Source organism: Triplophysa rosa, linkage group LG20, assembly GCF_024868665.1.
Source record: "Triplophysa rosa linkage group LG20, Trosa_1v2, whole genome shotgun sequence".
NCBI lineage: Eukaryota > Metazoa > Chordata > Actinopteri > Cypriniformes > Nemacheilidae > Triplophysa > Triplophysa rosa.
In genome coordinates, this window is record NC_079909.1 from 4276186 (window position 1) to 4339760 (window position 63575).

At 42.4% G+C, this 63575-nt stretch overlaps 2 protein-coding genes and 1 long non-coding RNA gene across 5 annotated transcripts; all 3 read left to right on the forward strand.

The window, feature by feature from the left end:
• The first annotated feature begins 10487 nt into the window (after window positions 1–10487).
• Window positions 10488–15869, forward strand: LOC130571319 (uncharacterized). 2 transcript variants are annotated; one of them, XR_008965066.1, is made up of 4 exons: window positions 10488–10697; window positions 11813–11952; window positions 12048–12843; window positions 12995–15869. It is a non-coding gene; the product is annotated as an uncharacterized LOC130571319 (long non-coding RNA). The 2 variants fall into 2 exon arrangements; XR_008965065.1 differs by having other exon boundaries at window positions 12048–15869.
• A 701-nt stretch (window positions 15870–16570) lies between these two features.
• Window positions 16571–51065, forward strand: LOC130571459 (bactericidal permeability-increasing protein-like). 2 transcript variants are annotated; one of them, XM_057362435.1, is made up of 16 exons: window positions 16571–17137; window positions 47420–47530; window positions 47709–47820; window positions 47984–48115; window positions 48242–48397; window positions 48872–48935; window positions 49023–49083; window positions 49192–49283; window positions 49380–49586; window positions 49695–49754; window positions 49837–50004; window positions 50085–50152; window positions 50247–50289; window positions 50378–50459; window positions 50582–50658; window positions 50755–51065. In XM_057362435.1, the coding sequence occupies exons 2-16, from the start codon at window positions 47425–47427 to the stop codon at window positions 50794–50796; spliced, it is 1470 nt and encodes a 489-aa protein (XP_057218418.1). In that variant the 5' UTR covers window positions 16571–17137; window positions 47420–47424; the 3' UTR covers window positions 50797–51065. The 2 variants fall into 2 exon arrangements, with proteins under 2 accessions (XP_057218418.1, XP_057218417.1); XM_057362434.1 differs by lacking the exon at window positions 16571–17137 and adding an exon at window positions 47166–47237 and having other exon boundaries at window positions 47413–47530.
• On the forward strand, window positions 17033–21937 carry LOC130571460 (bactericidal permeability-increasing protein-like). Its single transcript, XM_057362436.1, has 16 exons — window positions 17033–17138; window positions 17263–17372; window positions 17578–17689; window positions 17853–17984; window positions 18111–18266; window positions 18840–18903; window positions 19661–19721; window positions 19830–19921; window positions 20033–20221; window positions 20339–20398; window positions 20483–20650; window positions 20731–20798; window positions 20893–20935; window positions 21027–21108; window positions 21215–21291; window positions 21388–21937. Exons 2-16 carry the CDS (start codon window positions 17267–17269, stop codon window positions 21427–21429), a joined length of 1452 nt encoding a protein of 483 aa, XP_057218419.1. The 5' UTR covers window positions 17033–17138; window positions 17263–17266; the 3' UTR covers window positions 21430–21937.
• Window positions 51066–63575: the final 12510 nt, after the last annotated feature.

Consider the following 63575-nt stretch of genomic DNA (forward strand, 5'->3'; position numbering starts at 1 on the left):
AACACCACACAGATTGTATGTTGTCAATTGTGCCAGTGCAAGTCAAAAGTTCAAAAGGAAGCAAGATAATTTGTACATATGCCTTTCTAGACCCTGGCAGTTCTGCCACATTTTGCACAGACAATCTGATGAATAAACTTAATATCTCAGGCAAAAGTACTAACATCCTGCTAAGAACAATGAGCCAAGACAAAGCTATACCTTCTTATATCATTAAAGGACTGGAGGTCTCTGCGTTGAACAAACAAGACTTCATTGCATTACCAGAAGTGTACACTCAAAGAAGCATACCTGTAGATACAAGTAATGTTCCAAGAGAGAGTGAACTTTCAAGATGGCCTAATGTAACGGTAATCATTTTTGAATGTATTTTTCTGGGAGACTTTTATTTTGACAGTGTGTGAGCGAATACGCACTTAAGTCAGACAGTCGTGAGTTGGTGGAGAAGCCACACGGAACAGTTCGGTTGTGTTTTTGCATTAAATAACGTGGTGATTTACATTCCACATAGTTTTGTTGCAGTCAAAAGTGCGGAAGTTTTGCTCATCCGGGAGTTCGGTTTTGTACATCGGAAGACACAGACACTGTTAGAGACTGGCTTCGGAGCAGAGAGGTGCTGCCAGAGTCGAGAGTTTAGCTGAGAACGCTACAATCTTCGCTGTAATATGGACTTGGGGAGTTTCCGAACTAGTTTTGATGTATTTTTTTCATGTTACATGTGAACTGAGACCAACGCCTTGAAACGTAAACAGTATTTGCACTTATTAGTGTGCTGCCGTATCTAACTTTGTGTTAAAAAGCGTATTTTTGCGTTTAAGACTTCGACGGGAAATTACACTTGTGCATTTTGTGTTTTTGGGCTTTTTGTTTTGGAGAAGGATTCGTTTCCTCCATATGTGCCAGCGTACACAACCGTTGTTCTCTGAGATTTTTCCTGCTTCCGAGCAAGCTCGTATGGATATAATTTTTTACGTTTACCCTGCCATCCAAGCGATATCTCTATGTTGTCTTGGCTCAGATGTGAATTAAGTCATTATTATTGATGAAAAGTTTGTATATTGCACTCAACGCTTTCAACGCTCTCTACGTAAGTCTAAGCACTCAACGTTCAACGCAACGCATCAAATCATTGTTGCAACGGACTGGTATTATTCATCTTTCCATACAAAAACACTTTTGACAGTTTTGTTGGTATAGACTAAATTTACTGAACTGAATCGTAAGTCCAGATGTGATCGTTGAGTAAATGAAAGTTGTATTTTTGAGATTATAAACATATGTGAATTGTAAGGGTCACCTTAACAAGGTTTGTACACATGTTTGAAACGGTTATGTTGAAGTGATATTAACCATTTAATTTCATTCCATTGTAAGTCGTGTATTCATTTCAGAGGGTGTTATAAACAAGGTTGTGGTGCACCACGAGGTAATATACAGAGACAAAGTTGTTTGAATAACTTTTTTGTTGTTGTTGCTGAAACCAAATCTGACATCCTGAAAGAAAAGAAAAGTCAATGATTTAATGTTACAGTAAATCTTACAAGTTTTGTTGTGGAACTTACTTTGGAGTAGGGCCGTCTCACTTGCTCTGTTAGGTATCGGTGGGTTGGGAATGTGACTTATTCTTGTAGTATTGCTTCACATATTTACACTTCAGATAGCCACCGTATTGACACAGACATTTTAACTTACCTGAAGCCATACACATCGGTCCCTTTGGTATTTTATACAGCAGAGTAAGGCAAACCATGCATGCAAAATACACTGAGACTAAAAGTACTAAGGAGGGGGGACCAAGATTCTTTCCTCTTTGAGTCTTCCAAAGTAATCTAGCAATTTCCCCTACAAGGCGGGCCTAGTACGCGCCCGTTACAGTGGCGTCACGAACAGGATACAACAGGATAGGAATAGGCAGAGTATTAATCTTCTTTTGTGTGTTTTACGAGTCACAGGCTTACCAGCTGAAGAACGGCTGAGCTTGAAGAGTTGAAAAAGCAGATGGCAGATATGCAAAGGAGATTTGAGGAACAAGCAGGAGCGCTAGACCAAGCCAGATCTGAACAAAGAGAAGCCTTGTCCTTAGCAAAAACGGTCACTGAGCACCAGACTACTTCACAAGTACCTCCAGCATCTCTTCATATAACATGAAACAGAAAGCTTTCAGAATTCGTTGGTAGTCCCACAAAACCAGGCGAAACAAGCATTGAGGAATGGGTTTCATCCCTGAAGTCTGCCTTTCAGGTGATGAGGGTACCAGCAGAAGACTGTGTGGAGTTTGTGAAACAGCATCTTAAGGATAACGGTGAAGTAACGGTGAAGTTCATGCTGGGTGGTAAAGAAGGTTCAGCAAAATAAACATCTTTGAAGTTCTTCTGGAGACATATTGTCATGACTCTGCCTCATCATGTCATGTCTATTCTTGGTCTTGTGGCAGAGTCATGGCAAAGCCTTAGGTTATGTGTGGAGAGAGACATTTTGGCACTTACGGCCTTCTATAATCTCTCTCTCTGGTGTAGCGTCTCTGTTCCCGCCCTCTCGTTCCTCGTTAGCTTCTCCTTCGTGTTTGATCCTTGTCACCTGCCCGTCACCCTCCCTGTGTTATCTTCCCTCACTTGTATTCCCCTTTAAAAAGCCCCCGTGTCTATTGTCTTGTCTTGTTCGTTGTGTATTGTACCTGTACTTACCTTCATGCCTGTTGGATTTTGTGAGTGTTTGCCTCTTACCTTACCTTACCTCCCCTTGCCGTGTGCTATACGTTGTGTCTCGTTTTAGATTTAGTTCAGTTTCTTGCCCCCTCGTGGGAAGTGTTTTGTTTTGATTTCTTGTTTTGTTACCGTGTTCCTAGTTCCTGTTTTGTTTTTGCACCCCATCGTGGGTTTTTGTTTGTATTATTAAAGTCTTGTTTTGTTACCCCGTTACCGCTGCCTGCACTTGGGCTCTTCTCCTTGCTGTCACACCCCCCGGTTGTGACAGCATTCATGACAGAACAAACGAGCCAACGTTGAACCCAGCAGGCAGCACCGTGGACATGGGGAGCCGTGCTAGTGAGGCACACCGCCTCCTTTCCCTCCGCCAGAGAGACACGAACATCTGGGTGTTCGCTAACGAGTTCCTGGACGGAGCAGAGCGATGCTGTTTTGGTGAGGAGGAACTCAAGGTAATCTTCAACAGTTGCCTCATGGAACCACTCTCCCGGTCGGAGATGCGGATGCTGAGACCCCTGGGCTTTGGGGATCTCGTATGTTGCATGAACAATCGGGATCCGCCTGGGGCCACAGCACGTCTTGCCTCTCCAACACGTCTGGAGGTGATTCCGGAGGAACGCATCCTTAGTATGGACACTATTACCTTGGTTTCTTCCGAACCATCCGCCTCTGGTCCCTCTGCTACACCACCCAGCAGCACCCGTGGCTGGCGGAGACAAAGGGAGTCGTGGGACTCTCTGTCCGACTCCTCCGGTACAGAGCGTATCAGGCTCCCCACCGCTTCCCAGCAACCGGCCACACGTCCTGTGGGCCGGTCCAAGAAAAAGAAGCCGAGGAGGGGGATGCCGAGCCGGGCCCAGCCGCCGTCCCAGCCGATGCAGCCGGTATCCAGTCCAGTGCCCAGTCCGGCGCATCCGATGTCCAGTCCGGTGCAGCCGGTGTCCAGTCTGGTGCAGCCGGTGTCCAGTCCGGTACAGCCGGTGTCCCAGCCGGTGGTCCAGCCGGCGTCCCAGCCGATCATAACCCTGGGAACAGTCAATCTTGGAGCGGTTGAGCAACGCTGGGAAGCTCAGTTGGCGGAGTTTCATTTTGAAGTTCAGTACAAGCCCCTTGTTTGAACACAAATGCTGATGCCCCGAACGAGATGATACAGAGAAGGACTTCATCTGTATTAGTCCAGAAGAAGTACAAGTATGTTTAAGTGGTTACAGTTGGGATGGAATCATGGAATTGCAGAAGGATCTTGTGATTGCCCCAGTATATGATGCTGTTTCTAGGAACAACAGACCAAGTACAGCAGAACAACGAAGTATGTCCCCTGAGTTAAAGAAACTGTTCAGAGACTTCAAAGAATTAACCAGTTGATTGTTCCAAGTCTTTTAAAGCATTCAGTTTACGTTAGTCAACATGAACATGGAGGTCATTTTGGTGAACGAAGAAGGAGGAACTACTATTGGCCTACTATGTCTAAAGATGGCCAAGGGTGGATAGGACAGTGTAGGCGATGTACACTGTCAAAAGATGTCTTTCCACATATCAAAGCCCGAATGACATGTGGCAACGTCACTGCGCCTTTAGAGGTTTTGGCGATGGACTACACCCAGTTAGAAATGTCATCAGGAGGATATGAGAATGTGCTAGTCCTTACTGACATGTTCACTCGATTTACCGATTTACTGTTCCAACGAAGAATCAAACTGCAAGTATTACTGGGAAGGTCCTCATTAAACATTGGTTCGCCTACTACGGGTACATCGGAAGACACACACAGTGTTAAAGACTGGCTTCGGAGCAGAGAGGAGCTGCCAGAGTCGAGAGTTTAGCTGAGAACGCTGTAATCTTCGCTGTAATACCGACTTGGAGAGTTTCCGAACGAGGTTTGATGTATTTTGATGTATCACAGCAGCAATGCTAGCAGTAAAATAAGTTTTTTTTTAGAAGTAAACCTTGAAAGATCTACATTCTAGACCGACAGTCAATCATTGGAAATGAGTGCACAAGATTTCACACTTTTGTGGCTAATGGGCCATCTTTTATCAAAGAGAACACAATCTAACCCAATGGAGATACTGTACATCGAAACCAAACTAAACCCAGCAGATAAATCATCTAGACGAGTAAATGCAAACACATTGTTAAATTGCAAAAAAAGGATTCAGGGACCAGAATTTCTGTGGAAAGAAGAACAAGACTGGCCTCAAAATGCAATGATATCTACTTTCTCTTTTCAGCAGATGACCCTGAAGTAAAAAGAACTGCAACTGTGTGCAACACTGTTATACAGAATATTAATAACCCCACAAATCAACTACTTACTCACTTCTCAAGTTTGACAAAGTTAAAAAGAGCAGTGGCTTGGTTCCTAAAATTGAAGAACATCTTAGTCACTTTGTGCTGAGAGGAAAATAATTCAGTCCTCTTTAAAAATGCAAACATGCACACAAAGCAAGGCAAAAAAGCTGAATGATGAAGTGAATGTCGTCAAGAGCTCGTTCAAAGCTCAGCCTATCACCTTAGATGACCTTTTAATGGCAGAAAAGGCCATTGTGACATTTTGTCAGAGGCAAGTTTATGAAGATGAAATTTCAGAGCTGAAAAGGACATCACTTACCAAGAGACAAGTGAGTAGAGGTAGCAATATCTACAAGTTAAACCCCGTATTGGAAGACGCAGTTTTAAGAGTTGGTGGACGACTCAATAAATCTGCCATGTCAGACGAAATGAAACATCCAATCATTCTACCTAAGAATCACCATATTTCTACTCTAATTCTACAAGACATACATAATCGAATTGGACATGGTGGAATAAATCACATGTTGTCACATCTAAGAAATGCCTTGAGACGATTTGTAAGCAGAGGGGTCAAGTGAAGCATATTTGTTCGGATATGGGAACCGATCTAGTTGGTGCTAAAAGAGAACTGCATGATGCAATCACAGCTTGGAATCAAAACAAGATTAACAATGCCATGCTTCAGAGAGGAATTCATTGGAGTTTTAATCCTCCAGCGGCCTCCCATCATGGAGGTATCTGGGAAAGATTGATTCGTATGGTGAGACAAGTCCTCTTTTCTGTTCTACGCCAACAACATCTTGAAGATGAAGGATTGCCGACACTTTTCTGTGAAGTGGAGTCTAATTTAAATAGTCGACCTATAACAGCAGTGTCAGATGACTGTCATATTTTGCTGCTGAAATCTAGTCCATCATTCCCACCTGGATTATTTAATGAAACCGAGGCATACCTTCGGCGCTGATGGAAACAAGTGCAATATCTAGCAGATATGTTTTGGAAGAGGTGGACTAAAAAAGATGTAACTTTACTTCAGGAAAGACAAAAATGGAACAGAATTAAAAGGAACTTTCAGAAGGGAGATATTGTCTTAATTGTGGATGGTTTAGCTTCTCACGGCTCCTGGCCTCTCGGGAAAGTGGTAAAAGTTCATCCCAATGCAAAAGGCTAGTAAGAGTTGTCAAGTTGAAAACGAAAACTGGAAGATTAGAAAGACCCATTACCAAGATATGTTTGCTATTGGGAAATACTGAAGTTATGGTGTAAAGAGCCTGGAACCATCTCCATATTGAATGAGCAAGTTTTTAAAAAAGATAAGTATGATTACTTTTATTAAAATTTAAGTAATATTGAGGCTCCTTATGAATTTACTTAATATAATTATAATTGTATACATTTCCAATTAGGGGGCGGCGCTTAGGAGCCATATATAGTTTATTATTTAATATTTATTAAATCTAATCTAATTTTCTGTTTAAAATATGGGAATTTTACGTTATTAAAATGTTATGTTGATAGGAAGCGAGAGGGCGCTAGAGGCCGATAAAAGCATCAAGGCAACAAACCAGGCAGTGAAGGAATGAGCGCAAACAGGCATTGACCATGCTTGTAGCCAGCTCATCTTGTTTGTTTGTTTGGATCAGTTGTTAAGTTATTTGTTCCTTTGTATCCTACGTTGCAAATAAACAAGAAGAAAATGTATCCAGAGCACGAGTCAGACAAGTAAATTGGTTTTGACCATACAGTGTACATTGTGATTACGTTCTCAGCTCTTCTTCAACATATCTGTTTTTCACGTACATATTGTGCTTGTTGCTGTGCGCTCTCATAGCTGCAACTTTGGTTATTTTTACATATCGCTACTTACACCACTATCAGCTTTGTGTGGGCTGGGTGTGGGCATACTGGGTGAAGTGTGGGCATACTGGGTGAAGTGTGGGCTGGGTGTGGGCATGCTGTGGGTACACTGGGGGAAGTGTGGGCATACTGGGTGAAGTGTGGGCTGGGTGTGGGCATGCTGTGGGTACACTGGGGGAAGTGTGGGCATTCTGGGTGAAGTGTGGGCTAGCTGTGGCATGTTGTGGGTACCCTGGGGGAAGTGTGGGCATGCTGTGGGTACCCTGGGGCAAGTGTGGGCATGCTGTGGGTACCCTGAAGGAAGTGTGTGCAAGCTGTGGGTACCCTGAAGGAAGTGTGGGCATACTGGGGGAAGTGTAGGCTGGGTGTGGACATGCTGTGGCTACCCTGTGGGTACCCTGAAGGAAGTGTGGGCATACTGTGGGTACCCTGAAGGAAGTGTGGGCATACTGGGGGTACCCTGAAGGAAGTGTGGGCATAATGGGGGTACCCTGAAGGAAGTGTGGGCATACTGGGGAAGTGTAGGCTGGGTGTGGGCATGCTGTGGGTACACTTGGGGACGTGTGGGCATGCTGTTGGTACACTGGCGGAACTGTGTGCAAAGTGTGGGCACACTGGGGGAAGTGTGGGCATGCTGTGGGTACACTTTCGGAATTGTAGGTACACTGGGGGAAGTGTGGGAATGCTGAAAATTCCCATTTATGCTATCCGTTAGTCAAATACATTGTATTTCTGTTAGTTTGCTCTACGCTCTCGATTCAGCCCCTTCAGGGATTGGTACATGTCAATGTTTGAACCTCTGAAAGCTCTCCTCGGGATCCTAGGTTAAGCACGTCAACTGAGTGGCACACCTGATAAACTGCAAGCCTCTGGTCCAAGAGGTTGTGGGTTCAAAACTCGTGTTGTGCATTTCTTAACTTTTCAATTTAAGTTCACTTTATTGGCAAGACAAAATGTACATTCGCATTTTCAAAGCATTTGCAGCTGGGCTGTGTACAAATAGTGCAAGTATGTAAACGAACGAAATGAAACGTCATTTTAGCAATAAAATAAAATAAAGTGTGATGTATGTAGTGCAAAGTGTGGGCTGTGGGCATACTGGGGGAATTGTGGCTACACTGGGTGAAGTGCGAGCTGGGTGTAGGTACACTGGGGGAAGTGTGGGTACACTGGGGGAAGTGTGGGCATACTGGGGGAAGTGTGGGCATGCTGTGGGTACACTGGGTGAAGTGTGAGCTGGGTGTGGGTACACTGTGGGAAGTGTGGGCATACTGGGGGAAGTGTGGGCTGGGTGTGGACATGCTGTGGGTACACTGGCGGAAGTTTGGGCTGGGTGTGGGTACATTGGGTGAAGTTTGAGCTGGGTGTGGGCGCAATGGGTGAAGTGTGAGCTGGGCGTGGGTACACTGTGGGAAGTGTGGGCTGGGTGTGGACATGCTGTGGGTACACTGGCGGAAGTGTGGGCTGGGTGTGGGTACAATGGGTGAAGTGTGAGCTGGGTGTGGGCGCAATGGGTGAAGTGTGAGCTGGGTGTGGGCATAATGTGGGTACACTGGGTGAAGTTTGAGCAAAGTATGGGCTTGGCAGTTCTTCTTATACATTGTGTTGGAACAACAGATGAGAATTTTCATTCTTGGGTGAACGCTCCCTTCAAAATAATTATAAAGCATATTGAGGGAGAATGTTTTCCACTGAACTTTTTCTCACAGAAAACTACTTAATTGCTTCATAACCTATACGCATAACCTATACCTTCATAACTAAAAAAATAACATATTGACATATATTTAACACTTATATAAATCCAATAAAATTTGGACAGGAATAGAAAAATGTTTTGTCATGAAGCAGATGCAACCAAAGGACACAACATGTATATTGTACTACACATTATTTAGTCTGTTAGAGGACTATTTTTAGTTAAACTTGCCATTTTCCCAGTTTTACTAGCTGCTGTCTGTCAGGAAGCTGGTGATCCACTGACAGATGGAGCTAGGCACAGACAGCTGAGTTAATTTGGTGAGGAGGAGTGTTGGGATGATGGTGTTAAAGGCCAAGCTAAAGTCCACAAACAAAATCCTCACATAAGTCCCTGGTTTGTCCAGATGTTGTAGGGTATAATGCAGTCCCATGTTGACTGCATCCTCCACAGACTTGTTTGTCCAGTAAGGGTCCAGTTATGTCCCTCAGATAAGACAACACCAGTCTTTCAAATGATTTCCTGACCACATATGTTAATAATGGGTTGATGTTGACACAGGCTATAATCATTTAGTCCTGTAATTTTGGGTTTCTTTGGGATGGGGATGATGGTGGAGCGATTGAAGCAGGAAAGGACTTTGCACAGCTCAAGTGATTTGTTGAAGATTTGTGTGAAGATGGGGGCCAGCTGGTCAGCACAGCATTTTTTTAGACTGCTTTATTACAATCATGATTCCAAAATATCTAGAATCTCGCAGGCACGTCTGTTAAATTCATGTAGTTTATTCAAGCTTTGTGTGGGAATTAATTTAAAACCAAAAAATTCTGGCTAGACACACCTACAGTAACACCTTATTTTGCAACTCTCATTTTCCTTTCATGACTAAGGTTTTACAATCTGTGTGTTTAGAGATTTGATTTCTTAAGACACACCTGTACTCCTTAGCATTCATGTCGATTTGAGCTCTAAGACACTGACTTTTCAATTGTGTTGGTGCATCTGTTTGTTTTAATTGTTTGTGTGTATTATTACAATTATTATTAGTTACTGTGAAGCACTTTGGTCAACCACGATTGTTTGTAAATGTGCTATATAAATACAATTTAAATTGAATCAAATTTGTAAACCATTCCTTAACTCGTCAGATGATTCATAGGGTAGTCTATGACCTGAACTGGGTGTCTTAATTGAGGCAGACATGTGAAATGCTGGGAAGGGCCAAGGAACAGTTATAGACCTTTCTCAATCTGGGACCCACAGAGATAGGTGTAATCTCAAAACCCACCTGTTTTTTCAATAGAAATATGGGGGAAAACATTATTTCAAGAGTATTTTTTTCTTGTGATGAATAAAGATGTTTAAACGCAATATTAAAATACCATATGGCAGGGCTGCACTTTTATAAAAGTGGTTTATATTATTCCCTTTGATATTGTATTGGTGATTACTATTGTTGATTAGATTTTACATTGAGATATAATTAAATTAGATTAAATTTTCTGTGAGGCAACTGCATGCCATATTCTAACTGCTCTTGAAATACTTGATTACTACTGTGTAGCCTCAAAATCTCAAACTTGATTTTACACATTTTACATATAAAACTAATAAAAACTTTGGAATTATACTATGGAAGTAACTACAGGAATAATTTGTGACCAAAGAAAATCCTAAAGTAATCAAAACATTAGTATTGCAAGAAATTGCACAACACAGTGAATTATCTGTGATCAAAATCAAAGTAACTTTTCAATAGACAATAGTCAACAAGGAAAACATGAATTGGTCGACATTTGTAAGAAGAGAGAGGTAACTCTATCTGACCACTGCTGCTGCCAAACATTTCTCTGCCCAAAGATTGTGTAGGAAGTGAAATTAGTATTGGGACTTTAATTTTGAATTGGTTGAAAAGTGTCGGAGAGCGGCGGGCTGGGCGAGATTGAGAGGAGACTACGGGCTGGAGAGAAGCTCCGCCTGGGGAGAGATCGCGGCGGTAATCAGTGCCTGGCCTATTGTTGTTCAAGCCAGAAATGTTCAATAAAGTGAGTGTTATGAACATCCAACGTCAAGGCTGTGTCCTTGATTATTGTTCATCGCTGGAGACAGAACGAGCCAAGAACCCACGGAAATAGCGTCGGGTAAGAGTGGTTACACGCACATTACTGAACCCGCGCACATTACAATTGTATAAATTCCTGAGTCACTATTTACTGGCTAAACAGACACATCTGTTTCATAGATTGACTGTAAAGTTAATTGAGAATAATCTAATTGCTAACAACACCAACAATTTTTGTTAACTAAAAATAGACTAAATACCCAGACTTTTAGTCAAGATAATCTTGACCAAAATCAAATAAAGTACGACTGACTAAAACTAACAAGAACATTTGTCACATGCCTATAACTAGGACCAAATTAGCTAGCAAAATGACAAATTTAGCTCATGCATTTTTAATCTCAAAACTAGAATATTGTATTTGCTGGATTCTAGTGATGTTCCATATGACACCGAGGACCCGGTGCGTGTATCGAGCACGCAGCACAATTTCCAATGACGCACCATTTCGAGGCGTGTATTGTTTCCACTGAATCACGTGGTCGATGACAAACGAAGCCTCACTTGTCCAAGCACGTGCATGCTTCGGATTGCATGTCAAATCACTGCCTTTAATGGTCCTATCTGGCACAGTCTAGTTGGTTGGTTGAACTGTGAGGAGAAAGCTTTAAAGACTTATATAATATTAAATGAATCAATATTCTCTTTTTTGTTACTTTCTGGTTTTGGTTTTGATTGCTAGCTAGTTAGTTAGTTTAATCATTTTTACTTTAGTGTCATTGCTTTCTCTCTTTTGTTCTTTTCTTTTCTCTCTCTCCTTTTTTATTTTGGTGAGGTGGTGGTTAAATAAGAAATCGAATCTGGAAGAAAAAGGAAACATCCCCTGTTTGGGAACATTTTGAATTGATATCTTCCAGTAAAGTATGTTTTGGTATATAATAAAAATCACTAATTCTCTAATATTTCCCAGGTCATCTACAGCTTTATTTAATTGATGTAACAGGTGAGATGTTTGGTGTGTGATAAGGAGCCGATGTATTCAAATAATGCTTCCTCCATGCTCAGACACTTCAGAGCTCTGCATGAGACTGTGCCTGAGACCAATACTGTACACACACAATGTGTATTATCATAATTTCACTATGACATTTACCTATGACTTGTATTTGTCATTGAAAATGCTCTTCCCTTCAGGTTCCCGAAAGCAGATGATTGATGAGGCACTGGTGAATATGATTATCAAAGACTCTCAGCCATTTTCAGTGGTGGAGGATGAAGGCTTCAGGGGTCTCATCCATACTCGGGATCGTACCTATGTACTGCCAAGCAGGCAGGTGTGTAGAAATATTCAGAGTCCAATTGAACTATTTACACTGGATAAAATTTTAATAACCTTTCTTTTACATTTATTTCATTGTTGCACATTTAGGCCTTAAAGAAAATGGTGGACACAAAATATGAGGAAGCCAAGTTCAAGGCAAAGGCTGAAATGGAAAAAGTCAAGGCTGTGTCTTTAACTTCAGATATGTGGACATCACTTAACATGGACGCTTACTTGGCCATAACCTGCCACTACATTGATGAGAATGATAAGCTCAACACTGTCTTGGTGGGGGTAGAGAAGTTTCCAGATAATCACACAGCTGAAAATATAGACCTCATAAAAAAAGGTATATGGAGGAGTGGGAAATCAAGGCAAAGGTCAAATGCCTTGTCACAGATGCTGCAGCAAATATGATTTCTTGTGCAAAGATTCTATAAGTGAGGCACACAATCTGCATTGCGCATGCACTTAATTTAATGGTTAAAAAAATCGTTCGACCAAGTTTCTGCCCTCTATGACATCCGCACCAAGACAAAGAAAATTGTCACCTATTTCAGATCCAGCACCATTGCCAAAGAGAAGCTGAACCAGATGCAGCAAGACATGTGCAGACCTGCCCTTAAACTTATCAATGAAGTGGAAACACATTGGAACAGCACTTTGAGATGCTTCAACGCCTATATGGAAAAAGGCAAACTGTGGGTGCATCCTTAGCCTCTCTCAGGACAGACATCAGTCTACTTCATCCACAGGAGTATGAAGCAATAAAGGAAGTCCTCCGTGTGCTCTCACCGTTCCAGCAGGCTACGGTAGAACTGCCTGAGGAGAAACGTGTCTCAGGTTCAAAAGTCATTCCACTGATGAAAATGAAACACCATTCTTTACAGGGAGAACAAATTAGGTATTTATTTGTATTTTTTCAGCAGTTAAAACATTCGTATTGATGTTCATATTGTAAATGTGACCAAGCCATTTTAAATTGATTAGGTTGACTATGACCCATTCAAAAGAACTGACAGAAAACCTTGTTTTCAAAAAAACAAATTTTTTAGGTGGAAATCTGTGGCACCTACTAGATAGTGCTGTGGACCAAAGTAAAATAACCTGCAATGCCACAGCTGATGCAGTCATAGAGGTTGATCGATACCTTAAGGAAACAAACATACCCAGAACCCATGATCCACTTGAATACTGGAAAGAACAAAAACATCTGTTTCCCCATCTATATCTGATGGCACTGCAGTTTTTGTGTACACCACCCTCCCCTGTACCCTGTGAGAGAGTGTTCTCAAAGGCAGGGGAAGTATTGTGCAAGAGGAGAAATGGGCTCAGTCCTAAAATTGTCAAAAATTATTATTTCTCAATAAAAACCAGTAAAATACAGTCCTTTATTGGGCCCACATTCTTCTTCACCCAGTTACAAAAGCACATTTAATAACCACGTAATCCATGAATTAGGGTATTTGACGTTACATTTATATAGTCTCCTATATCAGATACATACAGATAGTAGTCAATTACATGTCATATACAAGTCTTTTAGTTATAATAATTCAACAATTTCTCACTTACTCTGGGCACCCACAACACGCTTAAACAGTATTTTATTGTAATACATTGAGTAATATTGACTTTTATATTAGCATGAATTACCACATTATGGTACATAATAAATATTATCAGCATATGATTTTTATTTGTGTACTACAGAGTACAATTAAATTAATGAGGTGGGTGTTTGGTCCAGTGAAGCTTCATCCCAGATACAGCTGTTGTACATTTTATGATCCACTAGATGGCACTGCAATCTATACTCCGACATTTCGAATCTTTTCTCGGTCCAGTTAGAGGAAAGCCTCATAGCTTCACAAGACTTCATTTAGCCATCCCTACTGGATTCATCACAGTCTCAATGAACAAAATTTTAATCACTTTTCAGCTAGAGTTCCTACCAGATTCAATTTTCTCATCACTACCAATGCCACATGTACATTCCGTTCTGTTTTGGTTTGGCCTTATGTTCCCTTTGCCTGAGTTCCTTATTAGTTAATTAGTTCCACACCTGTTTCTGTTTCCCTTAATTACGTTTCCACTGTTATTTTGTCTGGTATTGTTTATGTTGCTGTTGGTTCCTGTATTCTCCAGTGCTTTTTCTTATTGGGCACTGGAGAGTACAGTAATTGTAACTTGTAAATTGTAACTACACGTTACAACCTGTTTCATAGCAATTACAATTCACTGCTACTTAAAGATCTACATGTTCTAACATCTCTTTTTTTATATAATGCACATATATAATGCATAAATTATTTTTTACATTTAAAGCTTGGAAAGAGAACCATGGGTAACGCTTTAGATTACAGCCCGCAAAGTAGTACAGAATTTGAAGCACAACTAATTGTAACAATAATGTAGCTCTATATAGTACATATCTATAGGTAAAGGGGAACAACATGCAGATTTTGGGGAATAAGAGAGTCAGGACAATTAAAACAATATATACAGTGCATCCGGAAAGTATTCACAGCGCTTTAATTTTTTTAACATGTTGTTATGGTGCAGCCTTATTCCAAAATGGATTCAATTAATTATTTTCCTCAAAATTCTACAAACAATACCCCATAATGACAACGTGAAAGAAGTTTGTTTGAAATCTTTGCAAATTTATTAAAAATAAAAAACGAAAAAAGCACATGTACATAAGTATTCACAGCCTTTGCCATGACACTCAAAATTGAGCTCAGGTGCCTCCTGTTTCCACTGATCTCCCTTGAGATGTTTCTACAACTTGATTGGAGTCCACCTGTGGTAAATTCAGTTGATTGGACATGATTTGGAAAGGCACACACCTGTCTATATAAGGTCCCACAGTTAACAGTGCATGTCAGAGCACAAACCAAGCCATGAAGTCCAAGGAATTGTCTGTAGACCTCCGAGACAGGATTGTATCGAGGCACAGATCTGGGGAAGGGTACAGAAAAATTCTGCCGCATTGAAGGTCCCAATGAGCACAGTGGCCTCCATCATGGAAATGGAAGAAGTTTGGAACCACCAGGACTCTTCATAGAGCTGGCCGCCTGGCCAAACTGAGCGATCGGGGGAGAAGGGCCTTAGTCAGGGAGGTGACCAAGAACCCGATGGTCACTCTGACAGAGCTCCAGCATGTCTCTGTGGAGAGAGGAAAACCTTCCAGAAGAACAACCATCTCTGCAGCACTCCACCAATCAGGCCTATATGGCAGAGTGGCCAGACGGAAGCCACTCCTCAGTAAAACAGCCCGCCTGGAGCACATGACAGCCCGCCTGGAGTTTGCCAAAAGGCACTTGAAGGACTCTGAGAGTCTGATGAAACAAAGATTGAACTATTTGGCCTGAATGGCAAGCGTCATGTCTGGAGGAAACCAGGCACCGCTCATCACCTGGCCAATGCCATCCCTACAGTGAAGCATGGTGGTGGCAGCATCATGCTGTGGGCATGGTTTTCAGCGGCAGGAACTGGGAGACTAGTCAGGATCGAGGGAAAGATGAATGCAGCAATGTACAGAGACATCCTCGCTGAAAACCTGCTACAGAGCGCTCTGGACCTCAGACTGGGGCGAAGGTTCATCTTCCAACAGGACAATGACCCTAAGCACACAGCCAAGATGACAAAGGAGTGGCTACAGGACAACTCTGTGAATGTCCTTGAGTGACCCAGCCAGAGCCCAGACTTGAACCCGATTGAACATCTCTGGAGAGATCTGAAAATGGCTGTGCACCGATGCACCCCATCCAACCTAATGGAGCTTAAGAGGTCCTGCAAAGAGGAATGGGAGAAACTGCACAAAATAGGTGTGACAAGCTTGTAGCATCATACTCAAAAAAGACTTGAGGCTGTAATTGGTGCCAAAGGTGCTTCAACAATGTATTGAGCAAAGGCTGTGAATGCTTATGTACATGTGCTTTTTTGTTTTTTAATTTTAATAAATTTGCAGAGATTTCAAACAAACTTCTTTCACGTTGTCATTATGGGGTATTGTTTGTAGAATTGAGGAAAATAATGTATTTAATCCATTTTGGAATAAGGCTTGTAACATAACAAAATGTGGAAAAAGTGAAGCGCTTTGAGTATAAATACAGTGCATCCGGAAAGTATTCAAAGTATTTCAAAACGAAGGTGTACCCATTTTAATATTTTGTGTTCTGCATGACATACAAGAACACCTGCCGCATCTTCTGCCTATTTCTGTCATTTGCCAGTCAATGAAACGATGGAAAAGAACTGGTGTTGAGTTTGAATTTGTTTTAAAGGTAATTTAACCCAATTCATGACTTTCTGTGCTATAAAGCAGGGGTACCTAAACATTCTAGGATCCACCTAGACAGGTATAATCTCAAGACCCACCTTTTTTTTTTTTACAAAAATAAGTGAAAACACACATTCTTTCCCATGTTTTACTTTTAACTTTCTGTATGGCAGCTGCATGTCTAAATCAAACCACTCTTGAAATTGTTGTAGAGTCTCAAAGAGTTGACATTGGTTTTACACATTAAAAGTCATCAAAACTAATTACTAATCACTGTCAATAATAATTTGTGACCAAAAATCAAATAAAGTCAAAACTTAACTTTGCAGTAGACAGAAAGCCCTGGCACCAGAAACAAGGCCTGTATGAAATGCATGCTTCATTCATGCTGTCTGCTTGCACAGACGCTCAACACATCATTTTCCCATATTTCATGTTTGCTATAATAAAATAAGTACCCCGTAGTTTAAAAAAAATCCACAATAGCTTATATTTCTGGGTACATTGTTTTTACAAAAATGTAGTGTGTGTTCACGCTAACTTTCCCCCAAAAGATTGTTGTCTAGTATACTGTAGGTCATTGATTAATATTTTACTATGGTATACTGTATTTCTTTTAGTTTTTGAATGTAGGGCACATAAAAAAAGTTTTTATTCCGTTTTTATTTGTTTTATGTTGATTTAGACAGAAGTTTGTTGAATACAATTATTATGGAAGTAAATGCCGGACAACTAAAACCACAAAATATTTACATGTTTAAGTTCATGTTCCCAAATAAACCAGGATGTCCAGGATGTATTTAAGTGTTCGACCTCTAGCTTCTCTTAGTACCGTCATCCACCAAGGACCCCACAGTCCACGCATACAGAGAAGAAGAGGAGAACCACATACATTAGTGCACCAGTTAAAGGTAAATATAACTACTCTTGCCTAAAATTTCCATGAAGCGAAGAGCTGATATGATGGTTCGTTCAATGATAATTTATATTTTTATTTATATAGATACTGTTTCTTCATATGACTTCTTTCTGCAGGGAAATGATGCTTGTTTGGTGTGTTTTGACTTTGTTGGCCCTGGTGCCCGTCTCTACAGCTACCAGTCCTGGAGTTAAAGTCAAACTAACTCAGAAGGGGCTTGAGTATGGTAAGAGTGGGCAAAGCAACTGCTTATAAGGTTATTCCAACAAAGATGTGAATCAATTAGTGTTTTTAGTCTGGTCTGTAACAAAGTACTGTCTAAATCTGGTCGTGTAAAGTATCTAAAAATTGCTGATTTGCAGTTCCATATCCAATTACTACCACCATTTTGGTCATTAGTAAACACATACTGTGTTTTGACCGTACTGTAGGTCGGCAGCTTGGAATTGCCACTCTGCAGCAAAGGTTCAGTACCATCAGTCTACCAGACCAGAGTGGCACAGAAAAGGTTGTAATTGGTAAAGTGGAGTATAGCGTCACAGGGTGAGTTACTTTCTTATCCTACAGTATTTTCCAGGTTCAGACTTAAATAACCTTTTCCAAAACAAACACTCTATATCATATTATTACATCTTCATGATTTTGTCATATTCTTACAACTGAGAGGAGAACATCATTTACCCTGAAATATTTACATTTTGGACAGGATTCGGATTGTAAACCTGGGACTACCCACATCAACAGTAGAGTTAGTTTCTGGCACTGGAGTTAGGCTTTCAATTGATAATGCCAACATCAAAGCTCAGGGGAACTGGAGAGTCAGATACCTTCGGTTCATGTAAGTACAGCGACTCCCATTATTAAATAAAGTAAAAACATATTTACACAATCAATACCAACATAACGATTAATGTGATGTAACTAAAAATGTAATGAAAAAATGAACATCTCTATCACCTCACAGAAAAGCCAGTGGATCATTTGATCTGACTGTGAGTGGAGTGACCATTAGTGTCACCATTGCAGTAAACAATGACAACCGTGGTCGCCCATCAGTCAGCATGACCAGCTGCACAGCAGACGTAAGGGACGTCGACGTCAGATTTAGTGGCAGACTCAGGTAATATTAACCCACTTGGTTTATTTGGGAAAAAATGGGGGGGGGATGGTGGGGTGGTTGTTGTGTGGTGTGAGTGGTATGTTGTGCTGCTGTCATTGCCTTTCCGGCATATGCAGCGCAATTGCGTTCGCGTTCATTTAAAATGGAAATCACGTTTCTAATCCGTCCGTCTCTATGGCCCTTGCGTCCGTTTCGGCCCAAAAAGTACATGCCCGGTATGCCCGATGGCCAATCCAGCCCAGCGTACGACCATAATACTATTACCATAATCATAGCCATCATAGCCATCAACATTGTATGTAACCTAATAAGATTATAACAAACATTTATTTTACCAAATGTTTGTTTCTGTAATAGAAATAACACATTAATAATTGATTAATTTGATCAATTTTATACCAAATATATTATTAGTCAAATACAAAACAGTTTTAATTAATTGTTAACTCAGGTTACAGTGTATAACTGTTTATGTTTATTATAACTCTCTGTAAGATGCTTTGGATAAAAGTGTCTGCTAAATGTTAATGTAAATAATATTTAAGTTTTATTTTTTTTCTGTATCTATGGCAGCTGGTTGTATAACCTTTTCCGATCCTTCATTGAAAGACCTATACGCAATTCTCTGCAGGCACAGGTGAGAAATCTGACCCATTCGCTGTTGAATTAACAGAAATTTCTAAACATTCTCACTCACGACTTCTCACATATTGACGTTTAGGCAGCACACCTCGCTGTCACTTTTTAATGTCCTTTAGCTCGCAAGGTAACTTATTCCATTGCTTTAGGTTGTCCGCTATACACTCCGGAACGAGACGTGTTTAATTCATTGCATTTGCAAAAATAGAATTTGTTAGATAATTTGGAGCACCTGATCCCACCCCCACCCTAAACCTAACCACTTCTCAACCATATAAAACACAACGCACAAATAAAAGTACAATCATGGGTGTTTATTGCACAAACTCACAAAAGTCCAGTAGCAGACCTTTTAAACTGAAGCTGTACAATAACTTTAATATGGAGAACTCAGTGTCTGTGAATGCAGACAGACAGCAGCTCACGTTCAAACATAAACCAGAACATTAGCACGACACAGTCGATCACAGGAGCCAATGTCGTTTCACGCTCAAAGCAGACGTAATGACGTACGAGAGCCAATGCTATTGCAAAAACAAAGCTGACATAACGCTTCTTCTGGCAGCAGCTTTTGATGGTCTGTGTTCACCGGATCTGAGCTGTACGGTGGATGGTGATGCCAAAGAGATACCCCGTGCGTTAAAAAGTAACGCCTATAGGGCTTCTGCCCAAATATCTATATGTGACCGGTCAGGAGTGAGAATGTGTTTAGAGGCATGCCAGTTTCATTTCAAGCAATCTGTCTGTTGTTTCAGATCTGCCCTCTGGTGGCTAAATCCATTCCTGACATTAACACAGAGCTAGCTACGTTAAATGGTGCTATAATTAAATCATTACTAAAGTAGTTTAGATTGGTATAAAAATCTTTCATTTCAATTACTCATGTAAACTGTAAAGAATGACCTTTTTGTTTTGACTTTTCAGTTGTAGCCAAAGTAGACAAGTATGTTGAGATTGACTATTCCATGTTGGGATCTGCTCTCCTCTCTAGTGAATCTATTGACCTTGGTTTGAAGGTAATAATAAGCTGTATACTTTTCACAGTTTGGGTATTCATTGAAACACAACTTATGTAAACATATGTTTGAAGTTACCCTAATCTTTTTTGTTTTACTTTTGTGTTTTAGGGTGTATTCTACAACATTGGGCAACGCAACGAGCCTCCCTTTTCCCCCAAACCCTTCTCACTGCCTTCCCAGAACACAAAAATGCTCTACATTGGACTATCTGCCTTCACCGTCAACTCAGCAGCCTTTGCATACCACAATGCTGGTGCCTTCAGCTTTGACATCACAGATGACTTAATTGGCGGCTTTGTGAGTTTGGCTTCTCACAAATGACAGTTCTTATGAATTCTAGTGAGCATATGAAAGACTATAATTTGACAAACCACATCAGATTGCAAAATAAATCATAATATTTTTTATCTACAGATTTCACCTGATTCTGACTTTCGTCTGAATACCGAAACATTTGAAGCTTCCTTTCCGCAAGTATGAGAATCACATAATGAGTTGATTCAAATAAAATCAAAGAAGAAAAAACATTCAATTTAAGATCTTTATTCGTTGTTTGAGGTTGCAAAACTGTATCCGGGCCTGAAGATGAGGCTGCTGGTTAAGACCGTGAAGGAGCCCATTATTACTTTTGAACCCAACAATGTGACTGTTCAAGTCAGCTCGACAGTGACGGCTTATGTTATCCACCAAAACAACACACTATCACCACTATTTGTGCTCAGTCTGGTAAGTCACAGAGGAGGGACGTGATTGACCTAAATAAGATGTAAATTGTGTTTCTTCATGAACATTTCTATCAATAACAGGAGGCCAGTGCCAGTGCTAAAGTAAATATAGCTGGACTCAACCTGATAGCAAGTGTGACCCTGAACAGGTGAATACTAGAGTTCTGTTCACAGTCTAAGCTTGTCCAATTCATTTGATGATTTTACAGGACATGATTGTATTTAACTCTGTAATTCTTTTAGAATTCATTTGAGCTTAGACAAAAGCTATGTGGGAAACATTGAGGTAAGAAAACATCTTTAACAAGGGGAAAATGCAATGAATTAAAGCAATTCCTTAAAATCTTACCCTTAATAATATAATTTCTAATTAACAGGTTGCTAGTCCTCAAGAATCATCAGAATTTGACAACCTCTTAAAAACAATCCTGGAATTTACAGTAATTCCCAAGGTTAATGGTAAGAACCTTTTCACTGTAATCAAGTTTTTAACATTTCTTACATTTCTTTTAAACTATTTAAATGTTATAACATGGGTATTATATTTATTTATGTCTCTTCTCAGCTCGCCTTCTGAACGGTGTTCCTCTTCCTGCCATGGGGAAGATAAAACTTGTAAACCCTCAACTTGTGGTTGTGAAAGTAAGCTCATATTTTTAGCAGTAAAATTCAATGTTATGTTATTTTGTTTTGTCTATGTATTTTGTATGAATGTGTAACTTGTATTTTTCTACACAGGACTACTTATTGATTGGGACTGATGGACAATTTCTGGGATAAATGGTCAAGAATTTTCCAGACACTATAAAAACATTAATAAGACGATCAAATGCATTTTTGTTGGGTTCATATCTGTGAAGAAAAATATTCTAAACCATTCTACCTATCATCTTGATTTTATTTTCGACATTGTATTTTCTCATATATTATTTTCTTAAATAATAATTTTACTTCGTTCTTTTGTCATGGGTGTTGGGATTGTATGCTTTGGAACATCATTGACTGCACTTTAAGTTGTTGTTAGATTTCCAGAAGGGCTCTCATATTAAATAAAGGCTTGCATTAACACACGGTTGTGACCGCATCATCTTATTGTAATAATACTGTTTTATTCATCCTTCGGCATGTATTTTGTATACTTTTTTCTATGCGGTAACATAACTTTTTTGGCCTCTTCAGTCCACCCTTTTGGTTAATTAAGCTGTTGTTTTGGCACCTCTAATAAACAGACACATAAAAACTAATACTGCACTTTAAACATCATTCAGCACTATAACCAACAGCTCTATTATGCATGCGTAACTAAATCATTAATTTAAACATTTGAAAACAACGGGGAATCAATATGTAGAAACTGACACATTTACACAGTCAAAAACTAAACACTGATATCTGAACAAACGCCATTGTATTTCAATGACTGACAACCAGTTCATCTTTGTCAGGGGCTATGTGATGCCAACAAGGTGCCATTTAGATATACAAAAGTTACAGTGAAGTTACAATGAATTAATGTTAAAGTAATGATATAACTGATATCTTGTTATTGAACCAAAATTATACCGTTGTGTTTATTCTATCTTGCTCATTTGCAGAAACTATAAATCGAATTATCCTGCATACTTAGATGTCTACTATCAAATATAAAATGGAAAGAACAGCAGGCAGGTGACAAAATGACGATATAATAAAATGAACAAGTTTATTCAGGAAGAAAATCATAGTTGCGCTTAGATGCTCATTCTAACTCTGTCTAGAACTCCGTCTAGTGTTCCATTGCTCACTATAACTCTGTCATTCTATCTCTGTCTGACTAGAAACACATTGAGTAGGTGTTATTATACCAACAGTGGAAAATTACTGCTTCACAACATTGTCTCGTGACGTTATTAAGAACCTTGAGAATGAGACCACTGGAACTACCCTCTGAACTATCTGAACCCCTGTGGCTGCCAGAGCTCCCAGACTCTCCGTGGCCCCCCTGATTCCCTGTGCTGGGTGTCCTGGTGGCTTCCTGTCCCATCCATGCCCACATTTTTTACATTTTGCACTGCATTAAATAACATTTCAGCATTAACGCAAATGTCTGTAAAATAAATGAAAAATGTACTGGTAATTTTCTGCCAGTACTTTATCCGTTTTTTTACATGATTTTTTTTTAGAGTGCGTGAGAGTTTCGTCCCCATGCCTGTTTCTCCTGTTTTCCCCCTGTACTACATCACCCATCATCCTCCACGTTTCCTCACCAGTCCCTCATCAGCAATCACCGCACCTGCCATCACCCCCATCAGTAAGACTGATGATATACTCAGCCTGTTTTCATGTTCTGTGTCTCGTCTCATATATGTTACCTGCTATGTGATTTACTCCTGTTTGGTCATTAAAGCATATTAGAGTTTAATCCTAACTTCGTCCTGTTGACCTTTACCTTACAATGGAAGCCTGATTCTGCCAGGGTTGGGGATTTTTTAAATAATTTTATAGGTAATTTTTGACTTAGTATATCATAATAATGAATAACTTCACTCAGTAACTCATGATAATGAGAAACTTTCTTGTGATAATTACTTCCCAGTTTACACAGTTATGTTGTGAGGACGTATCTGGACTGGACCATATTAGTTCCTGTGATGTACCAAATAACGTTCTAGTGACGTAACTTTGGATGTTGGATGTCTTTGGATGTTGTTGGGACATGGTGATTACCTCTTAAAGACGTAACTGGACCGGACCTGGACCAGTGAACAAATAAAAACCCACAAATTTTGACAAACTCCGAGCATTGATTATTCAAGCATGGGATGCCATCAGTCAGGACGTGGCCCATAAATTGATTGACAGCATGACAGGGCAAATTACAGAGGTTTTGAAAAAGAAGGGTCAACACTGCAAATACTGAGTCTTTGCATAAACTTAATTGTCAATAAAAGCCTTCGACACGTATAAAATGAATCTAATTATACTTCAGCGTACCATCAATCAAAAGCTTCTTCAGTTACACTTACAAACATCAGGATCCGTTAATTTAAACAGGCCAAATCGATCGAAAATCACTAAAATATATGTTTACTCTCACATCTGTAAGGTATAAGTAAAAAAGGAATATAAATAAACCGCTAAAGTAATATATCAGACTGTGAGGTAAAACAAAATGACCGTTAATGTTTAAATTATGGAGCGTGTGGCTCTTTTCAGAACAGAGAACACGTGTGCTGGAGAAGCGCACGCATCAGACACGCGCATTAAATAAATAGAAACACGGATTAAACTGTTGTATTTTAGTCAACTCCAGTGTAAAAGCTGTGAAAAGTCAAATTTATAGCATTCGTCTTGACATTTTAACAGATTTTACTCTGAGCATTAATTTTCATAGTAACATAATACATAGAAATTACCAGATTCATTAATAAAATTACACAATGTACCAGTATCCAGGTTATCTGGAGACCATTATACCACGTCGCTACAACATTCCATGTGGGATTATTTCACGACGTTTATGAGGACGTGACCACAGCATTTCTGGGACTTTGACCAAGATCGTAAAATAAATAATAAGACGTCTTCTGAATGTAATGTCACGCAGACCAAATGAAAACTATTGGCGGCATCTTCAGATTCAATTCAGATTCAATTGGTTAGTGCAAAGTCAAATTTTTAACCAATGGAAGCGAAGCTGCATGGACCTATAGCGATGGAGCCTGCCCAACTGGACGGGGTTTATGGCTATATAAGCCAGTGTTTCCCAACCCTGGTCCTCGGGGAACACCTTCCAGAATGTTTTAGTTCTCTCCCTATATGAAACACCTGATTGATGAGTTGAATCAGGTGTTTTATATAGGAAGAGATCTAAAACATTCTGGAAGGTGTGCCCCGAGGACCAGGGTTGGGAAACACTGATATAAGCAAACACATCGCCGCAGTGTCCACAGATCTCTTCTCCTTCAGTGACGACTCTACCTTCGCTACTCAAGACTGATTGCTTCGCCGTCGAAAAGCCCTCGCAGTGGATTGGACCTCGCTGCTCAAGCGTTTTCACTGTCTCCAGCAGCTCCGGTCTTTTCCCTGCCACCATCCGGCGTTCTAAAAGAGCAAATTTCCTGCGGCGTTGTTTCAAATGCCGCGCCGTCCCTGTCACTCATGTGAGGTCTTCCAACACGCTACTGACAGTCACGGTGAGTGTGTCTCATGCTTGGGGCAGACCCACGCTGAGGACACATTCAAGGAGACGGAATGCCCTCACTGCGAGTGTCATGGTTTTGCCCCACCTTGTCTTGCTTCTCTTGACCTAGTGGCAGAACCATTATAGAACCTCTTGTTTTATGTGGAGAGAGTCATTTTGACCCTGTCGGCCTTCGATACTCTCTCCGGTCCTTGTCTGTGTTTCCCGCCCTTTTGTATCCCTCGTTTTGACTGTTCATTAGTTCATGCCCCACACCTGTTCCCCTTTGATTTGTCCCTTTATTTAATGCCCTTGTGTCTTCTGTCTCGTGCTGGTTCATTGTTCTGTTGCGTTGTGTTTGTGTCATGTGGGTGAGTTACTGTTCTGTAGTTAGTTTAGTTTATTGTGGTTATGTCAAGTGTTGTTATTATTTCTAGTCTAGTTAGTCCCTGTCCTTGTTGCTATGTTTTGTTATGTTCCCCCAGTGGGTCTTTGTTTTGTATTTTTTAGTTATATTAAAGTTGTGTGTTAACCCCTTACCCGCTGTCTGCATTTGGGTCCTCTGTCCTTGTCTCTCCACCCAGCCGTGACAGAATGACCAGCCATTCTGGACCCAGCAGACAGAGGGATCTCAGCGGGAGGGGTCGATGCCGCCGGACTCCCTTCCAGGGTTGAATCCGCCGGACTCCCTTGGAGGGTAGAGGCCGCTGGGCTCCATTCCAGAGTCGGGACCGCCGGACTCCCTTCCGGGGTCGAGACTGCCGGAACCCGTCCAGGATCGAGACCCCGGGCTCCCTTCCAGGGTTGAGGTCGTCGGATTCCCCTCCAGGGTTGAGGCCGCCGGTGTCCTGTTCCCGCTGCAAGATCCCTGCCGGCCTCCCAGCTGGTGCCCAGGCCTGTCGAGTGACTGTTTGTGTGTTGTTTGTCCTTGTTTGCTGCCCAGCTGCCAGAGAGCGCTGCCCAGCCGTCGGAGATGCTGCCCAGCCGCCCGACATCCTGTCCTGTCATGTCGACATCCAGGCCTGCCCAGCCGGTGATAGCCGGTCTCCCAGTCGGCCATCCAGCCGGTGCCTGCCAGCGATCAGCGGCGCCATGTCTGTCCAGCCGGCCATCCAGCCGGCGCCATGTCCTGTCCAGCCGGCCATCCAGCCGGCGCCATGTCCTGTCCAGCCGGCCTTCCAGCCGGCGCCATGTACTGTCCAGCCGGCCTCCAGCCGGCGCCATGTCGTCCAGCCGGCCTCCAGCCGGCGCCATGTACTGTCCAGCCGGCCTCCAGCCGGGCCATGTACTGTCCAGCCGGCCATCCAGCCGGCGCCATGTACTGTCCAGCCGGCGCCGTGTCTGTCAGCCGGCCTTCGTGCCGGCCCATGTCTTTGTTTGGACTTTTTTTTCTATGTATCACGTTTTTGGTCGTGTTTGTATAGTTATGTTTTTTTGTCACAGTCTGTTAGTCTTGTTTGTTCCTTGAGGAGCATCAGGATGCTGCTCCTTAAGGAGGGGCTTCTGTCATGGTTCTGCCCCACCTTGTCTTGCTTCTCTTGACCTAGTGGCAGAACCATGATAGAACCTCTTGTTTTATGTGGAGAGAGTCATTTTGACCCTGTCGGCCTTCGATACTCTCTCCGGTCCTTGTCTGTGTTTCCCGCCCTTTTGTATCCCTCGTTTTGACTGTTCATTAGTTCATGCCCCACACCTGTTCCCCTTTGATTTGTCCCTTTATTTAATGCCCTTGTGTCTTCTGTCTCGTGCTGGTTCATTGTTCTGTTGCGTTGTGTTTGTGTCATGTGGGTGAGTTACTGTTCTGTAGTTAGTTTAGTTTATTGTGGTTATGTCAAGTGTTGTTATTATTTCTAGTCTAGTTAGTCCCTGTCCTTGTTGCTATGTTTTGTTATGTTCCCCCACGTGGGTCTTTGTTTTGTATTTTTTAGTTATAATTAAAGTCTGTCTTGTTAACCCCTTACCCGCTGTCTGCACTTGGGTCCTCTGTCCTTGTCCTCACCACCCACGTTCGTGACAGCGAGAGTATGAGTCTCTCCTCTCTACGCTCAGGTATAGCTTTCTTTTCAGAAAGTGAATCCACCCCTCATGCACTCCCACTTTCTGCCTCACAAGAAGTGAGAAAGAAGCAGCGGGGTAGAGGATCTAAGCGCTCGGGGAAGAGCGGGCTCACGCCCCACAGCGTGCCTCGCCTTCTCCACAGAGAGAAATCTCACCGGTTCGCTTCTCCCAGCCTGACCAGTGTCTCTCAGCCACCGCCAGTGATGTGGTCTCGTTTGGCGGAAGCGAATTCGAGGAGGACGACAGCATGTTGGTAGCGGCTTTTCGTTGTGGACGAGCTGTCGGGCCCAGTGTTTGACCCCGCCCCCCTGCCGTCTGCACAACACAGTGAACCCAAGCCTGGGGTGGATTCCGAGCTTTTTCGGGTCCTCACTAAGGCTGTGGAGGAGCCGGATTTGGAGTGGTCTTTGCCTGAGGAACCCACTCACATCTGCCTGGATGAGTGGTTCCTGCCGGACGAGCTGTCAGGCCCAGTGTTTGACCCCGCCCCCCTGCTGTCTGCACAACACAGCGAACCCAAGCCTGGGGTGGATTCCGAGTTTTTTCGGGTCCTCACTGAGGCTGTGGAGGAGCTGGGTTTGGAGTGGGCTCACAGCCGCCTGGATGAGTGGTTCCTGCCGGGGCGCCCCCAGGCCTCTCGTCAGCGAACTTCACCATTCTTCCCAGAAGTTCACAAAGAACTTACCAGGTTATGGCGCGCCCCCTAGTCTACTTCTTCCGCTCTCACCTCGGTCGATGGTGCAGAGAACAAGGGTTATGAGAGGCTGCCTCCCCTCGATGACTCTGTGGTCACGCATCTGTGTCCGCCCACGGCCGTTGGATGGATGGTGAATTCATCCCACCCGTCTAAGCCGTGTAAGATGACTTCGGCCCTCTCTGGATGCTCATGCTCGTCCGCCGGCCAAGCGGCTTCAACGTTTCACTCCATGGCGGTGCTCCAGGTCTAACAGACGAAAATCCTCCAAGGGATGGATGAGTCTGGAACAGACCCAGCGTCCTTCAGAGAACTGCAGAGCGCAACCGATCTTGCACTAGGAGCCACCAAGGCCACGGCCCAGGCGATAGGCAGATCCATGGCCAGTCTTGTAGTGCTCGAGCTGACGCTCACGGAGATCGAGGAGGCTGAAAAAATCCCCTTCCTCGACGCTGCGATCTCTCCTGCAGGCCTCTTCGGACCCGCGGTGGAGGGCTTCGCAGAACGCTTCACGGCGGCGCAGAAATACTCGCAGGCTTGAAGCACTTCCTGCCAAAGAGACCCGGCTCCAGGTCCTCATCCACTCGCCCCAAGCCAGCGCCGACTCAGAAGCCGGTTAAAGCCACGCCCCTTACCCTCAGCACCAGGGACCCTGGCCAAAGATCACAGTGGACCCTGCGCCTCAGACGCTGCCCTGATAATCAAGTGAGGAAGGGACCAGGTCTCGCTGTGGCTGGACCTCATTCCAAGCAAGCTCTTCTGAAGTGAAAGTGAAGTGAAAGTGACCTATTTGTCAGGTATGGTGACCAATAACCAAAATGTGACATCTGCATTTAACCCATCCAGAGAGTAGTCAACACACGCACAACAAGTCATGAACACACGTAGCCGTGGGCAGCTATCACTGCAGTGCCCGGGGAGCAAGTAGAGGTAAGGTGCCTTGCTCAAGGGCACCTCAGTCGTTACCCGCCGGCCCTGAGAATCGAACCGGCAACCTTCTGGTCACGAGTCTGACTCTCTAACCATTAGGGCATGACTGCCCCAGAGGACAACTGTGCGACCAAGCGCCCGTTCATTTCCTCATTGCCTCGACGACTGGCTCAATCTGCCCACGGTATTGAGAGCTCCGAAGAGCTCTCCCTTTGACCCTTTGCTGTCTGTGGACCTCTGTTCCCTGATGCTTAAAACCGCTCAGCTTATAGCCCCTGCATTGGTTAAACGCATGGGCGATTTACAGGCGCTCTCTGTGAGCCCCTCCTGTTTAAGCAAAATTAACCTTTGCGGCTGTGAGTTTGGGTGGGGTAAGATGTTGGTTATCCCCCTCCTTATATGTACAACTTCCTTTGGTATCCGGTTATGAATGTATACACACATGGTCTGTGTATTTAAAGTCGTGCTGAGTGACACAACCAAAAATTCCTGCTGAGTGACACGAAAAAAGTCTGTGCTGACTGACATGAAAAAGGGGGAAATTCATATCCATGAAAACGAATCAATAATTCCTTAACTAACAGTTCCTATGCCACGAACTGACTTGAGACTGGGTTGTTACAGGGAACAAACACACACGACTGTCTGTCTTTCACAGTTTACAACTTTAGGATTACTTTTTTTTGCATATTGCTCTGCCATGGTTCTGCCACTAGGTCAAGAAAATCAAGACAAGATGGGGCAGAACCATGACATGCTGCCTCTGTACAAACTCCAGAGAGTTTGCACAACAAGGCTAAATAAAATAAATAAACTTACTAATAAGGTAAATTATAGTTTAAGATTATCATTAATAATCTAATAGCATTTGAAATTTGTGGTGAAGACGTGTCAGGTGACCGCGTCCTTCTTTATCCAGCTCTATCATCTCAGCTCTTGTCAGGTCGCTGCTTCCCATTCTCCGCTCTACCATCAGGTCAGGCCATGAACTGCATCCTGCTCGCTGTGGTAACCTTGGAACAATGAGACAAGACTAGCTGAGAGTAGAGTACTGTTCTGCACTCTTTGATGCAACAAGTACATCAGTTGTGGTTTTGGTTCCGGTTGATCTAACTAATGCAGCCTAAAACCTCTGAAGATTTATATTATGGAATTGTAGTGTATGCAAGATTAAAAATATGTGTCTTTAGTCTAGATTTAAACTGACAGAGTGTGTCTGCCTCTTGAACAGTGCAGGGAAGACTATTCCAAAGTTTAGGCGCTAGATAGGAAAAGGATCTACTACCTGCACTCGATTTTGAAATTCTAGGTATTACCAACTGACAGGACGCCTGAGAGCGTAATGCACATGAAGGACTGTAATACAAAAGGAGTTCATTTAGGAGCTAAACCATGTAGGGCTGTATAGGTAATCAGCAAGATTTTAAAGTTAACACGATGCTTTATAAGTAACCAGTGCAAGGTTGACAGAACCGGGCTAAAATGTTCATACTATTTTGTACGTGTAAGAACTCGAGCTGCCGCGTTTTGGACCAGTTGGAGTTTTTGTAATAAGCCTGAAGGGCAACCACCTAACAGTGCATTACAGTAATCTAGTCTTGATGTCATAAATGCATGAATTAACTTCTCTGCATCTGACATTGACTGCATATGACATAGTTTAGATATATTCTTAAGATGGAAAAACGCAATTTTACAGGTGTTAGCGACGTGGCTCTCAAATGACAGACTACTATCGAATAGAACGGCAAGATTCTTAGCTGACGACGAGGGTTTTATGGAACATCCGTCAATAGTTAAGCAGCATTCTTGGTTGTTACTTATAGCAGTTTTCGGTCCAATAGCTAGTAACACTTCTGTTTTGTCCGAGTTCAGTAATAAAAAGTTGTTAGTCATCCAGTTTCTTATATCGACTATGCATTCCATTATTCGATGGAACTGCTGTGTTTCATAAGGCTTCGAGGAAATATAAAGTTGAGTATCATCAGCATAACAGTGAAAGCTAACTCAGTGTCGCTTTATTATATCTCCTAGAGGTAGCATGTATAATGAGAAGAGCAGAGGCCCTAAGACTGAGCCCTGTGGTACACCGTACTGGACTTGCGATTTGCGTGACACCTCATTGTTTATTGCTACAAATTGAAAACGGTCGGATAAATAAGATTTAAACCATTTCAAAGCTATTCCCTTAATGCCGACATAATTTTCGACTCTATGTAGGAGTGTGCTGTGGTCAATGGTATCGAATGCAGCACTAAGGTCTAGCAGCACCAATAACGAGATACAAACTCGGTCAGACGCCAATAGCAGATCATTTGTAACTCTGATCAAAGCAGTCTCTGTACTGTGACATGCTCTAAATCCAGACTGGAATTCTTCATTGATGTCATTCCTTTGGAGAAAGGAGCATAATTGAGTTGAAACTATTTTTTCCAGAACTTTAGATATGAAAGGTAGTTTCGATATAGGCCTGTAGTTCCCTAGTTCTCTCGGGTCGAGTTGGTTTTTTTTGACAAGGGGCCTTATAACAGCCACCTTACATGCCTTAGGCACATGTCCTAATGTCAGAGATGAGTTAATAATACCAAGAATAGGATCTATAATTTTTGGGAGCATCTCTTTCAGTAGATTTGTAGGTATAGGGTCTAGCATGCATGTTGTTGATTTAGATGATCTAATGATTTTAGACAGCTCATCTTGATCTACGGTATAAAATAATTGCATTATCTCCTTAAGGCCGCTGTATTTAGTTTGTTCAGAGGGTTTCACTTCTGATTGCATTGTTATATTTTTTTCCCTAATATCTTGGATTTTATTTGTGAAGTAGTTCATAAATTCATCACTGTTATGCTGATATACAGGATCAGAAGTCACAATCTAGAAGTTTTTAGGGCTTTCCTGTATTTTCGAATACTATCCTTCCATGCTGTACGAAAGACCTCTAATTTAGTTTTCTTAAAGATGCGCTCCATTTTTCGGGCTGCTTTCTTTAGAGCCTGAGTGTGTTCATTATTCCACGGTGTGGGACTGCCATTTTTAATCTTCTTTAAACGTAGAGGAGCAACTGTGTCTAGCGTTTCCGAGAAGGTGGAATTAAAATTTTCAGTGGTAATGTCAAGATCTTCAACGTTATTTCTCATGCTAGCGATTTGAGACAATTCGGGCAGATTAACGAGAAACACATCTTTGGTAGCTGAAGTTATTCTTCTACCATATTTGTAACAAGGAGTTTTATTTGCAGCCGTAGGCCAATGAAGCAAACATAATACCAGATAATGATCCGAAATGTCTTCACTCTGCTGAAGGATTTTAACGTCGTCCACATTTATACCGTAAAACAGTATTAAATCTAAAGTATGATTACGAAGGTGAGTGGGTCCTGACACATGTTGACTAACGCCCATGGAGTTAAGAGTGTCTTTGAAAGCCATTCCTAAGGCATCTGTAACGTTATCTGCATGGATGTTAAAGTCACCAACGACAAGGAATCTATCTGTGGCCAGTACTAGTTCTGATAAGAACCCACCAAATTCTTTAATAAAATCTGTGTGGTGCCCTGGAGGCCTATATACAATAGCAAGAATAAATTTAAAAAAAGTTTTATCATTAGTATTAGGTGTTGAAACATGAAGAACCATGACTTCAAAAAAATTATATTTAGAGTTAGACTTCTGAGAAATGCTAAAAGAGTTATTGTAAAGTGCTGCGACACCTCCCCCTCTGCCTTTTAGACGAGGCTCATGTTTATAATAATAATCTTGGGGGACAGATTAATTTAAAGTAATATAATCATCTGGTTTTAACCATGTTTCTGTCAAACAGAGCATGTCTATTTTATGATCTGTTATCATATCGTTAACAAAAAGTGCTTTATTAGAGAGAGATCTAATATTTAGCAATCCGAGTCGTAACAGTTGATTATCTGTATTTTGTTCATGTTTAATTTGTTTAACGTTTATTAAATTACTTTCAAGAGGTTTACGCATTATTTTATGTTTGCTAATCAGCGGGACAGACACAGTCTCTATTTTATGATGTTCGGGAGAAGGGATTATTACATGTTGTACATTTTGTGTATTCTGCGACGTGAGATGGCAAGCAGACAGTTGGTTAAGCCATTCTGTCTGTCTGTAAGTAAGTAAGTAAAATGTATTCATATAGCACCTTTCACAGACAAGGAATCACAAAGTGCTTTACAACACTATCAGAAACACAAATCAAACATACGTATAGGTAAATATAAATTAAAAACATTTTTACAACAAACACACAAAAAAAAATTAGAGACCAAATGTCTCAGAAATTTAAGAACCGCCCAACTGTATTTATTAATTAAAAGCTTGTCCAAAAAGGTGCATCTTTAGTTGTTTTTTAAAAGAGTCTACAGAGCCCACTGATCTCAGTATTAGAGGGAGAGAGTTCCATAGCCTTGGAGCCACAGCACAGAAAGCACGGTCAGCTTTCGTCTTAAGACGTGTTCTAGGGATAGTTAGAAGGTCCCAGTATGAGGACCTTAAAGACCGACCAGGAGAATGTACATATAATAGATCCTGAATATAGGAAGGTGCCTGACCATGCAAGGCTCTATAAGTAATTACTAAAATTTTAAACTGCACTCTAAAAGCAATAGGGAGAACTAGACAATAGTCTTGCAGCTGCATTCTGTACAACTTGTAATCGTTCCAAAGACGATTTGTTCAAACAAGTACGTTGCAATAGTCCAAGCGAGATGAGATAAAGGCATGGACAAGCATCTCCATCTCTTTTTTTGAGACCACAGATCTAATCTGAGCAATGTTCCTGAGATGGAAAAAACATGAACGAACTACAGACTTTACATGACTGTTAAAGCAGGTAGCTCTGTCAAAGATGACACCCAGGTTTCTTATGTCACTGCGGTCAGACCGTACTAAGCCCCCCATAAACTGCTTAATCTTAAGAGTAATATTATTAGGGGCAAAAATCAACAACTCAGTTTTATCATTATTAGGTTGAAGAAAATTGTCTGCCATCCAATTGTTAATGGCGGCTAGACAGTACTGCAGAACTGACAGTTTATCTAGACTATCTAGACTATTGGGTGTCGGATCGGACGTGACGCATACCAGGCTACAACCAATTGGCCGTTAAATAAGATGCCACACTCACTGATAAGCTAACATAGCTGTCACTCACCAAATCCCATTACATTCCAACCCCAGCTTCTGCAACATCGCCCCGACAGTGAAACAAGCAAAAACAAACTTGGCACTCTCAGTTCCAGGGTCAGAACAAAGCATCAACTGTCCTACCCATTACACTAGACACTGCAATTGCACCTACTGGTCGTGGGAGGTGAAGTACATTGGAGTGTTGACCTGCAGTACTCCTCCCAGTTATGCATCGTTACCCCAACGATGACACTACAAAATACCCAAGTATCAGTCCCAGGATCTGATCAGCTCAGGACATAAAGTTTGACAGAGACCCCAATCTCAGTGGGCTACTATACGACGGGCACCACGTGCACAACCGGAAAAAACATAATGGCCATGACTGGCCAAACCTCGGTGACACCTATGGGCACATACACCACAGATGCTACTCTAGGTGCCCATCATGCCACAAGAATAACGCATGAGATTGGTCACGCCAACATTAACCACAGGGATTTGAGCCCTGCCTTAACTGACCCCAGTAGAAGCCAGCTAGCAACCTGAGTTCAAGGGGTTTTAACCCAATTTGCTTAAACGAATTACCGGTAGAAACTCAAAACGTGCCCCCCAGGATGTGTCAGAGCCTAATACTTGTTTCTATTATAGAAGACTGCTTTTAAACACGCTGCTCCCTCTGTCACGGTCCTGCCTTCTTGTTCATGAATTTCTAGTCATGTGGCAGGATCGGGACAGAGCCCTTAGGTTTTATGTGAGAAAGCCATGAGTTGTTTACGTTTTTACATTCATGTGCTTTCTCGTGTCTTGTCTTTGGCCCCGCCCCTCTCATTTCATGTATTGCCTCCCTGCCGTGTCTAATGTTTCCCACCTGCCCTCGTTGATTACCCTTCATTTGTCTTCCCTTCAAAATGCCCTCATGTTTCATTGTCTTGTGTCATTGTGTATGGTATCTTTGTGCCGTCCTCTGTTTGAGTAGTGTCTTGAAATCCCTGTTGAAAATACTTACCCTGAAACCATTTCTGTTTTTCCCTGTTTTGGTTAGTCTTGTTGTTTTTATATCTTTAAGTCTAGTTTTGGTTTTCTTTTACGCCCCATCGAGGGAAGTATTTATTTTTCTTCTTTTGTTTAGTTTAAATTGTGTCGGTTTTTGGTTTATTTTCTGTTTATTAATAAAGTCGTGTGTTAACCCCTTCACTGCCTGCCTGCATCTGGGTTCTTCCCCACGTGTGATCCTGACACCCTCAGACTGGAACACTCTCCAAATGGAGATGAACCTGTATGGTCTGGTGTCATATAGTCATTTTAAAATGTTATTACGGAATTTGGAGAGCAAATTAATGATTTGCAATTGTTTCTAACTGTTTTAATGTTTTATGATCTAACTGAGTAGGCCTACTCTGTGTTGTGTTATGTTATGTTATGTTATGCTGTTGTACTTGTTATGTAAACTCAGCTGCTGATCTTGGCCAAGACACCCCTGTAAAAGAGATTTTGAATCTCAGTGAGTTTCTTATCTTGGTAAAATATAGGACAAATAAATAAAATGCTGTGGCCCTGCAACTCGGCGGCTGCACAGACGATGACTGCTCACCCCTCATTAAAGCGTAATCTACGCGAGCAGGTGGAAGACAAGAAATTCTCCGTCCCCTTCGCAATCCCTGGCAAAATGACCAGGTTGCTGACACCTTCTACAAATAATTTGAGCCTTTGATGTTCACAAACGTGACTGAGGATTTTGAAGCTGAGACATACTTTGGGTTAACTGATTCAATTGTTGTTGCTGCTTTTGAAGCATCTCTTGTAATTACCCAACTTCTGACGTTGCTGAACGGCTACTACTCTCATTAAATTGATGTCCTTGCACCCCATAGCAAATACCATAAGCGGATGGAACAGACTGACTTCGACTATGCAACCCCCCAGGCATGCCCTCTCTCTCCCAACTAAGGGCTTCATTGCGCACGTCAAACAACCAGAGGTGGGTAGTAACATGCTACATTTACTTCGTTACATTTACTTGAGGAACATTTTGGAAAATATGTACTTTTTAAGTAACATTAAAAGTGTGTACTTTTACTCTTACTTGAGTAAATTTCTAATAGAAAATCTGTACTTTTACTTCGTTACATAACTTACATTGCGTGACGTTCCTTCGTTCCTTCATTTTAAAATATGCTTTTTAAAACGCGTTGTTTATTTCAAGGTTGTCGTCTCTTTTTACGGGCATTCCCGAGTGATCGATTCTTTTGAGTCGATTATTTTGAAAGCATTAATTGAACAATGGGCAAAACCATTTGAATAGGCTAATGAATCAGTTCAAATGATTTGTTCAGTTCGCAGCACGATCTGAATCATCTTAAGACTGATTACTCACTCCTCGTAGCGCGAAACTTAAGAACACGCAGAACACAAAGAGCGTTGGATGAAGTGGATATTAATCTATATCTATACAATCAAAACTGCAAATGTGTCATATTGTTTGCCAGCAATGATAAATGCCCGCCATATGCGCGCACCCGCGCGACCTGTTCGTCAGACACAGCAACATACACGTTACCTGTCAGACACAGAGACGTGGGCTTGCAGAAATATACATTTGAAGAACAGAAGGAAGAAAAGTTGTTGATGGGCGTGTGGTTCACTGTTTACTGTTTGTTTACAAGTAAGAGCGTTTCACAACACACACGTGACACAGCACGAGAAAACATGAGCTTTGTTCAAAAGTGTGTATTTCATTTAAGAGATCACTGCAGATGCTCTAGATCATCTTAGGAAATGCTCGGAGTTTAGTTCATGCTTTAGTTTGACATGGTCTATTATTCTAAATAAATTGTGTAAACTACATTGACATCAGGACTAGATGAAATTTACAGAAATGCTTGTCTCTTCTGTGTTTGTCTATTCTTTATTCTCTCTAGTATATTGCAAAGATATCTGCTTATGATAATTAAAAATATTGATTAAAATGTAATATTAAAATATTGGCATTAATATTAATTTTATGTAGTAGGCCTATATAATCAGATACAAAGTAACTAAGTAACTAGCTACTTGAGTAGTTTTTTCATTGCATACTTTTTTACTTTAACTCAAGTAAATTTTAAAATAGTGACTTTTACTTTTACTTGAGTAACAATTTCTCTAGTTACTTGTACTTTTACTTGAGTAAAGATTTTGGCTACTCTACCCACCTCTGCAAACAACGTAGCAGTAGGCTGACGATGCACCAGTTGTTTAAGTTCATCGAGTTCCAGTTGTTTAAGCACCATCATTAACATATTCGACGAACTGATCTCGCAGCAAAATGTCCGCATGTCCGATCGTGAGGGATAACAACAAACCGCTCAGCTGTCGATGCACCTGCACCAATGAGTGTGGGGTCTACAACTGCAGGGATAGAAACATTAGACGAACCCGGCAGCACAACAGGCACTTGCTCCTGCTGCAACCATTCGTTATCTGCTTTTAATTGAGCTACTAGGTCTCTTAACTCATGTAGTTCATCCTCCATAACTACAAGCAAAACACTTACCTGTCTATTCGGACCTGGACGACTACATCTTCTCTCCAGAGACCCAGTTGCTGCAGCTCTGCCAGGACGGCTTGTCTCTGGAGAGGTATGTGGAGGACGCTAACCAGTCTGGTCAGATTAAAACATACAGAGATGTAATGTACTGCAAAGAGAATCCTTTGCTCTCCTCAGGGAGTTTAAGCATTGCACTTGGGATGTATATTGATGACTATGAGGTATGTAACCCACTGGGAACATCCAAAAAAAGCATAAGGTCTGTGCAGTGTACTGGGTAATATCAAACTTGCCAGCACAGTATAGGTCTTCGGTACAATCAATTTATCTGGCTTGTCTGTGCAATAGCAATGATGTAACGAATTATGGCTATGATGCCATTTTTCAACCACTGATTAGGGACATTCAAGTCCTTGAAGAGGAAGGATTATATGTTCAAAAATTGGGAGCAAGTGTCAAGGGTTCCGTTTTGTATGTTTCAGCAGACAACTTGGGGGCCCACTCGCTAGCTGGCTTCCAAGAAAGTTTCAATGTTGATAATATCCTTGCGATTAGCTAGGCAATATCTGCAGAATTTGACTTGCATGAGGTCAGAGAGGGGGTGTTTCCACTCAGGACGATTGAAACTCACAAACAGACCCTTGAGGAATTGAAGACGAATTCACTGGTTTCCCTGGATGGAGTGAAGAGAGACTGTGTTCTTGAGAAACTTAATTATTTCCACACAGTTCAAGGGTTTCCTCCAGATTTTATGCATGACCTGTTTGTTGAAGGTATAGTACCAAGAGAGCTAAGTCTTTGCATAAAGTCCCTTATTTCCAAAAGGTACTTCACATTAGATGACCTTAATGCTGTCATCAAGTCTTTTCCTTTCAAGTTTACTGATAAAACTAACAAACCACAACAAATTTCCAAGACATTTGTGTCAAAACATTCCATTGGTGGAAACTGCCATGAAAACTGGACCCTGATAAGGCTACTGCCATTGATGATGGGTCACATAGTACCAGAAGGAGACAAAACTTGGCCAATCTTACTAGATCTGAAAGATATTATTGAGCTCCTAGCTGCTTGACAATTTTCTGATGAGACATTGTGCTACTTGGAGTCCAAAATTTCAGAACACAGGTGCTTGATGAAAGAGTGTTTCCCAGATTACCACATTCTCCACAAGCATCACTTCTTGGAACACTATCCTGAAATGATTCGTCGATTTGGGCCTCTGGCAGATTTTTGGACTATTCGCCTTGAGGTGAAACACAACTTATTTAAGAGAGTTGTACATGACGGTAAAAACTTCAAGAATGTCTTGCTCACTCAGGCCAAAAAGCATCAGCTTGCTTTGGCTTACTTCCTTGACTTGCCAAGTGTTTTCAAACCTGATCTATAAGTAGGAGGCGCTGCTGTTGTTTCACCTGACACACTTGAATGTTCAGTGAGGCAGGCCATGGAGCATAAATATGGAAACATAAACACTGTATTTCTTACAACCCATGCATGCATCTATGGTACAAAGTACTCAGAGGGAATTTTCTGAACTGCAGGTTGTGGAAACCCAGGAACTCAATGGATACCATCCACTTTATCCATATGTAAGAGCTGGCATGCTATAAATCACACCAAAAACCTTCTTGCTTCAATAAGGTACATTTGTTGAAATGCACATGATTTTTTTAGGTGTTCACATTATGATGTAATCATTAATCAATGTAATCTTTTTACTTTTTCCCCAGTTGCAGAGAAACCCTGGAATTTTATATTCCTACAACAAAATGCTGTTTTGTGTGATCATCTCCCCACAGAACATTAAAAAAGTTAGACTTGATCCTGTTCCAGATTCTGTTGATGGCCTCAAGCTTGAACTTAAAAGCAGGCTCCAGCTGAAAGACCCTTTTGACCTTCAACATGAAGATGAAGACTTCCATGATTTCTGTAATCTTACATGTGTAGCTGATCTGCCTAAAGACAAGGCGACACTGAAGGTTCTTTCCATCCCCTGTCCAGATACATTGTCAGACTCCAGTGTAGACACTGCAGTTTTAAGTGAATCGTCATCTCCATCAACTTCTTCAGCCAGCATCCATTCAGAGCCATATGCCACCCGTTCGCAGCCATTTCCCATTCCACTTTTTACATATGATGTGGTGCTGAGGCTAAGACAAGGAATGAGGCATTTGGAAAGGATGGAACACTTCTGTCAATTCCCAGAGACACGAAGATTGAAATTCTTGAGAAACTTGCAGAAACTATATACTCATACAAAGCTTATCAAGGGAATGAAGAGATTGAAAGTGTAGCATCTGCCTTAATTGAAAAACACCCCTGTCTCAAAGAGCCAAGCTCCACATCTGGATGGTATGGGTGGAAAATAAGTATCAAGTTCATAATGGGCAACTACAGACAAAAGCTGAGAGATGCAGGTTGTCGGGAACTGAAAGTAAATTCTGAAAAGAGAGGTCTTGGGGAGACAAGAAGAAAGTGAAACAAAGTTAAGAAACCTAGACAGTGTGAAACAAATTGTCTTCCAGATCTACCTCAGGGCAAAGACCGGGAAAATCTAGACAAGGAAAGAGAGCAAATAGCTGTAGAAATGACGAAGAGGACTCCAGACATAATCTTTGTTGATGCTGCTATGAGCAGCACGTATTCTTTGAGAAGACAAGAAGTCAATGGGGAGGAGCCACCAGTGTCACAAATGAAAGTCCGATGGCCAGCACTTTTAACAGAGAGACATGTAAATTGTGTTGATTTGTTTCAGTATGCTTTGAATTTATCAGAAAATCTTGGGCTATGAAAGTTGTGCTGTTCTATTACAAGATATGGGCAAACTTAATATTCTTAGATTATATCACCAGTTCTGTCATGTTGATTGAAATGAAAATGTTTTAACTTCCTGCACAATATTTTAATTTAGTACTGTTGAAGACTGTCATTGAGACCCTGGCATCTTTGTTAAATTTGTAAATGTATTTATGTAGAGTTTCCCTCACGAGGTGAACCCCTATACCTGAGCTAGTGCTCCACACGTAGTGACTCCCCCTTTGGGTCGTCCCGTCTGACGTTTCCTCACTCTTGGTTCCCCTGCTGGTGAACTTGTGACCTCCCCTCGGTGGACTCCACCTCTTCTGTGCCCCCCAGGTTGGGGCCCCGCACTACTACTCCCATGAGATCTCCCCACTGGTGAGACCGTGTTGGTATTCCACGTATTATTTCCCTACGGCAGATGTTGTCTCCATAGCATCCCCCCGAGGGGGTGAGGAGGTAGGGCTTCCCAGTGTTCCTTACGATGCAATGCGGCTATCTCGTCTCTAGAGTAGGAAGGCCACCACCTGTACAGCCATTGGTAAGCACCTCTCGTTGTTGACTCCCTCGAACTGATGCCTTACTACACCACTGGAGGGTTACGATTCATGGTTACGCTCACTTGTGTCTCTCCGCTGTCGTGACGCGGATCAGCGCCGTGGCGTTTCGTATAAGGACCCATTCTGTGTCGACAGAAAGGGAACGTCTCGGTTACGGATGTAACCTCCTTTCCCTGATGGACGGAACGAGACATTGTGTCCTTCATGCACAACGCTTCGCCGACCGAGATTGCCTCTGTGGTTCCTCAGCCCAAAAGGTGAATGAATGGGCATGCCATCTTCCTTTTATACCCGTATGCACGGGGCGGAGACTGGCATGCCATGCCATTCGCCAAGTTCATTGGCCTTTTAAAAGTACAATCAGAGATTATAGAATGGGGTTTGAACTTGAGAACCTGCCTCGACACAATGTCTCATTCCCTCCATCAGGGAGCGGAGGTTACATCCGTAAATGAGACGTTTTTAATACTACCCCTTCGAGGGCCTTGGAAAGGATGGGTAGGAGTGAGATTGGTCTGTTTTTGCTGACAACAGAGTTTAAGTGTTGGTTTCTTGAGCAAAGATGTTACCTGGGCCAGTTTGAATGAGCTGGGGGATGGTACCAGTGGTGATGGAGGTATTTATAATGTGCGTAAATTGAGGCAGAAGTGATGGAGAGATAGCCTGTAGGAGGTGGGAATGGATTGGGTGGAGGGCCTTGGAAAGGAAGGGTAGGAGTGATATTGGTCTGTTGTTGCTGACAATTGAGAGTTTAAGTGTTGGTTTCTTGAGCAAAGATGCTATCAGGGCCAGTTTGAATAAGGTGAGGGTGGTACCAGTGGTGATGGAGGTGTTTATAATGTGCGTAAATTGAGGTAGAAGTGATGGAGAGATAGCTTGTAGGAGGTGGGAATGGATCGGGCAATTAGTTGGGCAGATACGAGTCAAGACAAGATCTAGTTCATTGATCTCATTATTGAGGGAAAGCTTTTTATATATTTATGCATTTGGCAGACTAAATACCTCTTTATTTGACATAAAAATCAAAAACTATATAAAAAGCCAAGCGACATCTACGATCTATATGGTGTTGGAACAACATTAGGGTGAGAAAATGATGACAGAATTTTCATTCTGGGCTAAACTGTTCCTATTAGGGTCTATTTGTCTCACACGAAACTAAAATATTGAGTTATAAATAACAAAAATATTGAGTTACATTCAAAAAATGTTTCGTACTATCTTTAGTCCGCTGGAGGACTATTTCTTTGTCAACTTTGCCATTTAGACATTGATAAAAGTTTAACTTGAACTCGACGTGCACTTCATGCTCACTATTTTATAAGACTATTTCATTACAATCATGATTCCAAAATGTATAGATTTAACTATTGCATCTAGATTCTTGAAGGTGTGTTTGTTCCAGTAACGTAATTTATACATGCCTGAACTCATGTCCTTGCATTTCCTGTGTCTAAGCTAGTAAAACAGACAACATAAATAGTAGTTTCAAAAACCTGTTATGTTTAAAATGAACTGTACTTAAAAATTTCCTGGTAGATACACCCACAGTAACACCTGAAAAGACAACACCTTATTGTACACTTCACATTTTTCTTTCATAACTAAGGTTAGAGGTTTCTAAACCATTCTTTGATTCATTACATAATTAATAGGGTAGTCTATGACGTGAACTAGGTGTCTTAATTAAGCCTGACATGTGAAGTGTTGGGGAGGCCCAAGGAACAGTTTAAGACCTTTCCTAATCTGATTTCCTAATTCTGATCACTAAGTAAGGATAATCAAGACCTACCAATTTTTTTTAAATGGAGAAATATGGGGTAAAAATATTTGTTCGCTTTTTTTCTTGTCGTAAATGAAGACGTTTAATTGTAATATATAAAAAAAACCTTATGGTAGAGCTGCACAATTATGGCCAAAAATTCAAATTGTTTCTATTTATCCCTCTTGATATTGTATTTGGAATTTATAGTGCTTCCTGTGTTTTAGTGGTATAGCATTGCGATAGGTTGTGGGTTTCCTTCCCAGGGAACACACATAAAAAATATGTTTAGCTTAAAATGCACTGTAAATCGCTTTGGATAAAAGCGTCTGCTAAATGTAAATGTTAATATTGATTAATTTACATGAAAGTATGTTCTTAAATGTTTCATAACTTTCTGTAAGGCAACTGCATGCCTTTCACATGTGTCAACCTCAGTTCTTGGAGGGCCGCAACTCTGCACAGTTTAGCTTCAAGCACACCTGCTTTGAAGTTCTCTAGTAATCCTAAAGATCTTGATTAGATGGATCAGGTGTGTTTGATTAGGGTTGGAGCTAAACTATGCAGAGCTTAAGCCCTCCAGGGACTGAGTTTCACACACTTAACTGCTTCTGAAATGCTTGATTACTGTTGTGTAGCCAAAGTCAACCTTGATTTTACACATTTAACATATAAAACTTATCAAAACTATGGAACAATGTAAATGTAACTACAATTTTTTTTGGTAACAAATAATTCCTGTAAAGTAATCAAAACACTAGTATGAACGTGTTTCATCCATGCTGATGTCCAAGCACCATAAACAAGTGAACAAAGTGTCAACGTTAATCATTGGAATAATCTTTTTGCAAGTGTAATGCACCACAACAGCCAAGTGGCTTTGCGTGACCCACCTTTTTCCGCTGTGTGCCCCACAGTTTGGGAACCCCTGGTCTAGAAAGAGTTGTGTTATGAAACATGCTGTCTTTTGGTAATGTACACGAGCTACAATTGTTGTCCTTAATTTACAAATGCCTTGCATCTACAAAATGTTGATATTGCATAAATAAAACTTACATTTAAATAAATGCTATGAAAAAGAGTTTTCTCGGGGCTAAATTAACTAAATTAAAAGCAAAATTCAATTGTTATCCCTGTTTTTTTTTTTCTTTTTTTAAATTTCCTTTGTATATTCTGCAAGGCATATCTTACCTTATTATTGTTACATTTGTTTTTTTACCAAAACTATGATGAGAAGTTTTCATTCAGGACCTTCTTTTTTTAAAGAAAAGACAATGACAAGAGATGACAACCAAAACATTAAACACTAACTGTGACCTTATTAGCATGCAATTACATGGATGAAAAATATGAGACTAAAAGTAGTTTAAAAATAAAAGCTGAAATTCACTGAATGGCATGAACGACATATCATATCAGGACTAGTTGTGCGTAGGTGGCAAGCAATTGCATATCCCAGTGGATTATCTGTGATCAAAATCTAAGTAACTTTTACAATGGACAATAGTTTCATTACACGGTGGATAAAAACGGTCAACATTTTAAGAAGGGAGAGGCAACTCTGTCTAATAACTGCTGCTGCTGATTAACTCTCAGCCCAAAGATTGTTTGACAGCCTGAATAACTATTTACTGGCTAAACAGCCACACCTGTGTCATTGATTGACAACAATTTTTGTTAACTAAAACTAGATTTAAATACTCAGAATTTTGACTGAAATCAAGTAAAATAAGGCTTACTAATGCAAGTTCACACTACATGTAATAGGGGCAAAACAGTGTGCGATCAGCGCTCACCAATCATTATGTGTGAAATAGTAAAAGATATTCTGATGAGCCCAATTTCATTGAAATTACAATACACTGCTATTTATAAGAATCGAAACGTTCCAACCTCTCTGTGTTTAATACGTTGTATAATTGTCACAGTCCTGTCTGCTTCAACTCACGCTCACTTCCCTGAGCACAGCCAGGTGCTCGCCCTCTTTCCCGAACTCAAACTCCCCTGAACTCACCAGAGAGCATGTGCAATTCCCTGTCCTCTGTGAGGAGCCCGCTCACTCTCCTGAACTCCGTGAGGTGCTCACTCACTTTCCTGAATCTTGTGTAGTGCCTGTTCTCGTCCCGGAGCTCATCTTTATGTCTGTTCTCATTCAAAAGCTCAGCCATGTACCCGCTGTGGCTCTCAAATGCTGTCCGGAGATCCCAACCGTGGCCATACTGGCATTAGCAGAGGCATGCATCTGGGTGACACGCACCTCCCTGAACTTCCCCAATTTCCCCAAGAACCTACGTCGCAGCCATGGTGATCGTCAATAGTCACCTTGCCATGGCGACCGTTTGTAACTTCTGCCCTCCTGTCTCCAACATCACGGCCACAGCAGCCTGCACCTGCCTGGCTTCCTGTGCGGGCTGTGTTTCCCAGGCGCCCTGTATGGCGTTATTATAATGACAAATGTCGCGAGCGCATTATTACAAGGCGAGAGCGCATTCTTGTCATACGAGCGCGCGAATCTCTCCGCTCGCACGCCGATTTCCTTTGCTCGTGCACAAAACTGGACGCGCGCTTTCAACTATACGCTGCTCTCTTATGAATTTTCTCTCCTCTCGCTCAGTGAGCGTGTGCGCACTCAAAATGCGTTCCGTGCGTCCACGAATCCTTTGGTACTCTTGCTCTCGAGAGGTCCTCCTGCGTGTTCCAGGCATTATAGGCTGTCAAAAGTAGTCAACCAATCAGGGATAGGCTTCCACGTCGGGCCAATGAAAACGCGACCTCTTAACTACAGTAGGCCTAATTGTTAAAAATGCTTGATGAAAAGAGTTGTTTTTCGTGTTCTTTTCTACAAAAGTGTCATGTTAATGTGTAATTCTTGTAAAATAGTACATTGTAAATTGCTGAGTTTCATTCTTATAAAATCTTTTAATATATAAACCTTTTAATGAGTGGATTCTTGCGTGTGGGTAGGTGGGTGGGTGGATGGGGGGCACCATGAGGTCTTAATACGCCTCTGGATCCACCACGTTCTCAGGTAACAATTTTAATATATTTGATGCAACATTATTAATCAAATGTATATTATAAATGAACGGTAAGGGAGCGTTTGGTATATTGCATAGAAGTTCAGTTATATGCCCTGAACTTCTGGAACACTGAATGCAGAACACTTACAGTGTCTGTCAGCAAACGCATTAAATGCATAACCAAATAGGTATAGAATATTATATGATTTTCCAAATGCTCCACTGCTATTATTGTTTTGATATGTACCGTTACTTGAAGTAAATATTATTTTAGAATAAAGCTAACTTAAGACACCAATCTAAATTGTTCGGTAATCAATTTAGTACTATTTTGACAATACTATGTTTAGTGTAGGACATGCATGAGGACCACATGAACTTGAGGGTGTTGGCCTGTTTTGTCTGAATAACATGGTAGTTAAACTGACGTTTATATGTAGCCTACAAGCATCCTAATGCCCCTGTTCATTTCTAATACACATTTGACTAATAATGTTGCATCAAATATATTAATATTGTTACCTGAGAACGTGGTGGATCCATCTCGCTTCGTTGAAAACGTCGAGTCACTTTCAACCAATAAGATGCCATGTAAGAGGTCGCGTTTTCATTGGCCCGCCGTGGAAGCCTATCCCTGATTGGTTGACTACTTTTGACAGCCTATAATGCCTGGAACACGCAGGAGGACCTCTCGAGAGCAAGAGTAGCAAAGGATTCGTGGACGCAAGGCACGCATTTTGAGTGCGCACACGCTCACTGAGCGAGAGGAGAGAAAATTCATAAGAGAGCAGCGTATAATTGAAAGCGCGCGTCCAGTTTTGTGCACGAGCAAAGGAATTCGGCGTGCGAGCGGAGAGATTCGCGCGCTCGTATGACAAGAATGCGCTTTTGCCTTGTAATAATGCGCTCGCGACATTTGTCATTATAATAACGCCATAGCCCTGAACTACCAGCACATTCCTGGAGGAGGGAGTAATGGTCCTGTCTGTTTCCCGGTTCGTTTCCATGTGACTTCCCTCCGGACTCCATTTCCCATGATCCTCCAAGCTCCCTCATCTGTCCCCTGTCTGTAATAAAATGCTACACCATTTTAGCTCCCTCTATTCTCCCCATCATCATCTGTGCAAACGTTTTGTATATTTGATGCCTGTTAATTCATTTGTTGTTGCGTTCAATAAATCTGTTTCTGTGGATTCTGTGTGTGATATCTCGTGACAATGATGCACATAAATAATGTTATAATGGCATGTATACAAAAATATTTTTACATTGAAAGTTTTAGAAGAGAATCATATATATACCACCTTTAGCTTATATTTTATTATGCTCAACAGTGTTTTATTTTATCAGGATCATCTAGACATGTAGTGGGATTTTGATGATGGTTAGTTTTATATTTTATGATGGTATCCTTTATTTCTGTTAGTTTTAGTTCTTGAATATAACCAGATTTCTTTGTCACTCAGCCATACACACAAGTGCAACAGTGGGTGGGAAAACGTGGGTGCGGTTCCGACCAACATGGCAGTATAACAGAAAACAATAATTGCAATAACTTACAATAGACTTTTTTCTGAAAACAGTTATACAATAAACATCACAAACACAACAGGTGACACATGCAAATTAAATGTTTTTATTAGATGTATATCAAAGACAATTCATAATGAAGTCAAAGCCGGATAGCTAAAACCAGGAAATATTTAAATGTTTTAATTAATTGCTGGGAGACAAGGACACACCTGATGAAACAGAGAATGTTCCGGGTAAACCAGGACGTTCCCAAATAAACCAGGATGTCCAGGATGTATTTAAGTGTTCGACCTCTAGCTTCTCTCAGTACGTTCATCCACCACAGACCTGACAATTCATGCACAAAGAGAAGAAGAGGAGAACCACATACTGTAGTGCATCAATTAAGGTAAATGAACATTTATAGCTGATATGATTGTGCGTGTAATGATAATAATAGAGTTTATTAATATTTGAGTTTAGATTGTTTCAGTTATATACCATATCTTTAACATGTATAAGAGAAACATATTGGTTCATGAAGGGCTGTTTCTTGATATGTCTCAATTCTGCATCTCTTATAGGCTAACTGGGAAATGATGCTTGTTTGGTGTGTTTTGACTTTGTTGGCCCTGGTGCCAGTCTCTACAGCTGCCAATCCTGGAGTTAAAGTCAAACTAACTCAGAAGGGGCTTGATTATGGTAAGAGTTGGCAAAACAACTGCTTGTATGTTTTAGTTTAGTTTTATGTTTTATGAGTTAATCCAACATAGAAGTGAATCAAACATGTTCTCAATCTGGTCTTGGACCAAGTATTGTCTCAATCTGGTCATGTAAAGAGTCTATATCTAAGGCACTTCGTATTTTGACCGTACTGTAGGTCGGCAGCTTGGAATTGCCACTCTGCAGCAAAGGTTCAGTACCATCAGTCTACCAGACCAGAGTGGCACAGAAAAGATTTTTATTGGTAAAGTGGAGTATAGCGTCACAGGGTGAGTTACTGTCTTATCCTTTCAGTATTTTCCAGGTCAGACTTAATTAACCTTTTCCAAAACAAACACTCTATATCATATTATTACATCTTCATGATTTTGTCATATTCTTACAACTGAGAGGAGAACATCATTTACCCTGAAATATTTACATTTTGGACAGGATTCGGATTGTAAACCTGGGACTACCCACATCAACAGTGGAGTTAGTTTCTGGCACTGGAGTTAGGCTTTCAATTGATAATGCCAACATCAAAGCTCAGGGGAACTGGAGAGTCAGATACCTTCGGTTCATGTAAGTACAGCGACTCCCATTATTAAATAAAGTAAAAACATATTTACACAATCAATACCAACATAACGATTAATGTGATGTAACTAAAAATGTAATGAAAAAATGAACATCTCTATCACCTCACAGAAAAGCCAGTGGATCATTTGATCTGACTGTGAGTGGAGTGACCATTAGTGTCACCATTGCAGTAAACAATGACAACCGTGGTCGCCCATCAGTCAGCATGACCAGCTGCACAGCAGACGTAAGGGACGTCGACGTCAGATTTAGTGGCAGACTCAGGTAATATTAACCCACTTGGTTTATTTGGGAATTAAAAAATAATAATTTCAATGCTATGTTGGCTTTTAAATATAAATTATTCTTAAAACTGGTGGCATTTGTAGCTAAATAATATTCCCTAAAATCTCAGAACCATGATACTATGACCATAATCATAGTTATCAATATTGTATGCCACCTAATTAGAATTTAACAAACATGGATTTTAACAAATATTTGTTTTTGTAATAGCAATAACACGTTGATTAATTTTGTTGATTGATTTTATAAATTTGATATAAAATGTATTTAAACATTTCCTTAAGCCAAAAACAAAACAGTATTTACTTTTTAATGTGAAATATAATATTGTTGTGATTATTTTGTGTTTTATGACAGGTTTTTAATGAATTGTCACTCATTCTTACAGTGTACAGTATATGTTTATGTGTATTATAAAATTTAAGTTACAATTAATTTCTGTATCTATGGCAGCTGGTTGTATAACCTCTTCCGATCCTTCATTGAAAGACCTATACGCAATTCTCTGCAGGCACAGGTGAGAAATCTGACCCATTCGCTGTTGAATTAACAGAAATTTTGATGCATGCCAGTTTAATTTCAATCAATCTTTCTGCTGTTTCAGATCTGCCCCCTGGTGGCTAAATCCATTCCTGACATTAACACAGAGCTAGCTACGTTAAATGGTGCTATAATTAAATCATTACTAAAGTAGTTTAGATTGGTATAAAAATCTTTCATTTCAATTACTCATGTAAACTGTAAAGAATGACCTTTTTGTTTTGACTTTTTAGTTGTAGCCAAAGTAGACAGGTATGTTGAGATTGACTATTCCATGTTGGGATCTGCTCTCATCTCTAGTGAATCTATTGACCTTGGTTTGAAGGTAATAATAAGCTGTATACTTTATTGAAACACAATTTATGTAAACATATGTTTGAAGTTACGCTAATCTTTTTTGTTTTACTTTTGCATGTTTTAGGGTGTATTCTACAACATCGGGCAACGCAACGAGCCTCCCTTTTTCCCCAAACCCTTCGCACTGCCTTCCCAGAACACAAAAATGCTCTACATTGGACTATCTGCCTTCACCGTCAACTCAGCAGCCTTTGCATACCACAATGCTGGTGCCTTCAGCTTTGACATCACAGATGACTTACTTGGTGGCTTATTTGCCAGTCGACGAGCGGTAAGTTTGGCTTCTCACAAATGACAGTTTCTTATGAATTCTAGTGAGCATATGAAAGACTATAATTTGGCAAACCACATCAGATTGCAAAATATTTTTTATCTACAGATTTCACCTGATTCTGACTTTCGTCTGAATACCAAAATATTTGAAGCTTCCATTCCACAAGTATGAGAATCACATAATCATTTGATTCACGGAAAATCAAAGGAAAAAACATTCAATATAAGATCTTTATTCGTTGTTTGAGGTTGCAAAACTGTATCCGGGCCTGAAGATGAGGCTGCTGGTTAAGACCGTGAAGGAGCCCATTATTACTTTTGAACCCAACAATGTGACTGTTCAAGTCAGCTCGACAGTGACGGCTTATGTTATCCACCAAAACAACACACTATCACCACTATTTGTGCTCAGTCTGGTAAGTCACAGAGGAGGGACGTGATTGACCTAAATAAGATGTAAATTGTGTTTCTTCATGAACATTTCTATCAATAACAGGAGGCCAGTGCCAGTGCTAAAGTAAATATAGCTGGACTCAACCTGATAGCAAGTGTGACCCTGAACAGGTGAATACTAGAGTTCTGTTCACAGTCTAAGCTTGTCCAATTCATTTGATGATTTTACAGGACATGATTGTAAGTAAATCTGTAATTCTTTTAGAATTCAATTGAGTGTAAACAAAAGCTATGTGGGAAAATTTGAGGTAAGAAAACATGTTTAACAAGGGTAAAATTAAATTAATTAAAGTAATTCTTTAGAATCTTACACTAACATTACATTTTAATTAACAGGTTCCTAGTCCTCAAGCATCATCACAATTCGACAACCTCTTAAAAACAATCCTTGAATTTACAGTAATTCCCAAGGTTAATGGTAAGAATCTTTTCACTTTAATCAAGTTTCTGTAATCAACATTTCTTACATTTCTATACTATATTCAAACTAAATTAAAATGTTATAACATGGGTATTATATTTATTTATGTCTCTTCTCAGCTCGCCTTCAGAACGGTTTTCCTCTTCCTGCCATGGGGAAGATAAAACTTGTAAACCCTCAACTTGTGGTTGTAAAAGTAAGCTCATATTTTTAGCAGTAAAATTCTACGTTATGTTATTTTGTTTTGTCTATGTATTTTGTATGAATGTGTAACTTGTATTTTTCTACACAGGACTACTTATTGATTGGGACTGATGGACAATTTCTGGGATAAATGGTCAAGAATTTTCCAGACACTATATAAACATTATCAAGATGATCAAATGCATTTTTGTTGGGTTCATATTGGTGAAGGAAAATATTCTAAAATATTCTACCTATAATCTTGATTTTATTTTCAACATTATATTTTCTCATATACTATTTTCTTAAATAATCATTTTACTTTGTTCTTTTGTTTCGAGGGTGTTGGGATTGACTGCACTTTAAGTTGCTGTTAGATTTCCATAAGGGCTGTCATAATAAAGAAAGGCTTGCATAATGCACTGTTGTGACCGCATCATCTTATTTTAATAATACTGTTTTAGAGTATTCATCCTTCAGCATGTTTTTTGTATAATTTTTTCTATTCGGCAACAAAACTTAGAAACAAAATTTTGGCCTCATTAGTCCACCCTTTTGGTTAATTAAGCTGTTGTTTTGGCAATAAAGACATCCTATTCATCATTCTAAAGCTTTCCTGTAGCTCAGTGGTAAGAGCATGGCGCTAACAACACCAAGGTTGTCAGTTTGATCCCAGGAAATTGCACATACTTATAAACCAAAATGTATAGGATAGTGCAATGTCAGTTGCTTTTAAGCGTCTGCCAAATCCATAAATGTAAATGTGAATGTAAATAATCACCAGCACTATAACGCATGTATAAATAAAGCATTCCTTTAAGCATTTGAAAACAACAGGGAATCAATTTACACTGTCACAAACTAAACACTGATATCTGAACAAACACCACTGGATTTCAATGATTCACAGCCAGTTCATCTTTGTCATGGGGTTTACGTGTGTGATGATACAAAAGTTACAGTGAAGTTACAATGAATTAATGTTAAAGTAATGATAGAACTGATATCTTGTTATTGAACCAAAATTATACCGTAGTGTTTATTCTATCTTGCTTATATGCAGAAACAATAAATCTAACTAACCAGCAGGCTTAGATATCTACTATCAAAGATGAAAAGGAAAGAACAGCAGGCAGGTGACAAAGTGACGATATAATAAAATGAACAAGTTTATTCAGGAAGAAAATCATAGTTGCACTTAGATGCTCATTCTAACTCTGTCTAGAACTCCGTCTAGAGTTCCATTGCTCACTATAACTCTGTCATTCTAACTCTGTCTGACTAGAAACACATTGAGTAGGTGTTATTATACCAACAGTGGAAAATTACTGCTTCACAACATTGTCTCATGACCTTATTAAGAACCTTGAGAATGAGACCACTGGAAACTCAAATCTATTTGTGAAGACAATACAAATGCAGCATACAACGTAATGTAGAACATAACTAGGTAGAAGGAGATTAATATAATATATATCTAATTAAAATACATTTATAGAAAAATAGCAAAGAATAATAAGAATAAAAATTTAAATACAACACAAAATGTATGCCTGTATCTCAAGTCAGAAAATCTGACTTCATCTTTAGAAAAGAAGATTTAGAAACATGCACACGCACGCATGCACACACACACGCACGCATGCACACACACACACGCGCACACACACACACACACGCACGCACGCACGCACACACACATAAAATAACTTGAATGTAACTCTACACTCTTACCTTGAGGATTTATAAATATTCAAAGTCCTTGCTTTCACTCAGACTATATTCAATTTTTTTATTTATATAGCGCTTTTCACAATGTGCATTGTTCCAACTATATATACTTATATGTAGGCCTGAGTGTGGCTATACTTCTTATACAGTGGGGTGTTAAACAAACAATAATTTATTTTCCTTTTATTTTCAATGTATATTGTTTGTTTCCTGGGTTTACATATGTATATGTTCCTTTCAGGGGTTACAATGAAGAGAAAATGTATTAAGTGTAAGTTTATGAATTAACTAGTTATGAAGTAACTAATGTGGAATTCAAGATGGCGCCGCGGATGGCTGCCTCGGTTTGGAGTGCTCTAGTACTTATGTCTTTTTTGTTTGTTTTTCCTGTTTTAAGCTACTCTTCTTTAATCACCTTTACCAGGGACGAATTGCTTAACATTAAGCAATGCCCTTCTATCAATCTTTTCCCTAATTTTGAAAATTCAGACGTCTTACTGGACATTTTACTCGGAGGAGCGGCAGCTCTATACAAACGCTCTAAAAGACGCAAGCGGGGAAAGCGAGCGGGAGCGCTCGTCAGACTCCGACGACGCGGATTTAGGACCCCGCTGCCGAGTATACACCTGGCGAATGTCCGCTCCCTTACCAACAAAACGGACGAAATACTCTTACTCACCAGGACAAACAAAGATTTTTCAAACTCCGCTGCGCTGTGTTTCACAGAAACATGGCTCAATGACACCATACCGGACAGCGCGTTACATCTGCCGGGTTTTCAGCTGTTCAGAGCGGATCGCATTGCCGAGTCAACAGGGAAGACACGTGGTGGTGGATTATGTTTTTATATAAACGAAGGTTGGTGCAGAGATATAACAACACTGAAGAAGATGTGCTTTTCGTACTTAGAAGCGTTCTCTATCAACTGCAAACCTTTTTATTCGCCACGCGAGTTTTCCTCATTTATTCTCGTGAATGTTTACATTCCTCCACATGCTTGTGCGAGCGCGGCGCTGCAACAGCTGGCGGATTACATCACTGACACGGAGCAGCAACACCCGGATTCTCTTATTATTATTATTGGGGACTTTAACAGAGCAAACCTCTCCCGTGAGCTGCCAAAATACAGGCAGCATATCACATGCCCCACCAGAGACAGCAACATTCTGGATCACTGTTACACCACAATACGGGATGCATACCACTCTGTTCCCAGAGCAGCTCTGGGTCTCTCTGATCATTGCCTGGTTCATCTTCTTCCGACCTACAGACAGAAGCTTAAATCTGCCAAGCCTGTAGCAAGAACAGCAAAGAGATGGAGCAGCGAAACAGAGCGGGCCTTACAAGCCTGTTTCGACTGCACGGATTGGAGTGTCTTTGAAGCTGCAGCCACTGATCTGGATGAGTTAACTGACACAGTGACATCCTACATCAGCTTCTGTGAGGACATGTGTATTCCCACCAGGACTCGCTTAACATACAACAATGACAAACCATGGTTTACAATGAAACTGAGACAGCTTCGTCAGGCCAAAGAAGATGCTTACAGAAGTGGGGACAAAGTCTTGTATAATCAGGCCAAAAACACACTGACAAAGGAGATAAGAGCAGCTAAGAGAAGCTACTCTGAAAAGCTGAAGAACCAGTTTTCAGCCAACGACCCTGCATCGGTGTGGAAAGGCCTGAAAGACATTACCAACTACAAGCCATCATCCCCTCAGTCTATGGGTAATCAACGACTGGCTGACGACCTGAACGACTTCTATTGTCGTTTTGAAATGCAGAGTCTCACCCTTCACACCCGCCCTGACCCTATCTCTGCTATACCATTAACACCTCCTCTTGACATTCAACCTGCACTTAAGATCTGCGAAGAGGATGTTTGCCAGCTTTTCCGCAAACAAAAGATCAGAAAAGCACCAGGCCCAGACAATGTCTCACCCTCCTGCCTGAAAGTCTGTGCGGAGCAGCTGTCGCCCATCTTCACTAATATTTTTAACAGATCTTTGGAGCAGTGTGAAGTCCCTTCATGCTTCAAACGCTCCACCATCATCCCTGTACAGAAGAAACCCAAAATATCTGGACTTAATGACTACAGGCCTGTTGCTTTAACATCTGTGGTCATGAAGTCATTTGAGAGACTTGTACTGGCCCACCTGAAGGACATCACCAGACCACTTCTTGATCCCCTCCAGTTTGCTTACCGAGCAAACAGGTCTGTGGACGATGCAGTAAACATGGGACTGCATTACATCCTACAACACCTAGACAGACCAGGGACTTACGTCAGGATCCTGTTTGTAGACTTCAGCTCGGCCTTCAACACCATAATCCCAGACCTCCTCCTGCCCAAGCTTACCCAGCTCTCTGTGCCAACCTCTACCTGTCAGTGGATTATTAACTTCCTGTCGAACAGGCAGCAGCTAGTGAGGTTGGGAAAATTTAAATCCAGCACATGTACCATCAGCACCGGAGCTCCTCAAGGATGTGTTCTTTCTCCACTGCTATATTCACTCTACACAAACGAATGCACCTCTACAGACCCTTCTGTCAAACTCCTGAAGTTTGCAGATGACACCACAGTCATTGGCCTTATTCAAGACGGTGATGAATCTGCCTACAGAAAGGAGGTTGCTCAGCTGGCTGCCTGGTGTAGTCAAAACAACCTAGAGCTGAATGCATTCAAGACAGTGGAGATGATAGTGGATTTCAGAAGGAACCCTCCATCACTTCCTCCCCTCACCATCCTGGACAGCACTGTGGATACTGTGGAGTCATTCAGGTTCCTGGGCTCCACCATCTCTCAGGACCTGAAGTGGGAGTCCCACATAGACTCCATTGTAAAGAAGGCCCAGCAGAGGTTATACTTCCTCCGTCAATTGAGGAAGTTCAACCTACCACAGGAGCTACTGACCCAGTTCTACTCAGTGGTCATCGAATCTGTTCTGTGCACTTCAATTACTGTTTGGTATGGCTCGGCCACCAAATCAGACCTACGAAGACTACAACGGACAGTTCGTAGTGCTGAGAAAATTATTGGTGCTCCTCTGCCCACACTTCAGGACCTGTACGATTCCAGAGTGAAAAACAGGGCAAGAAAAATCATCATTGACTCCACACACCCAGCACACAAACTCTTTGATCTGCTGCCCTCTGGCCGGCGCTTTAGAGCACCAAACACCAGGACTTCCAGACACAGAAGCAGCTTCTTCCCCCAGGCAATCTCCCTCCTAAACAGATAACTGCTCCTTAAGAGCAATATTCCACTTCCACTACTCCTATAGTGTGCACTACTGTGCCTTATTATATCTACATCTTATGTATACATGTATATAACACTACCTCTACTTACTAAATTATCCATTTGCACAAGTGTACATACAATCTGTTAATATGTATATTCTACTATTTACTACCCTGTACAATGTCTCTTATATGTTATTACCCCCCATTTTCTGTAAAATAGTCTTTATTTTATATATGCACAATTTAGAATCTTTTAGACTGTAAATCGTATTATATTGTATTGTCATTGTGTTGAATGTCTGTACTAGAAGCTTCCAACACCAAAGAAAATTCCTTGTGTGTGCAAGCTCTTCTGATTCTGATTCTGATTCTGAAGACATTGTACTGTTGCTTTAATTTACGTACCTGCTGCTGAAGGTCAGGATTGGTTGAACTGTTCGGAGGGCGGGACGAGAGCCAGCTGGGAGAGAGAGACGTGGTAATGTAATGAAATAGTGCCATCTTACGGTTGTCGACAAGATAACTACTTAAAAGTTGGTATAACTATTAAGTAAGATGTAGGAGATAGCAATTTCTCCTGTTGATCTTAACGTAATTTGTAATTGCCTCTGCTTTTTACGAAACAGAGCTGAGAAGGACGTGAGAGACATTCGAGCTAGTTGCAGCAAAAAACAAAAGTGTATCGAGTCTCTTACCAGACGTTCTGCGGAGATAAGTATCCTGATAGCGCCCTGAGATACCGGAGATTCTCAGTGGTTCCTCTGTCTTCGGGGACATGTGCGCGGAACTGCTGTTGGATTTATTGAACGGGTTGCTCTCGTTCTGCGGAGATGTGGTTAAGTGTACGGCCTGAACGTTCATCTGCAAAGGTAACCACCATCTTGTTTATGTTGCTCATTGAGTGAAGCGGCACGTTGTAAGGCCTCACCGCACGCCAGCGTCGTATCAGGCCTGCAACGTTTACGTTCTTTTTCGTTTGCATTTTTGAACATTGATCGACTCCTGGGACATTTACATGAACTTTGAGCTTGAATTTGAAAGAAGAGACGTGGGTATACTGTATCTGTTATTACTGGGTGTTTGAATATTGTTGAGATGCTGTAAATGGTAACTTTTATTTCACAGCCTACTAACAGTTAAAGGTGGGGTGTGCACTTCTGAAGTATTGTTTGAGATTCACTGACTACAAGGTTTGTGCTGAAATAATATTGTTTGAGAGGGTTTGATAAGAAGTCTAGTGTTACTTACTTATTTAATCCAAAACCAAGTATTTCATGTAGTAATGTATTATCATCTTTCTGCTTTATTATTTATTTTATACATTGTTTATTAAATCTTGTTTGGATTTACTATTGCATGTGGTTTTACTTGTAACTTAGCAGTTGCTATACTTGAGGGTATCCCAGAACAAGAAAGTTTGTTAATACAAAGACCATAATAGCTATAAGATTGTAGAGAGATTTAAAACTTAAAGAACTCAGGGCCCATTCCAATTTACCTTAAGGGAGTAGGGCGCTACATATACATACGTACAGTAGATGCCTTTCGGCAGTTCCAAACAATGCTAAAGCCTATGGATGCTTGATTCAGCCTGGGTTGGGGATCTTTTAAAATTATTTCAGTCGTATTATCAGTCGATAATGATTCTAATGATTGTCAAATAGTTGATTGCAGGCTGTAGGGGAAGGTAGGAGCACTTTGAATTCAATCATCCGTATAACCAGTTCACTGAAGTACACTACAAATAGGATGGACGTGCTTTTTTTATGTTGTTTGCGCAAGATTTTTGTGTTTCAAAGTTTTTCAAAGTACATTTGAATTAAGATCGCTAAAAAACAGACACCAAATGCAACGATCCAATGGCTCCAGACCAAACTGCAGCCTTGGGCATTGGGAAAAGATAAGGAGGTCAGGGTCCTCATCAAACAATAAGTTTGGTTTTGGACAAGTTCATCANAGACGATACCACCATCCACAGGGACAAGACCGGCCCGGGGCACCAACCTCCCAAGAGACGGTCAGCACCCGAGTCGGCCCTAAGGTGGGCCGTGCCTTATAACTACCACCACGGTTGTGAGAGAGTAACCATGTCCGAGACTCGCGTCTGGGTTCGGATAGAGACTTAGACGGTGGTTCCCCACCGTCGTATCTCTGTTAGGGGACCAGCAGCTGACAAGAATTATCTCAATCAAGGCCAGCCCCCCCCAATACAAGGACTACATGGTTTGGAATAACAGCTCTCCAGGTTGACCTGATTCCCGTAGGGGGCCTTCCCAGTGAGTTTCACCAACCGTCGACGTCCCTCCCCGTAACTACGCCATCAGCATCAGGACCCTCCGACCAGGAGGGTTTGGCAGCCCGAAACAAATGGCGCATTGGAGAGAAGAAATCTTGGGTCAGCCCGCTAGTGGGACAGTGCTAGGCGCCCCTCGAGTGTGCCCGGCCTGCCCCAGACGCCCCCCCAGAGGGGGACCGGTCCGAGCCGAACCGTGCAGAGAGAGATGCCCCGCTCCGTTCACCCGCGGATTAGAGGCTAGATGCGCCCTCGGATATGCGACCCAGGCCGGGCGACGCAAGGAGGACGCACCTTTGACTAATGCTGGGCTGTTCACCACCTGATCTGAGCAAGCCCAGATTCCGGGTCTGGCACGGGGTTAGTGTGACCCCGCTTAACGACTAGTACGGCCAAGACTCCACTAAGCCGCACCGGCCGCCACCAACCACCTCCTCACGCCTGTGGTTGCTGAGCGCAGGCCCTAGAGAGCGTTCGCAAAATGTCCAGCGAGTAGAGAAGAACTCTCCTACACACCAGTTTGGCAAACGTTCGCGCTCTAGTACGTCCCATGCCCAGAGCTTCCAGGACCCGCTCATTAGCTGCGTACCACAGGCCCCAGTGGGTCCCCAGACCTGCAGTTCGCCCACTCCCAACGTCCGAGCGATCACATGTTTATGGGGGCTGTAATAACGAACCTTCTCCTTGTCCGCATCACGGAGCGAATTCGAGTCAAACTCAAACCGCACCGTGACATCAATGACTAAGGCCTCCAAGCCCCGGACGAGCACCAGGTCAAGCAGCCGCGACTCCCTGGAGGCAGTCACGAACGACCATTCCCGGGGAACCACCCATCCGAGACCTTCAGCCTCAGTCGCCAGGAGACGACAGATCTTGTTGTGCCTCAGTATCCGTGCCGACTGTACCCCGGGGCACTGTGCCAGGATGTGAGAGACCGATTCCAGCCTAGATGAGGAGAGGCAGCAGTTTTAGGTCTGCCCCTGCTCCGAGACTCGCGGGTCGGGAACACATTAGCTCTAACCTGCAGCGCCGCAATGAAGCAGCGCTCGGTAAAGCCTTTGTGTTTTCAGCCAGCTGTTGCTTGCCGGGCAACCTTTGAATCTGGCAATCCCTTTCCCTTGAACTGGCAACTCTGCCCATTTTCGGAATTCATCAGCTCTCCAGTCGCACGGGTACGGGCAGGGCTCGTCTCCATTTGCGTTCACATTCCACGTGCCCAGCTGTGGAATTCCATCATCACCCCCCCTGCCCTCAGCCATGGAATTCCATCATCGCCCCCCCTGCCCTCAGCCATGGAATTCCATCATCGCCCCCCCTGCCCTCAGCCATAATCACCTGAAATGATCTTTTGCCCAGTCGCTAGTAGCCAATGCTTTCACCACATCGTTTGAAGAGGTAGACAACCGTAACCATCGTCTCGCCTGAGTAATCGGGGCTTGTCGGGCGAGCTTGCAGATCCCCAGGCCACCATCCCGGTTCCGTGCATACAGTAGCCCATCGCAAGTCGACTGTGGAAGGCGCAGCCATCCTTTCCGATACCGTCCAGGCGGTTCAGTGCGGCTGACCCGAGTTCGGCGTGATCAGCCAGGAAGTGGAGTCGGGGTATCGCGTGCCGGTTCAGCAGGTTCACCTTCTGGGATGGCTTGAGTGGAGACGCGCCAATGCGTCTCACCCAATTGTCAAGAGTACTGGCCTGATCCGGCTTTACAATCCCAACCCATGGATTGCATTGCGCCCCGAGGTATCTAAAAGACTCCTCGAGGCCAGTGAATTGTAGGGCCGTACCTCCCAAAACCCATTGGGAACAATCATTGATCGTGTACCCACCTCCACAAGGCCGGATGAGGAAGCCGAAGCATTTCCTCTGGTTGACACTGAGACCAGTAACTTGACAAACGAGTCCAATGCCTTCAGATGTTCGGCCATTCCCTTCCAGGACCCGCTTACCAACACGAAGTCATCGGCGAACGCCAGACTCGACACCAAATGACCTTTGAGACGATACCCGTTACCACTTTGTTCGACTGTATGGATGAGAGGATCCATAGCCAGGTTGAAGAGCAGTGGGGACTAGGGGTCCCCCTGTTTCACACACACCCACAGTGCGATAGATGGAGTTACACTGTCTCCAATCTTGACCCGCGTCATGCTGTCCGTGTAAAGTTGTTGGACCAACTTTATCATGTGCAGGTCCACCTTGATCAACCCAAGCGCTGCCAAAAGTTGCACATGGGAGATTGAGTCAAACGCCTGAGCGAAGTGTATCGATACCACTGTGAGTGGGCTGCTGCACTCGGATTTGCAGTGTTTGATGAGGCCCCAGAGGACATCAATGTTCTCAGAACAGCCGGGGGTGGGACGAAACCCCCTCTGACTAGGATGAAGCGGGCAAGCCAAAGCCAGTCGCTTCGCGAGGATCCTAGTAAATACCCGTAAAATCAGCGACCCTATGGTAATTGGCCTCTAATTGCCAATTTCCATCACCTTTGCAGGGTCGGGTGATTTGGGTAGTAGTATCGACTGACAACTTTTCAGACGGGTAGGTATGACTCCGGTGGTCCACCACATGTTGTACATGCGTGTGAGGGTCTCACCCTCTGGGTCCCACTCGAGGATATCCTGCTTACGCACGCCATCAGGACCCGGTGCGGTATCATTCACAAATTGTTGACGGCTAAGCTGCACCTCCCCCTCTGAGATGAGCCCAGCTAGGTGTTCGTTATCCGCGTGTTCCCCCGCCCTGAAGTGACACAACCCGCGGAAGGATGGGCGGGCCCCCCACTTAGCCTTGTATTTCTGGTAAATAGTGTGCGGAGAGATCGGGCATCGCCTCTGGACATCACCATCCAGGATCTCTTCCGCCAGGCAGGTCGGGTCGGTGGAACACAAGTGTTGACATCTGCGGTAGGCCTTCTATCTGGTACGACAGAAGCGCCTCCTCCGCAGAACACTTTGGGGAACACGTCCTCTCTTGCGGTGAGAGGCTGCTGAGCTCTCTCTAGCTTCATGGGCCAACACCTGGAGCATTAGGGAGGTCGCCTCAGTGACCATAGCAGGAATTTGGTCATTAGCCTCCAACCAAGCTTTCAGGACATGGATATGGTCCGCACCATCGCCCTCAACCTCGCTCACCATTTCACGAACGAGCTCTCGGAGTTGAGCCTTGAGCTCGCTCTCTGGCAATGTGGGTGTGCGTAGAGGGACCGATGAGCTCGCAACAGGCTCAAGCGGCATCATTCCGTCCTCAGAGACATCTACTCGTTGGCGCGTCGAACTCCACCGTTTCCCCGCAGGGGCCAACTTTTGCCATTAGCAATGCGATTCGCTTCCTGTTGCACACAACCGGGTGGAAATGCAACTCATGGATACTGCATCCCCGCCTCGTCTCAAACGTGGCATCGCATGCCTCACACTGGATTGGGCCCGGAGGCTTCGCCGCGGGGTGGCCCTTGCACTTAGGGACATGACACACGATCAACTGAGACAGGGGGGATGTTTTCTTACATGAGATACACATAAATCTAACAGCAACGCTTGCGTGTGCTGCTTCAGCTGTGTCCCATCGACTTTCCACATAGCGCGCAACTGTGTGCCTCGAAAGGCACGCAAATCACCAGCCCAACTGCTCCCAGCTGGGCTGCAGGAGGAGTGGCCATGGCAGAACCATCCTCCAAGTAAGCAACAGTTTGCACTGTTAGTTCCGAGTTGATCAGCATGAGCACTCGAAGCCCCCAACATCGCATCAGGCCTCTCCCTGACACGCGTCAGGACCACCGAGCACTCTCGTAGTCGTCCGTCAATTCCATGAGTCAAATTACCAGGGTGGCCACCGTCGGCACCGCGCCCCCTGGCCAGGGGAGTGCGGAGGGGGTCTGGCCATACTGAAGTCCCGCAACCCCTACGCTTCTCCAGAGCAGCTTGTTCACCCCGGAGACCTGCTATCCGGTATGGGTTTCTATCCTCTGACATTGGATAAAAGCGCTTGCCAAATGCGTTCGTCATGCTCCGGTCTACGAGTTTCAACTCTATCGGCGCACTACGTGAATAATAAGAGGGAGGAATAAGAAACAATCAGCCCCTCTCTGGCCTTTTTATTTGTCCCCTTCATCAATCATGCAGGGATGGGTTGCACCCTAGCCTGACGTATCAGACTAGGGACATTTTCAGTTTCAGGACGGAACAATTATGCCTCTGGGTGGAGTACCCAAAGTTTCATGTCCCTGACCCTGAGCGCCGAATCCAGTTTTGGTCAGCTGATGGTCTGTAGGGCTTACCTTACGTTGCCCATATTCTGGTGTGCTTTCGACTCACCAACCCCATCGATTAATAGGGGACACAAGGGTAGACTGTCGTCAGGTAGCAGGTGACACCCATGTCTCTCCACAAAACACCAAGTACCCGTGGTGTCACCATTCCACACCAATGTTGTTTCTCACTACCATTTGAAGTAATCTCCGGGTAAGAAAGCAACTTCGGAGGGAACCAGCTACTAGATGGTTCGATTAGTCTTTCGCCCCTATACCCAAGTCTGACGACCGATTTGCACGTCAGGACCGCTGCAGACCTCCACCAGAGTTTCCTCTGGCTTTGCCCTTCCCAGGCATAGGGTACGTCGCGCGCGCTCTCGCTCCGCCTCCCTGACGCTACCCCAGCGGGCCCGCGCCCGCCTTCACCTTCATTGCGCCTCGGGGGCTCTCTCGCACCCTTTGACTCGCGCGCGTCAGACTCCTTGGTCCGTGTTTCAAGACGGGTCGGGTGGGTGGCCATCTTCGCCGCGGACCCCGTGCGCCCTTGTCGAGGGCCTGTCCCCGCCCTGGCCGCCCGGCGCGGTCGGGGCGGACCAAGGACGGTTCGCTCCGGTCGACGTCTGAGCGGGGGAGAGAAGGGTAGAGAAGGCACGGAGACACTGCCCGCGGCTTCGGGGGAAGCCACCGTCGCCCCCGACCCTTCCTGGCCGACCCGGAGCCGGTCGCGGCGCACCGCCACGGAGGAAGTGCGCCCGGCAGCGGTCCCGCGAGGGGTGAATCCTCCGGGTGGTCCGTGCGGTCCCCACCCATTTACCTCTGAGCGGAACTCACTCTTCAAAGTTCCTTTCAACTTTCCCTTACATGCCAAACTAAATGTGCAACATGACTCTGAAGCATTTATGTGAATATGATGACAACTCATAACTGTCTAGCACACAAATAAGACAGCATAAAATTGTTTTTCCTTTTGGGGCATGCCGTATAGTTATATTCTTTTTTTTTTTTTTAGATTTAGATTTAGATTCAATTTATTGTCATTGCACATGTACGAAGGTACAAGGCAACGAAATGTGACCTCTGCATTTAACCCACTTAACCCAGAGGGCTATGTATTATGTGCTCTCTTTGTTTTTCTTTTCTCCATTTTTCTTTCTATCTATCTCTCATCACAACCTTTGAGCAGGACAAGACTGGGTGATCTGAAGCAGAACGTCTTGGTTACGGATGTAACCTCGGTTCCCTGATGGAGGGAACGAGACGTTGTGTCGAACCGACAGAATGGGGTTTGTCTTGAGAACCTATCATCTTCTGAGTATTTAGAAAAGGCCAATGAAAATTGGCGAATGAAATTTGCATGCCGGGCTCCTCCCCGGATGTCCGGGTATAAGAGGGAAGCCGGCGTGCTCATTCATT

Coding starts and splice junctions, on each gene's coding strand:
- LOC130571460 (XM_057362436.1), top strand. CDS start 17,267: ATGATGCTTGTTTGGTGTGTTTTGACTTTGTTGGCCCTGGTGCCCGTC. Junction 20,222..20,338: donor ATGACTTAATTGGCGGCTTT/GTGAGTTTGGCT, acceptor TTTTATCTACAG/ATTTCACCTGATTCTGACTT. Junction 20,651..20,730: donor CACTATTTGTGCTCAGTCTG/GTAAGTCACAGA, acceptor TATCAATAACAG/GAGGCCAGTGCCAGTGCTAA.
- LOC130571459 (XM_057362434.1), top strand. CDS start 47,187: ATGCACAAAGAGAAGAAGAGGAGAACCACATACTGTAGTGCATCAATT. Junction 48,116..48,241: donor GTCAGATACCTTCGGTTCAT/GTAAGTACAGCG, acceptor ATCACCTCACAG/AAAAGCCAGTGGATCATTTG. Junction 50,153..50,246: donor GCAAGTGTGACCCTGAACAG/GTGAATACTAGA, acceptor TAATTCTTTTAG/AATTCAATTGAGTGTAAACA.